Here is a 72,089-nt window from a genome sequence, read left to right as displayed (position 1 = left end):
ATCATTATCTTAATTAACTCTCTTCATTTAAACCCTATTTACTCGGTCAGTCTAAGTTTAGTTACTGTTAAAGCTGCCAATGTTTTATCCTGGTGTTTATCTCTGTGAATAATTTTCTTGTGTTTTGACCCATTGCCCATTGCCCATTGCCCATTGCCCATTGCCCATTGCCCATTGCCCATTGCCCATTGCCCATTGTCCATTGTATTATTTATGGTACTGGATTTCCCAATTAAGAAGGACTGCATTTTGATCCTCATCCCTGTGTAATCTGTGCAGTACATGACACTACCTTGTGTTAACGTTGGTCCGAGTTATCTGTTTGTTTCAGATCAATTGCATACAGACAGAACAAAGAAAGTATTTTTGTTGTTGATGTGAATTATGACTCTGCTGGTGCCTTTATTCAGTGAGTGTAGCTGTGAACAGATTTAAAAATCCAGTGATCTGTGCTAATTACCTTCTGATCATGACTGGTGTATTAAATGAAACACATTATATGCTATTACTTTTCTAATGGAGTTGCCAAAACATACAACGTTTTTAATACCTTCTCGAATATAGGAGTGACATGGTGTCATGATTCAAGTAAACCATCAAAATATGAAGTGTATGGTACAAAATATGGATACGTTAATTATATAAATTATTGTTATTTTTTGTGTAGCCATTCTTCGGAAAGCTCTATATGTATGTGTGAGTCCTTCTTGAATTCATCTCAAAGCTAAGCTTCAGTTTTCACTCCAAACAGCTATACAACACACATTCAACATTTTTAATCATATAATTTAATACAAGGCAAAGGTCCACTTGTCCAAAGCTCGACTTTGGTTATTGAAGTAAAACCATTGAAAGATGTAGGCATCTGCCAGATGTGTAAATGTAAATAAATCAGGTGTTTGTCTTTGATAGGACAATTCTGTTTCTAAATGGCTTAATTTATACTTGCTCTTCTACCTTTACCATAAAAATATGACACCTGAAAGACAAACCATTGAATACCATCATCTCTATCTCTCTATCTGTGTGTATGTGTGTGCGTGCATGCGTGTCTCAACCTTCTCATCTCTTTCATCTTCTCCTCTATGTTTAACTGATCGCTGCAGAAATGGCAAACCAATGGTAATGGGAACAGAGCCACATTGCCACCATCTGGTCATATGAATAATTGTTTCCTCACCTGTCAACGCTTTCATCATGGCCAGGGGGATTTCTGTTTAGAAATGCAATACATTTGTGGTTATGAGAGACCTAATTATGCGTGGCCACCCCCTATTTAAACAACGTCCCCTCCCGCACTGCTTGCTTTTGCACATATTGTTAGAAACAGCTGTGAGGGGCAAGAGACTTTAGAGAGTGAGAGCCGAGAGCAAGAAAGCCTAGAATATCATGTGATAGCATTACAGGCGAGAAATATAGAAAGTAAAAATAGAAAGTCTGAGTGAGAAAAAAATACACTGTTAAGAGAAGGAGAGAGTTCAGTAGCATTTGCCTTGATGTTAGAGGCAGACACAATTCCTTTTTTTCATGTAATATAGCGTTTATTATAAATAGCTTATCAGTTTTGGTCATTCTCATTCTCTTTTTTTTATTTTGGGCCCTTATAATTTTCAACCAAAATCTGAAATTGCACTTCTGCCCTGTAGTAGCTATCCATCTCAGATGAAAGCCAGTTAGTTCGCTTGCAAAAATATCCGTTTGGTCTTTTTTGAGCTTTCACTTTTCTAACCCAGGAAGCAAGTTAGCATTTTAGCACGTCCAGTTCCGTAGCCCCAGTCAATGGGTTTCTTTGAAGGTTTTAATGGTAAATCTCCAGAAATAAGGTCTGTGGAAATAATGTTTTCACGTTTAAATCTATGATATAAAACACACCAGTGATAACCCTCTAATCATTAGAGTCTAATGGTTGTTTTAAAGCTTTATTGTGTTTTTATAATGATTTGTTGCTAACAACTTGCATCCTTTGGCAGGGACATTATCATCATGGTAATCTCTTTACTAAAGTTTTAAATACTTGTTGGAGACTTGGTGGCTCTCCTTTTTTTGCCAAGTTGTTGATATCCTTAGGACAACATCACGTTGACCCTGGGACAACATTTCAGTCAACCAATCAGATTTCAGAAATAAGTTTACTGTACATTTTAAATTTAATCTTCCAACCAAGATTAGGTGCTTCTAGACCATTGTTTTTCACTTATCAACTCCCTCTGATTTTTGGGGTAAATTATGGTTAGGGTTGGGGTTTGGTGTGAGTTTAGGGATTATTTATAAAAATGTTGTCCTGTTGTCAACAAAATATGTTATGAGCAACCGAAGTGGAGTATCTTTATAGCCTCATGTTAGCTTTTTGTTCGTGTCAATTGTATTTATGCTACAAAAATAACAAATATTGTGTTAATCAGTAAGCATTCTCTTGATAGACAAAACGTATAAACACGTTGAGGGAACCAGTGGGGTGCTAACTTCCTGGTTTGCCTAAAAATTACGTCATCCCTGCACCACTCCATAGGAACGACTAATGATGTGTATGTTCATTGGCCGAACTAATGTCTTGTAAAAGTATTACAATAGTGTTACAAAACAAAGATGCAGAAAGCTGTTAATGGAATCTTCCTGTCACCTTTGTCCTTTCTCAGCCTTATGTAGCACTTCATGTTGACATATAGATTTAATCTCTTTGCCCTTGCCTTTTTTTGCTCTTTTATTTGCAGCTTATACCTCTAGATTTCATCACTGTTATCACGAAACCCACCACAGACAACAAACATTTCCAATCGCGGTGCCCTCCAGTTGTTTACGTTTTTAATGCCAAGTAAAATTTTGTTCTCAGGGGCAGCTCATCTTCCTCATTCATTTAAATGAGTGTTTAATTACCTGGTGCAAAAGCGGCTAATAGTAATTGGAGCTATCCTCTATAACTCTTTTACTGTTTTTGTTCCAAAGAGAAATAAAGTTAAAGCGGTTTAGAGAACCATGGGGGTAAATAAATAACAGAAATGTCTTTTTTAGCTGATTATGAGAAGTCCAACCACCAGCAATGATAGCACTTTAAGCAAAGTTATAAGTATACCTCTAACTGTAGAGTTGTTAGCTTATTGATGAGCCCAGGTAACAGAGAGGTTTAACAAACACAGCACAGAATCCAAACATGATTTCTCAAAGTGTCATCAGCTGATGGCTGAAGAAAACACTGCCCAATGTTCACCTTCATTCATCCTCTCTGCAAGAAGTTCAGGGGCTCCATCAACAGCAGTGTGAAAGCAGGTTCCTTACATCTTTCCTTCACCCTCCGGTAACGCTCATATGGTCAGTGAGACATTTATCAGGTTGTTTGTGTCTTTATTGTGAAAGAGCAAGGATTGGTGTCTTATATCTCCCTTTTACCTCTTCCTGCATTAAAGATCAGGAAACACACTCAGTTTCTGCCAATCTCATATTAATTTTGAGGACCTATACAGTGGTATTTCATACATCGTAACTTCGAAGAGTGTTTGATCAAATTTCTAAAAGAGAGAGATAGCTGTATGATTATTTCCAGAAAAACATGAGCTGCTAGAGATGGGGCTAGTGGGTAGAGTGGGATGGAACTACAGCACGAGCAAGCAACACATCATCCCTTCGTGTTTTGTACATTATGCACCTACAAAACACAGACGTATGACTCAGTTTCACTTACTACGTCATACATCCAACTCGATTTTTAAAAAGTTTACCATGTTAAGCATGAGAAGCCAGCACGTTTAACAGTGAAAAGAAGTCAGAATGCATGACATAGCATGATAGCTCCGCTTTAAGCTCTTTTTCAATTGATTACACTGTTCTATCAGAACAGTTGTATATATCAGCCTGCTGCCAATAGATGTATTAATGCCTCTGCTTAGATCTCTCCACAAGAAAAAACGAGCAAAATATTCACATCATTATGCCATAACGTCCTCTCTGAAGATCAATCGATGTTGTCATTTTGTGCTTTTGTGCTTTTAGAAAGCATAACCCAGCCGATGAGGAAAACGTATAGCTGAGAGATATAAGCACTGATGATGTTCTCTTCTAAGTGAAGAGCTCATTACTTTGATGGGAACTAAGGTCGTTCCCAACAACAACACAATTCCTGAGAAAGCTTTTTGTTCTGATATAAGCTTTAACCAGAATTCAATTAAAAATATTTAATAATAAACATAGGTAAAGAATAAACTATGCTCTTCCTGTTCCTGGAAACAGTCATTATCTGATTATGTAACTTCACAGAAATCCTAATTCTTAATACTGGTTTCAGATAGCTGTCACAATATTGTCTAATGCCCACATAACACAGTCTGGACCCAGACAATGACAGTCAGTGGTGCACTCATGCATCCTTCTAACTTTATAAATATCATATTGTCTCAATTACATTTTAAAGGGATCATTTGACCTGGCCGAAAATATTTTTTTTATATGTAATTCAATGTTTAGACAAGATTTAAGATTAAAAAATGCTGTATTTTCCACATACTGTGCCTGTTTGTATCTCCTCTTTTTACAAAGCTCATCAGCGAGGAAAAGCTAGGTGTGCTGATTGGCCATTTAATCTATGCTTAGTGATTGGTCGAATACTGCATGCGTGTGACGGAAATCTAACGCCTCCAACCACATTCGCAATTGTATTGACAGGTGATATAATGTAATTGATACTTTCCTTATCAATTCGAGCCCGAATATGATCTGGAAAAGGAAGATGATCAAGCCGATAAGTCAACTTTGCCAGCGCGACTTGAGCAGGATGTAAAGGCTTGGTAAGGTTTTAAAAATATATATTATGTTGAAAAATTAAAAACTATAGCTAACTGTTTAACCTTTTACATACGATGTTATAAAGATTTGCCTCTAGTGATCAACAAGTGTTACGTCACGTCTCGACTCAACAAAGACAATAAACCACATTATAAACACTACATTTGTTGCCTCTAGATAGAACATTATCACTGATTATTAGGACCCATGTTGTCTTTTTTCACATTGTGCACGTGTCTGCATTTGCAGATCAGAAACACACGACAAATTCAACTCGTGTTAGTCCGTAACAAAGTCTTTTACAATGAAAATATACTTACAGGATGTGAATCTGAAGTGCCAGACTGTCCATGCAAAGTTGTAATGGTTTGAATTGCCCCACTTTTTAACCAAAGCTTTCATGCACAGCCGGTCAGGTTCATGTAGCAATCATCTGTGAAATGCACTGCACACATTTAAACATGGATGTAAACAGTACACTGATGTACTGTTCTGGAACAGTAGGCTATTGTAAATATAATGTAACCATTCGTTTTTAGTTTTCTCATCTTTTGGAAGGGCAAACAAAGAGGCTTTTTTTACACAACGAAACACACAGCGCATGACATGGATGAGGCGGCAACGATACAATGAGATTTACAACTATGCCCACTTTACTTGCGTATACATTTGGTACATTCAAATGACGTACATTCGTGTGGGTGTGGTTACACGAGGCATTTCAGACAGGTCTTGGTGAGCACTCACATTTAGATAGAATGCATATTTTGTTCCGAAAATGTTATGTGTCTAATACATGCATGGGCAACTTATAACACACCAAAGATGCAGAGAACACGTATCCACACCATATGACTCCTTTAAACTGTTTTTTTTTACCCAGCATTCAGTACGTTCTGGCAATATTTCTTTGACCATGTGGCATGTCACCTGCTTAGTTGAATAATGCTGAATGATTTTTTTAATGAATTGAGGTAGAAGGATTCGATTAGCCATTCAGTCCGAATTACTTGGACAGTTCACTTATTCAATGAATTGTTTGGAGCAGTAATGCAATGCTTCATAACACAGTAAACAAAAATGTTAGATAGGTGAAGTCTTTACAACCCATTGAACTCCCTGCAATTCTGCTGTTCTTTTGTCAGCAAATACAAGATATTGGTAACACTTTACAATAAGGTGCTATTAGTTAACAATAGCCAACAAAGAATAATTTAGTTTTTCAGCATTTATTAATCTTTGTCAATGTTAGTTCACATCTATACAGTTATTTATGTTAGTTCATGGCACATTAACTAATGTAAACAATGACAACGTTTGTTTTTAATAATGTATTAGTAAATGCTGAAATTAACATGAATTCACATTAATAAATGCTGTAGAAGTATTGTTCATTGTTAGTTCATGTTAGCTAATGCCTTAACTAATTGTTAACAAATAGCACCTTATTGTACCTAGTATCCAGTGTTACCAAGATATTTATTAAATCTAATATAGACAGTTTAATAAGGGCTAGCAACAGCAATTTTACCTTGAAAACCTTTTATTGATTTATCATGTTTTATTGTGTTTTATTGTGTTAGTTAGCTGTTTTTTGTTATTATGGCTGAAATCAAAACAAACCAACTGCAGTTCAAATATAGGTTTATATTCAGGTGAGGCATCCAATCATTGCATTGAGATTAAATTAATTTAGAAAAACATATTCTTTATAGACACAGAATATATACTTTTTATTTAGACCACGTCTGTGATGTGAGGAGACTTTCAACCAGTTTAACATCAAATATATCTGAAAATCTCCATAAGCAGGTTTTAAATAGTTGCAAGGCAAGGCATTTTCTCATCAAAACGGCACCTAGTCGGACAAAAAACTATTGCCACTTTTTGGCACTACTTGTGGCATAATTTATAACAATTTATATATACGTTTGTTAAAGTCTTATGTAATCTTGCATATGACTTTTGTAATAATACCTTTCAAATGGAAAAAATCTACATTTCAATACATAATCAACCATTTTTTCCTATATGAAGAAGAGAAGACACATGCAATATAGTCTATCACTGTTTTCATATTTTTAAAGGGTTCACTTTCTTCTTTAAGTATTTTATTTTCAAATTATAAAGATATTTATATTGTTTTATTGCGTTAGTTAGCTGTATTTGTTTAAGTTATAGGTTCATAACAAACCAACTGCAGTTTGACTGACATTAATTGGATTGCACTATAAAAAACATCATTGTGAAAAAATAAACCATTATCTCAATTTTCATTAATTGGATTGCACTATAAAAAAACATCATTGTGAAAAAAATAAACCATTATCTCAATTTGGTAATTAACTCTTCTATATCTATATTATATATTTATTTGAAAAATTATGTTTACAAAACTGTTACCGTATGCTGTGTTGCAAACCAATTTTGAGTTTCTCTTTCTATTTTTTCATTTACTTTTTATTCAGTCTATTTCTATATAATTATTTATATAGAGTATAGTTATATAATTATCTACAAATTATAGAAAATAAGTTTTCTGAAGTAATAAATCATCACATCCCTTACTTACAATCACAGTTTTATAATTGAAAGATTATGATTGTCACTTCATATAAAAACAAATATTACAGAAGCTGTGAGAAGTTTAATGTATAAATAGTCCTAAAATGATATGTAAGAAAAATACGAAAAATTTGGTGTGCGTTACTATAACTTTGCTTTAGGACAGGCACCGGGCTCTCGACTATAAAAACTGTACTCCTCTGATACCACTAAAATGAACTAATGAAAGTAAATGAGAAAATTGTTTTAAGGGGATTTATTAAAACAATATATAGCAAGGTATAGAAATTAATAAAATTATAAAATATAATAAAATCATATATAAGGGGTATTGGTATGGCTAGAAACATCATAGCACCAAAGGAAATTAACACCCAATATTAGTATTCGAACAATTAAACAAATTCAATGCAAGTACTCAGAATAAGTATCCTCCAATCAAAATGAGTTAAAGAGTACATATTATGAGATCATGTTAATAACATGTCATGTGGCTGCGACCGAAATTGCCTACTTCCATACTATATAGTAGGCAAAAATTAGTAGTCATGTCCAAGACCGAGAAATACCCGGATGGTCTACTACTTCCGCCAAGATTTGCAAGTATGGATCAGATGGACACTTCTCTGTCCCATGATGCCACGGGAAATTTTGTTTTGGGGGGGAACTACGGTACCTTTAATCATGACCTGACTTAATTTGACATATTAGACACTTTACACATAGCTTCATGGAACATGCTGCATTAGTTATATGATTTTCTTTTCAGCGCGTTTTTCTATAATTTCTTTCCATTTTTTGTTTTTCCACGAGGTTAAGCTGGGTATGGATTTGAGATGACACTGGCATCTGACTTGCCCGCGCAAACCCAGAAGAGGAGGGGCTATGTATATAAGCTAAGACGTTTGCATTTTGAGTGACGTGTGACATCAACTTAACATCGATCGGTGCACGGCGTTACTTAAACGCGTGGCGGTGTATGCCGTTAGTTAAACCTGGCGGCGTTAAGAAATCAGCGTTTTAATATTTATACGGCTCTCAAAAGCACGCGAATTGGAACATCAAGGGAACAAACTGTTAACCCATATCTAGAGCTAACTTTATCTTCAAAGTCCAATAACAAATATACGCAGTTTTTAACAGAAATAAAATAACATTTTGCTTACATATCGAACGTTATTCACCCACAAAAAACTTCTCGTGGCTCTCATGACCTCAGTCTCTCTTGACAGACAGCTTCGTTACCCAATAGCTTTACATTCACCCACCTTGGAGGCGGATTTAAGCCATTATTTATCCAATCACCACGAATTCATCGGACAACATATGCTACTTTTGTTTTCGAATAATCAAATGAATGCCAGTGAAAAAATGAGCTGAATGAATGAATGAATGAATGAATGAATGAATGAATGAACGGCTGTGGCAGCAGTGCAGCCGGAAAAAAGTTTTCCCCCTACTCCGGTCTCTGACGCCATTTTGTGAAAAAGTCGTTTGTGTGTCTCGTTTCGTAAGGCTTCGTCCTTGTGTCCCCCATAGGTATCATCCTCTAAAGGATGAGGTATACGGAGGATTCTCAACTGAGAATTAAACGAGACATCCTTCGTAGGACATACTGGCAGAAAAGGAAACAGGAAGTACCGTGTTGCTACGACAACACGTTGCACTCACACACATGTCAAGTTAATTAAAATGATTTGTACATGATTTTAAGAGGTGAAACGTTGGTAACTTGCCAAAAGCGTTAAAGAAATGTACCAGTGTCACCAAATACTTCAGATCGGAGGTTTGCAGACGACGACATACACATAAATGGGTTATGGTTTTAATTAGGTATGGGTTGCTAGACACACGTCTCGAGTTTTTGACACTCTAGTGCTTCAAAACATTGTTCCGAGTTATTGCTTTGTGTGACCTCTGGAAACGAAGCGTCGTTAGCTCACTGACAGGTCCCAGAGGGATCAACTCAAAACGGGTTGATTTCACTGCCCCATAGGAATATGTTTAAATTATTTATTATTTACTTCATTTATATTATTTTTACGTAATGTATTGCTAACTAAAGTACTAGTATTTAAAACAATGACATGGTAATGTCTGTTTCCAAAAAGTAAATTGGAGGTTTAACACTGTTCCCAAAAAGTATAAAAGTTTTTCCTCAACCACAAACTTGTTTCCTGCTAGTAACGCCATCCTCGGTTATCTGCAGCTTTAAGGCTGGGTTAAAAAAAATGTGTGACTCGAGCGAACAGTTCGCGGGGCGCTGCAGTCAACATGAACAGCTTTGAATAGATTTTGGCTGAACAGGTACGCCTGTACAGACATCTTTTATGATTAATGTGTCTGTTTTATGTTGTATTCATAATAAAACAATATTTACAACAGTACTCTTTTTAACTGTTCTTATATCTTCTCATTTTACATAACATAAAGACATCCAATGGGTTAATCTATGGCAATGTACATTTGGCAGTACATTTGACATTTTGCATTATGCACAGAAATGAAAGAGTGAACAAAAAGTTTGAAAAAATTATTAAATCAACAAACAATAGTTCGAAATGCATTTCCCCGTCCATCTCACGCATCTGCTTAACAAGAGCGATGTATTCTACATCTCCACATTTTGTGGCATGCAGTGGGCGAACATTCCATCTCCTTTTTCGCCCTATTTTTTGAGAGTAGCAACAACACAAAATCTTCTACGTTTCTTTGTCGAGCAGCTGCTCGCAAGACGCCATTCTGAATGATCTGACGTAATTCCTGTAAAATTCCTACTTTTCTTCTACTTACGGCGGATTTACAGGACGATTTCGTTTGTGCGGCCATTGTCGTTTCTAAGAATATCTAAACGGCGAACACGTCAAGTATAAACGTCTCGTCCGTTTGAGTTGCGCGCACAGTTAGGGGGGGGGGCTCGCGGAGCCAGAAGCGTGTATAAACGGGCCTTTACACGTGTGGTTAAGCGTGATTGATCTTTAAATTGAGAATGCACGCAAGATACCCCGTTCTCAAGTGTCATGTCTGATTTGCGAGTGTAGTGGGTCCAATCACATGTCCTCCTGGAACGTATAAAAGGGGAACGTTCGGGCATTCTTGTGTGCCTGCGTATCGCTGTGCACCTTGTCCAAGGGCCGTCCCTTCCGGGGACATGTCCCGCTCAGTACACGTTGGTTGCTACAAGTATACGGAACTAATTTTAATGTGTGTTTGTGTCTAATGGTGTTTTTATTATCGTATGATCTTTTTACGACAGTAGCTGGTTTACAGCTGCGTAACTTATAGTGGTGATCTATGTGTTAGCTGGTCCGTTACAACGCATTTTGGTAGCTTCTGTACCGCTAACTAGAAGAAGGTACGTATCTAGGACTGACTAAAGAGACTTTCCTTTTTTTAACTGTAGAGTAACTCTTAGGTATTTTTGATATCCACATCTTGTGCCTCTCCTACTTATGAACCAGTGTGCTCACATTTGTGGGTAACTTCCTAGTTCCCTGGTAACAGGGTGGCGTAGTCTGCTACAATTTTCTCTTAAAATATTTTCCCCACACATCCTCGCTACATTCTGGCCTAGTCGGCAGGGTAGTGTTGTGGTCCAAGGCGTGGGTATTTGTTTGTTTGGTTGAATGTTTTGTCAACTATGTGTTGTATGACTGCATGGTTTAGGAGAGTGTTACTTCTCTCTTGGGTTTGTTATTTTTTTAGTGTTTGGGACAAAGCAGCACCGTTGAGATCTTGTTGGACGTGGGACAGTTGACAGTTCTCCGGTTAACTTTGAGTTGTACGGAGGTAATTTTGGTAAGCCCTATTACATTATGATGGAGGAAGAATTGGGAGAGTTGAGAGATCTCGTCGCTAAGTTAAAAGCAGATAATGAGCACATCAAGAACCAGGCCTTATTGATTCGTCTTCGATGGCTGGCCCTTCTTGGGGATCTGTTAGGCATTCTGCAGAATCCTTTGAGGATGCTGCTGTTGCTTTGACTGATAGATTTGATCAGGTCAGGGATAAGTATAAGTGAATGGGTAAACAAACCTAAGGTATGTATACGTATTTGCAACTTCTCTATGGACGAACAGGTATATTTCCTTTTGAACCATGTTGGTGGAATTGAATTCCGGTGGGGAACGTATAGGGTTAGAGTGTTACAACCAGTTTTTGCCATACTGTTTAAAATCGCTTGTTAATTGCCTGCTTAAAAAACGTGACACAAATTGTAAACATTAACATTTAAACACCACACATTTGATTGAATATAATAATAACAGATGTTTGCCGACGCAAAGAATTATGGGTTATCCCTAGCAATGAAGGATACACCCATGTGTTCTTCAAATTCTCTTGAAAGTAGGTCGCATTAGAAGGGTGCCTATAGAGTGTGCTACCTCCTTTTATGAAACGAAATAGCCTCGACGTAGCAGGCTTCCAATGGGACCTCCGGAGGGCTCAGCATTCCAAAACGAGACACAGCTAATAAGTTTTTCAAAATGCACATCCGTTCCGTGATTGGCCGGTTGTGAGGATTCCTCGTAAGGTAACATCAGTGGAGTCTGCATCAATGCAGTTTAAGTCCACGAGACGTCAAGTCCACATGAAGTGCGCCATTAGGGAAAGGGCCTCTCAATGCATCCTCGATAAAAGTGGCGGATCAAGGACACATCCGGGGATTTTATCTGTTCTTGTCTAGCCCTGTGTTCCAATCTGCATACTATCCACGCTAATAGTATTCGTAAGGAGAATAAGTATGTCCCACATTGTAGTATGTTTAAAATAGTATTCCAAAGATTCCCTGATGGACTACTACTTCTGGTAGAAATTCGAAGTGCAGAACGATGCACACTCTTAGGGCTGATATTACCCACAACTCACCACTACTAGGTGGAGTTAAGTGAATTACTTAATCAAATAACTGATGCATCACTAAATTAACAAATGTCAGTATACACTACACATTACATATGAAATTATGAATTAATAAATACCTTGATGGAAAGAAGAGCTGTATTTTGATGTGTGTGACAGCGAAGGAGAGTACCCCGGCTGGTTGAGGACCGAGCGGCAGCATGTCGGGGAACTGGACTATAATTTTTTTTTCCCTCTCTTTCCGGTTGCTCCGAGGGCTCCCGTCTCCGTTGTCTCGTCTCGTCGCTGCATGCCCCCAGGGGAAAGGTACTCCGAGACTGGGAGACCCCCGTGGGAAGGGAGGAGCAAGCACAGTCTCGGGGGTACCCCCCGGCCTGTGAGGGGCGATGGGGGTATGTGGTGGAGTAGGTGGGGCGAGGCTGTGGTTCGAGACTGGTGAGTAATTGTTAATGAGCGCCAGCTGTGCGCGCACCGGTCTCGTATCACGTAGGAGATCCGGAGCATATAAGAGAATGAGCAACCGTTCCGTCGATGAGGGAGGACCGGGCTCGAACATGTTTATGTTTGTATTTATGTTTTATTCGCTGGCAGTCATCCGTGAGGGGCTGCAGGCTGTCTTTTTACTTTGTTATTATTTTAAATATATTAAATGTTTAAATGTTTGCCGGTTCCCGCCTCCTTCCTTTCCTACTTTGAATCTTTCTACAATAAGTTATAATTCATAATTCTGGCGATAGTTCTGTTAGAATAGCTTAGCTTAGATCAGTGGTTTTCAAACTTTTTTTTGCATGATTTTTTCAAGCCAAGAACCCCTTACCAGACTGCAATATTTTGCATTAAAATACAGTCAAATAAGAGTCTGGCAGTTATTATATCTGATGCCCCCAAGCAGAGTTATTGCTTATAAATGTAAATCTCTTAAGTATTATGCATAACCGTTAAAGGTAAATCGGTGTTTTTCAGTTCAGGAAAATTCCCCCAAAAAAACATTTAACCGCAACCTCTCCTAACTTGCATTATTTTGCACCCAGACACTGCTCCTGATTCCGGATCGGGTCTCAAAAAATAACTTATAAATTGAAATGCGTTTTAAATGTATAAATTAATTTTTTTGCATATTTGTGTAGTCCTAATTTCATATATCAATACTATTATCATAATATATTGACTTATTGATTTTCATTATTTATTCCTAAATTTCAGTTTCTCTCACGTACCCCCTGAAGTTCCCCAAAGTACCCCTGGGGGTACGCGTACCCTCATTTGGGAACCACTGGCTTAGATCCTTGAATCCAATTAGAGTTAGCATCACGTTCAAAAATGAAAGAGTTTAGATATTTTCCTGTTTAAAACTTGACTCTTCTAAACTCATATCGTGTGCTAAAACCTGCGGAAAATGAAAAGTTGAGATATTCTATGCCGATATGAATAGGAACTATACTCTCATTCCGCAGTGATTTCACTGCGGCTGCTGCGGCCATGTTACGGCAGCAAAATTCCTTGATTATTACGCCCGAATGGATGTATAGTTCCTAATCATATCACCCAGTTTCAGTTTTGTCCCCCTTACCTCACCATAGGCTGGTTTCCCTTCCTATGCGTCATCTCAGCCAAGGTCACTATGTCCCGGTCTTGCCCCCTTACCTACCCTTTTATCCCCACCCTGGCCTCCCCCCCCCCACTCATTATGAACTCATTATTGAACCTTGTTACAGTGACCCTGCTCCCTTGTTACCCTGTTTCTCTCCTTGTTATTGGTTTATTCTTTCAACATTTTCTAAGCTTTGTCTTATTTCTTTACTCTCCTATTCCTCGTCTAGGTTCTGATTTCCGTCCCTTTATATTCTCTTCTGCTTTACTGTCCTGTGTCGGATTGTTGTGGATGTGTGTGTTAGTGTTGTTTCCCATGCATTCTAGTATCTGTATTGATAAGCTTAGCCTTGCCACAGTATTTTCTAGTTCTAGTCTTGTTTATTTCTGTTATTAGTAATTGTTCCCCTGCCTCTCCCTGTGGTTTTCTGCTCTGCCCTGCAGTTCCCTCTGGCGCCCCCGGATCTCTACAGTTCCATCATCGAGGCTTCTCACCTCTGGCGGCGCACGCACTCCCTGACGGGGTTGTTCGATTCTCTCTTTGTGAGTTTGACGGGTCAAGATTACTCCCTGCACCCATGTTTCCGTTTGTTGGTTAAGCTCTCTCCGAGTGGGTTCCACATCTCTCTTCGTGAGTTTTGCCGGGTCGAGTTTCTCCCTTTGGACTGTGTGCCGCAAATGCTGCCTGGATTATTGTTTAGTGGACTGTTCTTTGGTTATTGGATCTATTATTGTCCACGGACCGAGATCTTTTGTGGTTCTCGATCTCTCCCAGACAAGGTGTCTGCTCTGCAGCGGATCGAGTCTCTCCCTGCCAATCTCGGTGGTGCTGCTTTTGGACTGGTTTTGAACAGTTTATGTCTATTATCAATAAAGACCTTTGTTATTCCCTGCATCTGTGTCCTCCATCTTGCTATCTGATGACACTGGCGGCGACACACTTTCCACCGGCCGGTTACTAATAAGGTAGTCCTTACACAATAAAAGTATGTCTCATCGTTTACTTTCGCGTTCAGAAATAACATGGATAAACGGACTGCGTTCTCCCGAGTTCAAACTCCCGAGTCTGAACTTGCCAAGTCCGATCTAGTAAGGACACAAGTCCATTCTTTGCCTTCTTGGAATTGTGAAACTGCCTATATCTAACAAGCCTTGCGTAGGATGGTGTAATGAACAGTGGGCATAGAACCGTAACAGTATGAAATTAAATTAAACATTATCTCTGCATTAGAGACTCCTCATCATTATCAGTCCCATGACCTGGTATGGTCATTGGGTCGCTGTATTGTTTAAGATCTAACCAGGTCCCTCATTTTTGGCTTGGTCATGTGCTATTGCCTGTGTCTCTGCAAAGCTTTTCATAGTCCATTCTGTAATGTTGTCAGCCCACTTCTACCACTGTCTGCCTTGTGTTCTGCCTCCTGGGACGCTACCTAGGAGGATTGATTTGGATAAGTTGTTCGCTCTAACAACATGTCCATACCATTTCAGCTTCTTCTTTCTAACTGCAGTGAGTAGATCTCCACACTAGCCTGCTTCGCGCCTGATGATATTTCTCACCAATTCATTTGTGATATGATCCTTGTAAGAGATGCCATGGTTCTATAGCATCTCTTTTCTAATGCCTGTTTTCGTTCAGAGACTAATACACAATGCTTATACAGATGATGGACAAACTGCAAAAAATTGAAGAAAACAGGTTTTACCTGATTACTAGGACTATAGTTCTATGGGGTTACACATATCTATTTTAATTTGGATCACAGCCTCTCAAGGACACGTGCGACAGGCTCATCAGTGTGTGTTGTTGATTGCAACTGCTTAATTAGCGTAATTATAGCTAAGGTGAAAGGATAGCTAATGTTTTTCTTTCTGTTGGCTCTTGGAACACTCTATGACGGATTAAATCTAGCCACTGCAACAAGTATACCAATGTGTATATTGTCATGACTTTATAGCTTTTCCAGCTTCCTGAATCAGTAGAATAGTTGCATAGTTATATTTACTGAAGTAACATTTATGTGGAGTAGAAACTAATAAAAAATCAGTTTATCTCTAATGTTCCTGAGCTGTTCCAGCTGCTGTAACGGTCAAGGTATTTCTCATTCCCTCACCACAAAATGTATGTGGTAAAATTCATACACTCTTGTTCATTTAATCTCCAGACCATGCTTGGTACACTGATATCTCTATAACATCACCTATCCCGCATTGCTTGACCTCACTTGAGTGGCCTTGAGTTCCTCAATGCTCTTTCACGATGTTGCAGGAAAGCTGCCGCTTATCTCTAGGGCTGAAAAGTTATGGAGCATAAAGTCCTCTGTTTGAAATTGATAAAGTGTGGAGGACTGCGTTTCCCATCAGACCAACGAGCTTATCGGTACAACCAGCCTGGAGTGATAGCCTGCAATGCTGCGCTCTAAGGAACAAGGATGACCCTGGAGCTGGTCATGGGGGACACTCTCTCTGGAGACTGTTTTGATGTGGCTGCACTGGAGGGTTTTTCTTTTTAAAGTAAACTTACTGCTGTGGTTTAGTTTTCTAAACAGTCCAGTCACAAGGAGGCAAAGCACATTGAACTGTTCCTTTTGCACTAGCAGCGCTGTCATTAAAAATGGGTAAGAGTATGCAGTGTGTTCGTGGAGTTTACCCTGTTTTATTTGGGACAGAAGTGCCTTCACAAAACCTGAATTTGATACATTGCAAGGTCACCCCAAATGTCTACTGTCTATAATTCACATGACTTAATTTACATGCTAAAACATAGTTCAATAGTCCAATAGGTCCATTGTTGCTGAAAATAACCCAATATATATTTTCTTATCTAACAGTGTATCTTTGACCAAGCAAACACTTGAAATTGTATTTTACCATTAGAGTCAATCACAGATGACTCTAGTGTGTGCAGGTGAGAAGGAAAGGTTCATGTATTTGTGTATATATGTGAATGACTTTAAAAGAATCAGGCTTACAAGGCAAACTGCACATTCTGAAAAAACGAGTTTCTTTTAGGACAGTAAGACCAGCACTGAATCCTCCTGTTGTCCCATTTTTATCAGTGGTGTAATGTAAAGAGGGGTACCTTCCCACACACAGACAATATGCTTTGGAGTGAATGAATGAGGCAGAGAACATACAAACACACAGCAGGAAATTGTTGCTTTCATACATGAGTATCCAATTGGATTGCAGCTTTCATACAGACAATATATATATATATATTCTGTATATAGACTGGTTAGCTTGTATAAGGCCATTCATTGCTGTCACGGCTGCATTGCTGCCTTATATTTCATGTCGATCGCATCTATTAACAGTTTAGTTGCTATAGTTTATACATTCATCATTTCTTTTTGATTTCAGCGACAAAACAGAGTTATTTCTAATCATGCCTGCAAGAGATGTTTTTCCTCTCCTCTCTGGATGGTGCTCTGTTTCTCCCTGGTTGGTCTCTTGGTATTCCATGCACTGGCTGACAAAGTGAGTGCTTATAAAACATGCAGAATGCCATCTGTGACTTTTTTCCTTTGGGCATGACTTCTAATCAACAGCAGTCACAGAGCTTTGTTCATTTCTTTTGTTCTGTTGATGCACACGGCATCACAACATCCAAGCCTTCACTTCAGTTCACTGCTGATAATTGGATTGTGCGAACAGTTTGTGCTTGTGAACGTTGTCGCAGATTTATAAATATCTTATTTGTTCAGCTGCTTTCTGTGGTTTCCTTGTGTGTAGGAAGTCTTTACTGGTCTAACGGTGGCTGAAAAAAGTTTTTGAAAGCTATTTCAGTTTGCCTCTGGGTGTCATCAAAAATAAATATTTTCACATCAAATAGGGGATTACATTTTGCAGATCGAGGATAAGATTTTGCCAGTTTAATCTTCCCCTGGCTTTTTCTTCTTACTTTCATCTATTTCTCCCTTTATTTTTTATTTTTATCAGTTTTGCATTTTGTCCTTTTTCCGCTCACAAATTAAAGACCTATTAGAATACATCTTACAGCAATACCCAAAGTGCCTGCTAGGGGGCAACAGTAACCATAGAACAGATGGTCGGGACAAGAGACACGTCAACAAAGGGATATGTAGACACACTTCCAGGCTTCTCACAGCAGCCACTAAATGAGAAATTACACACTCTGTGAGTTAGATGATGACTAACCGGAGCAGATGGCTGAAGGATGTTCTAATGTTGTATGTACTGTAGCTCTACAATACACATGCTTTAGGGAAAGAACTGAACATTGGTTGCAACATCACTGAGTGTGCAGTAATCATGTTAAACATCTAATCCAGTATAATAAACTGAAATGGTCAATCACTTTTTATTCATAAATGACTCTGATGTGCTTCTTGCCACTTCCTTTCTTAATTTATCAAGAAAAAAAACACGTGCCATAAATAAACACTGGCTACTCCTTAAAAAGCAACAGAAGTAGCTGAATCACCTGTTCCCACAGATGGCATCCAGCTGTTACGGATGAGGAGAGTGATGGGAAGGAAGCTTCTCCGGTGGGATGTTAACTGTGGGATCTTTTCCATACAGATGGTGCCTAAATACATCTCAAGTAAATAGTTGTGTCTAAATATTTAAATGATTTAAGTGAAAACTGGGTTTTATGTCTGAGACTAGAGCATTGTTATGGCTATATTTGAAAACTGTGCTGATTTAAAAAAGGGATAGGCTAAGTACTTTAACAGGAAATGTTCAGAATAGTCTGTCTAAATCCCTCTGGAGTAGAGTCAGCTGCTCATCTTCCACGCAAATGTTTTCCGCACTATAAATGGCAACCCAGACCAATGAGATAGTGGCCAAGCACTTCTTTATGCAGTCTTTTAATACTGGAGATCATAACGCTGTCCTTTATTTTTTACTGTGGTCCACAAACAGGAAGAACCAGATAACGGAAATGGTTTTGACTTTCTCTTTCTGGTCATTAGAGTTTTTTTCCTTATGAACTAACAGTGTATTTTGTAATGCATTGAAAGCCGAGTTGAGTTCATTCCAACTGTTGTTTCCATAATCATTTATTTTCATATCTCAACCGAATTGTGATAACATGAATAATTTGTTTGTGGTGCGGAAATGGTCAGTGACATGTTTTGAGGAAAGTCAAGTATGGAGGCTGTTCTGCATTCAATTCTCTTGTTTGTAAGAATATATTGCATTACAGAGCCGTCAAATCAAATAAATAAATAAATAGATGGTTTAAATTGAATGATAAGTACACTTACAGTATCTAAGCCTCATAATTTAAGAGGTATGAGCAATTCAGATGAAAGATACCCACGCTGTCACGATTTGTGCATTTTCTCACAGTGTTTATCTCAGGTTTAACTAGAATGCCTTAAGTGCTCTCTTCTTGAGAACCTTGTGATGTCAGACACATAAGTGGAATAATCCTGGCCCAAAGCCACCTAAAAAATCAGGAAAATAAAATATTGCATGTGTGGGGTTGCATATGTGTGTGTGCATACAACAAGGGCAGTTTTACTGAGACTGACTTATCCAAGGGTGAGATACCAAAGCCATTGTCATTATCAAACTGTTTAATTCACAAAAACAGCCAAGTGACTTTGCGTGATGCACTGTGCGACCAGAGGGTCCCAACACACAACTTGAAAAACCCTCTATTATAAAATGGTACTCTAAAATGGTTGCTGACAGACAACTGACTTGTATGTTGTTCTTGCAAGAAAGGCCTGTTATGCCACTTATTATCAGCAGAAACATGTTCAAACAGCTACCTGCCAGTTATGTTGCAACAGACCGTCTGTTAAGATCTAAATGCTACCCTGACATTGTATGCACCAGCTGACTGTAACTCTCAGAAATGCAGTGTTCCAAGGGCATTGGTGACTGCAGAGGCTGTTACCCTGTCAGTGAATATGATATGTACTCAGACTGACAGCCTCTGAAAGGCCTAATGGAGGTCTGCAAGCTAACCATGCAAGCCAACAGTCTATTTACTCTCCCAATGATAGCTGAATAATATGACATTGCAGTACTTGCTACAAGGAAAAGACTCAATCATCGTTAGGTAACAAAATACATGCATCGGAAAAACTAAAACATATGTGGTTGATAGCTTATAAAATATTATTGTAAGCTGAAGCTCAACTTTCTTTCAACAGGAATGAAAGAATAACCGGTTTCAAAAAAACATCTGTAATAATAACACTATTTTTATGGCTCTGCAAGACTCTTAAAGACTATATCCAAGTGTTTTACTCGCTGAACGAGTATGAAGTAAAGACTAGATGAAACAGAATAAAGCCTTTTAAAGTCTTTGGATTGTAAATATAACATTTTAAATGTCCAGCTTTGATCTGTTCACAGGGAGGTCACAGACAGTTAGGTGCATAAATGAGCACCTTACACATGGACAAGTGTACAAGCAAGCTGTACATTTTGTCTGAAATCATTAGCTGGTGACATGTTAAGAATTTTAAAAGAAGATGGGTATGTGCTTTAGATTTGCCTTAAAAATATCCTGGTCTAAATATCGTTTTTCCACATGTTGCATTACTAGAATAACATATAGTATAGTATGGCTGGGCTCGAAAGCATCTTGGTTTTTAATATTTTTTGTATGTGTCAATGGTGCTTTACACAAACAGCTCAAATGAAGCACTGATATCTATATTAGTTCTCTTATGCCGTCTTGTAAAATATTGTTTTATGTTAATGTGACAAAGTGATTCATTTGAAATGTATAATTATAATTTACAAACTATTGTAAATGTACAGTTAATTATTTTATTGACCATATGGAATATTTGATATAGGCAATTCGTAGTGAAATCAGAGTAACCACAGCGAAAAAGGGATGCATTTTAATCTGCCATAGCAAAAAAATTCCAGATTTGTTCAATCTTGTTTTAAGGAAACGTATCCTGTTAATAAAGTGTATTCATAATAACATGCTCATTTAGGTCTATATAATGTTGTAAACAGGTGGTGAGTAATGATTTTAGAAAATAGTAATGTATGATGAATTGTACAAATACGTCCATGTACATACTATGCATACATATAAATATATTTGAAAGATCCATTTTACTGTCTTCCTAGAGGTGTCCGCCTTCCTATCCTAAAATAGGCTATCCTATCCGGTTTCTGTTCTCGGGGCGTGGTTATGTATGCGTTGTCTGCATGTGCTTGGAACCGCAGAGAAAATACGCACAGTCAAGATGTCAATCATAAAACGCACCGCCTTAACTATCGCTCGATTGGTCATTACAGAAGATGAGCAGCATTTGATTGGTGAACGCCGCTGTCTGTCAATTTTCAAGCGTTTCTCTGCTTCCTTGCCGCCGAGCGATGTTTTGAGGGGAAATGGGTTCATGTTTCTTGGTGGGGACGGAAGGGGAAGTAAATAATTTAAATGTCTCTAATACCTGGGAATCTACATTTGATAGAACAGCAATCAACCTGTCCAAACAGTATCCAGAACACTTCGACCGGAAAAAACTCCTGGATTCGTAAGACTGAAGTTTAAGAGTCCCGTCTTTGTTTGTTGAAGGCAGGGGACGTCCGCGATAAAGTAAAGAATACATTACGGTTCAGTTGACATTATTAGCTTAATATTTTAACTAACGTTACTTGTTGTTTGCTAGTCTTAACCGAACAGAAATATATATTGTTATGGTAAGCGGAGCTTCACAGTCCGGTACAGGCAAACAAAGGAGATGTTAACTTGACCGAACCATATCAATGTGTTTATTATTAATATCGCGTTTTCCAGAAAGGGAGATATTGGACTTTATATCTAAAAAAACGCCGTTATTGTGGCTAGAAATAGGAAAGCACACAGAAGATGGCATCGACAAAGGGCAAAACCGGAATAAATAATGAAAGCAGTTGTGGTCGGGATAGTGGCAGGACAGACGCAGGCAGTCCCACGTCATCCGCAGGGGCCGCATCCCTGCCCTCCAACAGGATTTATTCTCTAGATGACCTGGACACTATTGCCACAGTCGGTAAGTTGGTCCTTTTAACAAATAAGAATAATGTTCAGTGAACAAAAGAGATATCAAATTTCCCATAGGTTCATGTAGTCGCATATTCTCCCAGAGGGGTAACCCCTGATTGTCCCATCCAGACACTTCAATATAATGCCATTTCAAGGTTCAGTTTTTGATCCAAGGTTTATCCTTTTGACTACATAATTGTACAGAGACAAGCCAAAGCTTGTAACCGGATATAAAGTTGCCTTGGGAATTACCTTGGGGTTGACAGAGGTAATAGGCTGTCAGGTACACCTGCATTCTTACCTTACATATTGCCTCTATGGTTCAGAATTTCACATTTTACCATTTGTTACTCGTTGCAAGCTGCTTTCCATCAAATTTAACCTGATTCAATATTTGAAGGTGCCATTCTATACAAAAATGATACAAAGCCCAGTTCACAAACCACATAACACTATTACACAAAATAGGCATGTCATCTGTTGATTAGATCATTGTGCAGAAAATGTCACTGCTATATGCACAATGCTAATGGTGAAATGAATTTGTAATTTCCTTCTACTAATTTGTTTCAGTTCTTTTGTTGTCTTCAATGATATATCCGATGAGAATACTAAGTGTGGTGCTTTATTTATTCTGGATCTTCCTCGCGCCTCTGAAGACCTCACTATCTCAGTTCACTCACAGCTCTAACACATTTTAATTACTTTCATTACACACCTTCTCTTATACTCCTGCATTTGTCATATTTTAAGTACCTGCTACATGCTGTGCTTGCTAACAGCGTAAGACACATCTGTAGGGAGTTAATATCAAGTAAATAAAATCTTACATGTTAACCGAATGTTTAGCTTCTGAGACGATGTCCGCTTGTTTACATTTTAAACGCATGACAGCTGCATGTTTATTATTTTCTCAGCATATTTGTATACTGGTTCTTGCCACCATGCAATGTCAGGTAGTAACTGGCTGAGCTATTACTCATGTCATGCCACACTATTACCAACAAACTTGACCTTGGAACAACCTACATTTAACAACAGTGTTTATGCTGCTTTTTATTGTGTGTGTTAGCATGAACACACATATGGATTAAAGTGTCTGCAAAATAAATGTAATTAGAATTAGGGATGCACAATAAATTATTTGGTATTCGGTATTGGCCGATAATACAATTTAGGTCGATATATATTAAAGCCAATAAATATGTATAATTTCCTCTGGTTGAACCATTTCAGCTGCATGCTGCTCACAGTTAAAATCCAGTACAGTACTGTCTTATGAAGTTTGTAGATATTTATGAATGTGTAAATTATAGGAATAAAAACATATTGTTTGAAGCTGACTGCTGTCTAAATGCTTTCCATCTTGAGACTTGTTACAGTTTTCTGTAACTCTTTTCTGGTTTGCTCCGGAAGAACAACTTTAATTTGTTATTAAATAAACGTTATACTAGAAAAGTTAAAGAATCTATAATAAGCATTAAGTAGGCTTGGTACATGTTTTTCAGGGGAAACATAGAATGTTCAGTCTCAGAAAATGTTAGATTAATATTTAGGTACTGTATATCAGCCAATATATCGATTATCTGCTTCTAATGTTCAAGAATTATTGTTTTCCGTTATCGGCCAAAAGTTACATATCGGTGCATCCCTAATTAGAATACTTTACTTTGTTGTAATTTTGGGTCACTGTACCATTTACTTGCATTGCATGAAAAATGTCTCATGTTGTGTTTTATAGAAAAAAGAACATCATACAGGTGTGGAATGACGTGTGAGTAAATGATAACCTAATTTTAAAGAATGGTGATGCCCTTAGGTGAGTGCTTTAGGGTTAGGAGGAGAGTTAGTTTAATAACCAGGTCAGGTATGAAGTAGTGTACAAGTTCCAGCATGTTTTAGTTAAGATTTAATAGTGTTGCTTATTGTTGCTCTGTGTTTTGGACAATTAATAAAAAGGATTCCCCAAGTGTTTTTTTTAACTGAAAGTACCTGTAGAGTCAAAATAAGACCATATTATCACTTTTTTAGATTGTGAGGTTTCACAAGAATTAGCCGACCATGGATTCCTGTTTGGAAGATGCTAAAGGTCTTTTGTAGGCTTAAACTGGTAAAAAAAAAAACCCACCTAGGCTGCTTTTATACAATGGTGGAGTGGGAAACAGAAACACGAGGACACACGACAGCGTAACTTAGCATTCACACCAGACGCGACTTGTGCGAATAAATCGCGCTATTCACGCATAGTTGGACGCTTGATCATCTAGAGTTTACTCGCTTCATTCACACCTGAAATTCATTTCACAACAGAGACGCGAATTCGGATTATGGGAGGGGCTCATGCCAGGCGGCTCCAGTCTCGTGTGTAAATATATATATATTTATATATAGCTCAAATTGGGTAAAGAGCGTTTTTACAATTGACCAGATTATCCGACCCCCTCACTCACTTTCTTCCAAGCGAGATCCTTTTTATTCCTGTTTCGGTAAAAGTAAGAAGATGTATCGTACAGCTCCGGGTATCCACATACTGCTAAATAAATTAAAACGCTTTGTCATGCATGCCAGGCCAGTTGATGGCATTGTTGTGTTGTAAAGAAACACCACGTGCCAGCCCACATACGCATACCCTGTTTTAAAGGACTCATCGGATGAGCACTGTCAACAAGTTGTTATGATTTATTAGGGTCTTCATGAAATGTCTGGAACATATTTTGCTTAAAAACACTCAATGGCTGTGTAAACAAAACCCTTTTTGCCTCGTCAAAAACAGCTATGCTCACAGCAACCCATTTCGGTCCATGCCTCTTTAACAGTGTTATGCAATTTACTTCCTAACTGTAATACATTACAGATTACTTGTTACTGTTATTTAAAAGTAATCCCTTACCTTACAATATTACTGTCTCAGAATTGTCTCTCCTGTATTACTTTTTGAGTTACTTTCACCAAAATAACTACAGAAGTAGAACTTAACATTATAAAAAAAGTCTTTGTATTTTTGTATTTTCAAAATACATTTTGCCAATACAAAATATTGTTACAAATTAATAATATTTGTATTTCAAATGGATGTATTTGAGAAACTGCAATCTAATAAGGAGGTTGATTGGCAAAAACAATTTTAGTTTGAAAATACAAAAATACTAAGATTAAATATATTTAAATATTTTTTAAATGTATTTAGATACAAAATAGTCCCATCCAATCACACCCACTCACCACACGGGTCTATTCACGAACAGGAAATAGAATTTACTTGCGGGATTTTTGAGTTGTTAATGTCTCGCAGGCGAAAAGTTTGTTATAACGCAAGCATAACTGAACATGTACCGAATAAAAAATCACTGAAATTTAATTAGTAATGCCTCACACTACTGCGTTACAGCAAAACATAAAATGTTACTGTTACTGTAAAACATAACTTTTGTAACGCATTACTCCCAACACTGCTCTTTAATGATAATGAGTTACAGCAAATAGACGTAAGCCAGATGGATTTTGCTATCTGGGTAACTGGGTTCTTGTTTTTCAAGTTTTTTGAGTTGGTAGATGCATCGGGGACCCAATTATAGCACTTACACGGTGATAAACTTAGATTTTTATCTGATGAGCCCTTTAAGATAAAAGCGCTTGTAATACACTTTGTCTGCGTGTATTTGTGTTTATAGTATGTTAATAAATATAATGTCTCCGCTGGTCATTGTGACGCAGTAAATGTACTTTTTGCTGGAGAAATTATAATAAGTACAGGGCTTGACATTAAGCATTGTCATGTGGTTGTCCTTCAAATAAATGTCTCATTCATTTGTCCGAATACAAAAATTACATGAATGAATTCTCAATATAACTGTTTCTGATTTAGATTACAAGTTTGCTTATAAGCATTTTAACTAGTGTCCACTTAGGCTGCCTGATTTGGTTATAGGCCTACTCTCCATTACTGCTGTAAAACAAAGACATGCAGTTATTATTATTAGTGTTAAAGTCACCATGAAACGGAAGTTGAGATTGACTTCTTTTCCATATTGTGCTGTGTGTCCGAGTGTAACGGCTTCTGAAATTAGAAAAAAATGTAGGGTTAGGCTTTATTTTTCCCTTCTCTTTTTGATTAGTTTGTTGTAATGGTGTGTTCAGACCAAACGCGAATGGCGCGTCAAGCGCGAGTGATTTACATGTTAAGTCAATGCAAAGACGCGATAGACCTACTTGTTCAAGCGTCCAAGTACACGCGAATAGCGCGATTTATTCGCGCAATTCGCGTTCGGTCTGAACACAACATAAGTTGGGCCTGTAGGGCAGGGCTAAAAATGCCTGGCCATTGGACAGTCAGTATAGTCCTACCTTTTTTTTGTTGCTGACGTCATGTGGTGAAGAGTTGTTGTTGAGAGGGGGAGAGGAGTTTAACGTTTTTGATTAAAGATTACAAGTGCAAATTAATAAAAAAAAGGCAATAATTCAATATAATATGCAAGGGCGTCGATTTGGGCCCCGCTACCAATATTCAGGGAACACTAAATTGTCCTTACCAATAATTTCAACCAAACAATTAATCTGCACCTATATATAACCACTGGTGTCCGTCTGTGTCTTGTGTTTTTATTCATTACTTATTCTATTCAACATTTATTTATCCAGAAATAAAGTGGTTCTGGACATAATTCACTCAGACACGCAGAACAGCCAGATGACATTTAAAGGGGTCATGTGTCATGAATATGTGTTTTTCTGTGTCTTTGGTGCGTTATAAGTTCCCCATGTATGTATTAGACACATAAAATTGCAAAAATTTAAGTGTCAGAACAAAATATATATTCTGTCTAAAAGCAAATGCTGACCAAGACCTGCCTCAAATACCTGGTGTAACCACACCCCCACAAATCCACGTCTGTTCATGGTATGAATTGACTAAGTCCGCCAAAATGTATACGTAAGTAAGACTCCATCAAATAACAGGATTCTTCATCTAGTTAACACACTTGGACTTAGTGCTGTGCACTATTGATTATTGTCACATACACACAAACAAGCCCAACCACGACAAATGCACTTGACAAAAACACGCTGCTTTGTCTAATGCATCCATTCTTATTATTTTAAATGTATGTTGCCCTGGGCAGTCGTGGCTTAATTGTTAGGGAGACGGTCTCGTGACTAGAAGGTTGCCGGTTCGATCCTCAGGGCCGGCGGGTAATGATTGAGGTGCCCTTGAGCAAGGCACCTAACCCCTACTTGCTCCCCAGGCGCTGCAGTGATAGCTGCCCACTGTTCCGGATGTATTTGTGTTCACCACTTGCTGTGCGTGTGTTCACTACTCTCTGGATGGGTTAAAAGCAGAGGTATATCTCGGATAGGTCAAAATAGGTCACTTTCACTTTCTTTCACTGTTGTTGTCCGACAGGCAAGTAAAATTCTCTCTCACTTGACCATACAAAACATTTACTTGTCCTGGAGAAGCGTCAATATCGAGCCCTGAAGGATGTCATGCGGCACAAACATGCAACATGTAGGCCGGAGGGATGTGCAGGAATATCCACAATAACTACGAATATTAAAAATGCTATTCGAATAATAATATTTTTATATGAATAAAACTGCACAAAACAAGGTAAAATTACCTCTACAGAAGAACTTAGAGTTGTCACGTCTTATTTAACGCTTCTTCACTTCATCTGTAATTTATAATATACAGAAAATATAAAAAAAATATTTGTATGTGTTCCTAAATCTTTGTTCACTCATATCGCAAGCTAGTTTAAATATTTTGAATTTACACACCTGATGCCCGGATCGCTTTTTATGCCTCGGCTAACATTAGCTTATAAAAAGGTTTCAAAACTGGTGAGCCACAGAATTCATTAACAGTACTTACATTAGGTATAAAAATACCAATTAAATATTAAATGATTAACAATAATAACTTGTTTGGAGCAGTTGTTCTTAATATATTTTTAGCGAAAGCATATGATTTTACTAAGTAATACTAATTTCCACAACTTGAAACATGAAAATAAAAGTACATTCCACTGCAACTAATGTTAATGTATTTGGCCTTAACTCTGCACCTTTTTCCATACCTTGAAGACTGAATTTTCCATCTAGACGTTTAAATACGGTCAAGACAGACAAAACAGCTAAACAACACAGACACTGACCATGAGCGACAAGTAAAACAATATTTATATGCAGTGCTGATAAGCAGGAAATATCTTAAAAAAAATTGTTGAACTGGTGCAAGTGGATCATTTTCTAACAGTTTTTGATATCTTGATAGCGGTAAATGCAGCTTATTGGAGGTTATCCAGTCCCACTAGTCTGAGGAAGTTGGATACAATGAAAGGCTATTACTTAAACACAGGCTTTGTCGTGAAGGGCTGCAGGTGCTTTACTGAGACATGGTGCTCAGCTTTGCTAAATAACTTACAGCCTCTCTACACTCTTAAAAATAATGGTGCTTCAAAAGCTCTGTGATGCCACAAAAGAACCTTATTTTGTCTGATTGGTTCCATAAAGAACCCTTAACATCGAAAAAAGTGAAAAAAGTTTCTTGGGGATAGTTCTTTAAAGAACCTTTGACCAAAAATGGTTCTTCTATGGCATCGCACTGAAGAACCTTTCAAGCACTTTTTTTTAAAGATATAAAGAGTTTTAATAAGTAAATCAAAGAAAATACTGTTTGTCAATAATCACACTTAAAATGCAGCCACACATGTTTAGACAGCATGAAATAATCTGTGACGGTCTTTGAAGTACATGTCTGACATAAAAATTCATATACAACAAGCAAAAAAATGTTGCTTGTTGAAAAAAAAATTCAGTAAGGAATTCCTCTAAAACATATCCTTCTACCATACCATTTAGTTACCATTTAGTTATTTATAAAAAGGTGAGTGTAAATAGGGCTGTCATGATTAAAAAGTTTAAATAATGATGTGATTTGAAACAATTGATGTCATCAGTTGATTGTAAATATGATTTGGTACAAAAGCAGTATCCAAGAAAGGTCTAGTCCTTTAGGAGCAAAGATGGGCCGAGGATCGCCAGTTTGCCAACAAATACGTGAGAAAATTATTAAAATGTTTAAAGACAATGTTCCTCGAAGAAAGATAGGAAAAGATTTGGATATTTCACCTTCAACAGTGCATAATATAATTAAAAGATTCAAGGAATCTGGAGATATTCAGTGCGTAAAGGACAAAAAGCGCAAGCTGAACAACTGTGATCTCCAATCCCTCAGGCGGCACTGCATCAAGAATAGTCATTTATCTATAAGCGATATTGGCAAACCCTTTGTCAAGTACCACAATACGTAGTTACATCCACAAATGCCATTTAAAACTGTACTGTGCCATAAGGAAGCCCTAGGTTAACAGTGTCCAGAACCGCCGTCGACTTCGCTGGGCTAGGAGGCATCTGGGATGGACCATCACAAAGTGGAAACGTGTAGTGTGGTCAGATGAATCAGTATTTCATATATTTTTTGGGAGGAATGGATGCCGTGTGCTCCGGACCAAAGAAGACAAGGATCATCCAAACTGTTACCAGCAACAAGTCCAAAAGCCAGGGTCTGTCATGGTATGGGGTTGTGTCAGTGCTCTTGGCCAACGGAACTTTTACTTCTGTGATGGCACCTTTAATGCTACAAAATCTATAGAGATTTTGGAGCACAATATGCTGTGCCCCTTTTCCAGGGACGTCCATGCATATTTCAACAAGACAATGCAAAACAGACACTGTCTCTCTCAATCTTGATAGTGCTCCGGACACACGGTCTATATCCAGGCCCTTGTTAATGGCAAGATGCAAGTTGTGCCCAAAGCAGGGGACCAATGCGAAGTCCTGCTGAAATGCTTTCTTGTTTTGTCTGTGGTGATACCAGCCATGAATGACATATCCAGCTTCCACGTTTGATTTCTTCATAGGCCTCCCTCAAGTATTCTGAAGTGTGCTTACAGTTCAGACTAACACACCAAACACCAGCTCTGCATGTTCCAAGATTGTTATAAATTGCACAGTTACTGCCAATTTACATGAGCACATGAGACTAGTCAGTCAGAGGAGGCGGGGCTCTGTTGGTACTGCGTGGCTCTCACTTGCAGTGTGTCGGAGAGGAGAAATAGAATGGGAAAGTGCAGCTTGCATCGATATATCGATACTGTTAGACATGAGTATTGGAATCATTTCCATATATTTTTGACAACACCACTCCATAATCTTCAAATTGCTCACTGTCACAATAACTAAATCAATAAAGTTGCAAAACATCCACCGTTAAGCATAAAATGAAACATCCCATTCCTCTATAAAGTAGGGGACAGAATGTTGATGTAGTTTATAAGTGCTGTCAGTGTGTAATAGGGGTGTAACGATACTTCGTACAACAATATTTCGCAATGCGAAAATGTCACAAACTGATACAATCAGAGGAGGTGACATTGAAGCAGGTGTTGTCCAGCCAGTGTTCAAAGAAGAACTAGGGATGTTAAAAGGCACCATTGCGACTCTCCATTTACCACAGGATGATTCACCAAGATTTTTCAGACCGAGATCACTACCTTATGCCCTGAAGCCAAAGGTGGAAGAAGAGATTAATCGGTTGCTGAGAGACAAAATCATATCACCATTTAAGTATGCAGAATTGGCTGCCCCACTTGTGCCTATCTTAAAACCAAATGGAAGTATAAGATTGTGTGGTGACTATAAACTCCCAGTGAAGAAAGTGACTACACTGGAGCAATATGCAATCTTTTTTGCAAGACTCAAAAGCAGTTCACAAAGCTTGATATGAGTTACGCATACCAACAAATCATCATGGATGAACCTTCTAATAAATATCTGACAGTGAATACACACAAAGGATTATTCACATACGTTCATTTACCATTTGGAGTGCCTTAAGCATCTGCCATCTTCCAGAGAACAATAGAGGGATTGTTACAAGGCATTCCAGGAGTTGTTTTTTATCTGGATGATATATTAGTAACTTGAGAAAACCAAGAGAGTCATTTGAAAACCTTGGAGGAAGTGTTGATGAAACATAAAGAAGCAGGTATACGTCTGAAACATGGAAAATGTTTGTTTCTTGCAGATGAAGTGGCATACTTAGGTCATGGAGAGGATGCTCAGGGACTCCATCCAACTGGAACTAAAGTGAAAGCTCCAGAACCTAAGAATGTAACGGAGCTTAAAGCCTACTTGGAATTGTAGAACTACTACAATATATTCTTACCAAATCTGGCAATGTTACTTGCACCTCTACATTTGTTGCTGAGAAAGGATATGCAGTGGACTTGGGAAAAATCACAACAAGAAGCTTTTAAAGAAAGTAAAGCTCTACTGAAATCATCAGAAGTGATTGTGCATTATTCATCAGACTCAGAACTAATTCTAGCTTGTGACGCCACACCTTACGGGGTTGGAGCTGTGCTGTCACAATGGAAAAAGGGAGAAAGTATAGAGAAACCATTGGGGTTCATGTCGAGAACATTGACACAAGCGGGGAAACGTTATTCGCAATTGGACAAGGAAGGATTGGCAGTGATTTTTGGAATACAAAGATTTCACAAGTACTTGAATGGTCATAAATTTACAATCTGCACTGATCATAAACCTTTAATCCACTTGTTCAATGAAGCAAAAGCAGTTCCACAAATGGGATCACCAGCGGATGCATTGAGTAGACTGCCAGTGCCTGGTAAGGGAGAATGTGATGACACAAAGGACCAAGTGCTGATGATGGAGCTGATGGATGACTCGCCAGACAATGCAGAACAAATCCAGAAGTGGACATTGCAAGACGGTACACTCTCCAAAGTGGCCTGTTGAAGTGGAGTCACTACTGTTACCGTACTGTCACAGGAGAGATGCACTAAGTGTGAAGAATGGATATGTGATTTGGTGAGCAAAAATCATCATACCATCGCAAGGGCGAGCTACTGTGTTGAAACAGTTACATCAAACTCATTCATTCATTTCAAGAATGAAAGGATTAGCTCAATCTTACATGTGGTGGCCAGGTATGGACCAGGACATAGAGAGAGTTGTACAGAAATGTGACGCGAGTCAAAGTCTGAAGAAGGCACCTGAACAAAATCCATTACATTCGTGGGAATGGACAAGCTCAACATTGGAAAGACTTCATGTGGACTACGCGGGAAACTGAGAAACAGTTGAGAAACTGAGGAGTTGTTTCAGAACACATGGATTACCAAAAATTCTAGTTGCAGACAATGCAACATGTTTTGAGAGTGAATAGTTTGAAACATTCATGAGGAGGAATTGTAATTCAGTATGTTAAATCAGCACCGTACAATCCTTCTTCAAATCGTCTGGCGAAACGTGCTGTTCCAACTTTCAAGGAAGGGATGAAGAAGATGAAGGAAGAGACTCTGGAAACCAGATCAGTAAGATTTATGTTTACTTACAGGATTACTCCTCATGCAACAACTGGACTATCACCAGCTCAGATGTTAATGTCAAGGAAGTTGAGATCTGCGTTTGACTTATTTCTTCCTGATCTGAAGACCAGAATCCTAAACAAACAACAGAAACAAAAAGAAAGTCATGATAAAAGTTGTAAATTCAAAAGTTTCGAAACTGGGTATTCTGTTTGTGTGAGGAATTACAGTGGTGGACCGAAATCGATTTCAGCAGTTGTTGAAAGTTGTACAAGACCTCTGTCGTACAAAACAGCTCTTGGACAAGGACAAACTGTAAAATGGTATGTGGATCAAATAATAACTCACAGTTCCGATGAGATGCTGGACACTGTACCAATCACAGTAAATGTACAGGAAGAGAAAATTTCAGCAGTGCCAAAATCTGACCGGGTAATTGTACCTGAAGAGCAGGAAATGTCTATCTCTGAAAAGGAGTCAGTGAAAGAAGTGCCTGTGGTTCTGAAGGAAACTACTCAACTGTCAACGGGAGAGAGAGACGTTTCCCTGGTCACTTGAAAGACTTTGTTAATTAATGCAAATCACTAAAGGACTCTTATAGCAATAGTTAATAAGTGTGAATATGTATAATATGTATTCATGTTATTGCTTACGTCATTTAATTGATCGTTTTGATCTGTGATTTGTTCATAAGTTAGTGACATCTTTAACATTGTAAAATAACCAATGTTTAGCTTGAGGAGGAGGGGATTTGGTATAGTGGAGTATCCTCTAGGTGTCACTAGTAATTGTTAACTGCTGTGAGTATCACATATAAGAGAGATTGAAGAAGATGTACCATGCCGTATGCATGCAGTGTTTTGTCTATTGCTTTAACTGTAGCAAACAAAAGTAAAATGTTCTTTAAACTTATCATGTAGTAGTCTGTTCACTCAAAACAAGATACTTCAAAGAGAGTTGGGAATACTTTACGATATGTTTAATTGTATTCGTTGAGAGGTCAAGACGCTACCTAATCTGTGCCAGCACGTGCTTATCTCACATATGCCGTAGAGAGAGAAGTCTCTGGGAGAGGGGGAAGGACAAGACACAATCTGTGTCTCTAGGTGATTTACAAAGTGTATTATTTTCCCTCACAATCGCCGGTAAAACACAGCATACTTGAAGCGTGAAGTCACCCCGAAACTCATGTTACAAAGGCAAGCACAAATGTTTTTATATGCCAATGCTAATTTACCTGCTAACTTGAGCTGCTGCATAATGTGATATGGATATAAAGACAAAAGAAAACAGCGCTTAACCAATTAGAGAAGTGATGATGTGAGTCGTACTGTAGATTAAAAGATTGAATGACATGCTAAAAATCGAACAAGTATGTGATTTGCTTGATTAAAGGAATGTATGCAGTATATGTAATATGTATATTTCTCATTCATTACGGTCTCAAGCAAAGATAGTGCAGCTTCAAAGAGACATGAGCCAATAGCGTTTGAGTGTGAGCTCTGTCAGAGCGTTTCCTTGGTTGAATGTGCTGAATGAATATGCCCTTCTCTGAACGAACGAGTCAATTGAGTCAAAATGAGACTGACTAAACTGGTACATGTCGTTCATGGTATAATATTCTCTGTGTTGCACAGTACATATCCAGTAGTATAAAAATAAAGGTAATGACCTTGTCTAATTTAATTCCAAGGTAAAGTAAATTATGTAAAAACAGTTCAATCTTTGTATGGAACATTTAATAACACCATTTAAATAAATTAAATCAGATAGATTTTAGTATACTAAATATAATGGCGATGACTAAAATATGACTAAAACTAAATTGGATTTTGGTCTTTAAGACTATTACTAAACCTAAATCAAAATTTGCTATCAATATTGAGACTCAGTGACAAACCTACAGTACAGAAGGTTCAGTTAAGCCTTAAAATGTGCAACAAAGAACTTACCTAAATTGTTAATATTTACAAATAAATGTTATTTGAAATTCGGTGAGGTGAGTGTATCGTTACACCCCTAGTGTGTAAATTCACATTCTGCTATAAACTATTTAGAGTTTCTAGTGACTTTTCACAGTTTTTGCGATTTCTAGATCGGCAACAAGAAATCTGCAACTCATTTAGGTGTTAAATTTAAAGCCAGCTAAATTTAATTTCCCTGTTAGATGACGTGAACTGATAATGTGTCATCAGACATTACCAATCCCTTCTCCTCCCCACTGACAGTTAAGACTTTATTGTTTCACGGTTGTGTAACCATGTCAACACAGACATCTCTGAACAAAGATGCGTTGTGTCAGGTGAACGTGTAAAATGCCAACATTCCATTTCAGTTATTCAATCAGTCATATACCATATGTGTCTCTATGATTTCAACTGAGTAATGTATCATTACACAATGCAAAAACAAGGAAGTAGTAAATCAGAAACACTGATTGTGTTGTTCCTGTAGCTCAACTGGTAAAGGGTGTGTGGAAGCCTGGACATGGTTTGGGCATGTGTTGTGCTAGTTTCTAAATGCAATTACACACTCCCCTAAGCCGGGCACACTGTGCGGATTTAATAGTCTTTTACAGTTGTTCCTTGCCAGACTGTACAAATATGATCCTACATATGAGCCATGTAATGCAGTAATCGCAGTAATGCCAGGCTATCCGACAGTCAAGAATTGTTTAAAACGGTAACAAACAAGACAACAGGAAAAATCTCGCTACAGGACTATGCTTTAAAATTTCTCATACTGGCAGAATTTTATCGGAGCATTGGCTGTCAACAAACATGTTAAACGAGCGATCAAAGATGTTAAAAATAACATTTGTCTCAGCAAACAAAATCATACAGTGTGCACTTGACTTAAACATAACTTTATAGAATAACTGTTAGAATGAAACCTACTCGGAGCAAAGTTCAGTTGAGCTTGTTGTGTTTCTGAGTCTGACACAATCAGTTTTTGGGGGGTGTTTTGACAATTCAGGACACCATACAAGCGAGCGCCAAAATCCAGGATGGCGTCTGAGTCAACTTTGATTCTTATACAATACTTTGTGCTGGGAGACAAAGTGCGGATTAACGATATAGAATGTATAAAGAGAGTGTGGTAGATGAGCAGATGACTGCAGAACAGCTTGACAACAGGATAGTATGTACTGATTTTCCATCCACGGTGCCAAAAGCAAGAAGACCATACCTCAACATTTAAAATCCGAGAGACCCGGGGGGTTTCGGGGTTACCGGGGATGTTCGCGGTCTCCGTCGGTTCATTTGTGATTGACGGGAGAGACTTAAATACTGGGCTTTCACCAGAGAAATAACAAAACGGATTGATGGCTGCAGATGGGTGTTAAAAACGGGAATGTTGAAAGGTATGCAAGAAACTGCAGGCAGAGGGTGAGGACACCTTACCTAGCGATGTACTGCCACTGGAGAGAAGCAAGGGATAAAAGGAAAGTAAGGTTAAGGCTGTACCCAAATTGATTTATTCGCCGCGGCCTGCCACACTATCAACACTGACCCCCATAAATAGATTTTTCATGATTCCCATTCGCTTAATTAATTGTAGAGATGCTAGTGCTCAGGGTCTCTTTCTCATGGTGCGTACTGCGCCTCTCTCACATGACAGTGAACAAATTAAAATGTTGCTGTGTTTTCAATATGCGTTCCTCCGTGTACTTGCCTTTCCACTTAAACCTTAACAGTCACAGATGTTCTTGACAGAGCTGATTGAGTTTATCATGATTTAACAGAAGGTTAGCAGAGTTTCCCCACAAACCCTTTATGTGCTTTGTGTGAGTCTGTGTGCGAGCTCTTGGTGTGCATGTTTTCTGTAGTTGTAACTAGGATTGCAAAGGGGCGGAAAATGCCCGGTAAATTTCTGGAAAATTTCCATGGGATCATCATCTGGGGAATTTTGGATATATTCCAAGTTTGAAATTTAACAGGAATTTAAGGGAATTGTTTAGAATTTTTCGAAATTGATATAAACTGTATCATATAAAATCATAAATATAAACATTTGGTTTGGTCATAATTTGACATAAATAATTTTTTACATTTTGACTGATTTAATTATAAGCAAGCTTTGATATGTTCAATGTTAGCAGAGGTACAGTAACTGTAACACTGTGCACATAATACCCTGTATAATCAAAGGCATGATCAGGGGTAAATTGGTATGGCTCAGTTCATCAGTGATTGGTTGAAAACAGTTAATTTTTACTGGCTGTGGAAACCAGCGGGAGGGGCTCATTATACGACAGGCAAAAGCCCGTAAAGAACGCGCACTCTGTGCAACCAAAACTGTTTTTTTTTTCGCCGTCATATGAGAAGCTAGCGGCATAAAAGGCGGCACTTTTCGGGCGCCTGAAAACCCCATTAAATATGCCGTTATAGACGGCTTTTCGCACGTTTCTAACATGGTTTGGAATTGCGACGCCGTATTTTGCGACAGTTTTAAACGCCGTAAAATACGGTGTTGGGATATAAACGTGTGTATTCTATAGCGTAATTCTGACACCATCGGCTTGCCAAACATACCGCACGTATGCTCGCTGAGCAGAAGCGGCACGTAAAAACACAATGGCTGCAGTGTGTTTCGGCCGTTACACACAACTTCCCAGCAAAAAAAAAGGTCCCCAGAACGTCCCCTGGACGTCACCGTGTAGGGTTCTTTAAACGTTAAGGGGGCGTCCCCGGGGACGTCCTACAATGGACATTCAGTGACCTTTATGGAACATACGCTAAAAAGCCATTTTATGTCTTTTTTTATTTACTGATGAAAAGTGTATAATTAAACTATAAGAATCAAACACATGTACAAGGAATTTTCAAGTCCAAACTACTTATATTTCATACAACAGTTGGCAAGGTGACGTCTTTCTCTGCTTGTGTATCTCTAACCTGCGTGTCCTGCACATCTTGAATCCCCTTCATGGGACACTTGCTACCTGCAACAAATGTAACAACATTTTCATATCATTATGAAATACTGATGTGGGGAGATCATTTATAAATCACAGGAGGTCTCCAGATAATACGAATGCCGTTCGAAAACTGTGCATGGTGCTATTGTAGCACCAGTTTTTCCACTGTAACCTAACGTTACGTCTCTAACCAAATTCACAGAAGGCTCCAACTACACAACCTGCTATCCAATCAAAGCAGTGGGCGTTAGGCTTCAAGTGTCTTCAATGCAGCACGCCCATTAAACCGAGCGTTTGCAGAACTGGCCTCAAAACCTGGGTAGAAAATAGCCTATTACTTATTGATTTTGATGTCTTTGGATGTAAAAACCATGCGAATGTCATAACTAGACCTTATAAAACGATAAACAAGCTCAGTTCATCACACCTTTAAAATTAAAATGCGCTCATAACACAACAACACATTGATGAAAAGACCAAAGCCAGTAAAGCCTGCGAGCTGCATGAGACAAACAAGTAGTCTAAAACAGGCAAAATCCCCTCAAAGATTCGCCCTTCAATGTAACTGTATGGTGAAATTGTCCGACGATATCATGTTTAAAAATCAGGATTTAGTCTTGTGTAGTCACTATTTTATACTCGTTTTATGTCTGACATCAGAACAGATAATATGTGAAAAAATCATTCAGTTGTGTTTAAACAATATAATATGATCAGAGAAGCAAAACAGATTTCAAGTGCCAAAACTAGACAAAATGCAAAACGATGCAATGACGTCACAAATATGCTAATTAGTGCATGATGTCATCCGCGCCACAGTCTCTCATAATCCTGTGGGAAATACTGGGCTTGTAACGGTTCCCCGGTGAATCTGAGTTGCTTATACCTTGTTGGTGGTACAAGGTGCCCTGCTCTCTCATCTACGGCATTCTCCATTGCCATTGATCTTATGTGTTTATAGTTAAATTGAATATATTGACAACTGAAGCCTTTGTTGCTGTGCAGAAGAAATCTAAGATGGTTCTGCTCTCTATGCTCTGTAGCATGGAGACATCATTTTTTATAAATGTGAAAACAAACAAACATGATTCTGTAGTCTCAGTTTTTGAATAATTGGAATAATGAGATTAAAGTATAACACAAAATGTAAAGATTTGATTGGAACTAAAGCGAAGAGAGATGGTCTGAAATGATTGCAGATATGCATGTACTGTATTCATGGGTTTCACGTGACGTCACACAGCGGCCGCAATTTGGCACCAAACAGTTAAATGTAATTTTAAAAAGAGCTGACAGATAAAATGTTTTTTGGTTCTAAAAAGGCATCATTTGTTTACGGGTGCCACTTGGTTTGAATCAGTATTTTGTTATCTAATTCATGCATTTTAAGTGTGGATTAAGTGCACATATTTTGGGGCCATTGTGGTTATCTTGGTATAGCCTGGGATTAAAGAAAGCATTTGAATGTCAAAATATGACAACAGATTTAAATATAGTCCTGATTGCCTAAAGTTTTTTTTTTTAATTTTCAGGCCTTGCACGGTAGTCACTTTGCAACATTCTTACTTTGACCTTTTTCTGTTTCAGGTACAGGAACCTTTGGAAGGGTTTTTTTGGTGAGAGATAAAAAGACTAGAGGTTTCTTTGCTCTGAAGGCAATGAAGATCCCAGATGTAATCCGTCTAAAGCAGGAACAACACGTCCATAATGAAAAAGAGGTTCTGACAGAAGTGAGCCATCCTTACCTCGTTAGACTGTGAGTGGAGACTACACAACATTACCAAACAGCATGTTGAACACAGAAGACTTCAGAACACAATATTCAGTTCATAGACGTTGAACTACGCTATGATCTGCATTAACTATTTCCTAAAATATCAATGCCATAGTGTTATAAAATGCTTGTGGAAAAATCTTTAGACTTCAATTGTGTATAATAAATTATGTGGTATGTTACATCATGGTAATTTTTTTGACCTACTCTACCTATACTTTACAAAAATATTGTGTATTACTATTTACATTGCAGTTTAATTTTATATGCCTTCATAATGTAATAAAAAGTAAAACCCATATCTTAGCATAAAATGAAATAGCAGCGTTGAGCATAACAAGGCAAATTTTTGATTGGTCAAGCAGGCCATCCAGAGATATTATATCTCAATAACAACCATTAGATGATATCAGACTACTCATTTGGATGACTTTCAAGTAGTATTTAAATGTTTAAGTAATAAAATAATATCCTATAAAATATTTCATTTCCTATATTGCATATCCAGTTATGAGGCAGTTAATCATTACGTTACAATCATTGGGTGTTATTGTGGCTTTACTTTAAACCCTTATGTGAAAGCATTGCATGATCAAATCAGCTTTGTCCTTTTATGTGGCTTTCTTAGGTTCTGGACGCATCATGATGAGTGTTTCCTGTACATGTTGATGGAATACGTGAACGGCGGCGAAATCTTTAGCTATTTACGCAGCCGAGGACGCTTCAGTAACAACACCGGGCTCTTTTATTCAGCAGAAATTGTGTGTGCCATTGAGTACCTTCACTCCAAAGAAATCGTCTACAGAGACCTGAAACCAGAGAATATTCTGCTGGACAGCGAGGGCCACATTCGTCTGACAGATTTCGGCTTCGCTAAAAAGCTCTCAGAAAGGTATGTCGGCATTTGGTTTAGTGACATATTACAATATGACAGTAAAGATGGTTTTTGGGGGCTGGGAAGCTATATCGCGATTCACACTAATTATACCTGTCTAGGGCGATTCTGAAATTGCACAGGTCTCGATTCTGTGTTTTATGCACAGGTCTTCCCTTAACTACAGCTCTTTGATCAGTAGGAAGTACTGCTCAATCTAAAATCACTACGCGATTGAGTCGTTTATAACGTGCATTTAAAAAACAAATACTCATTATACATCATCATTATAAATATATTTTATTAGCATGAAAATTCCTGAAAGGGTTTGAAGCACAGCGATAGTATATGCCCTTTGGCATTTCCTGGAACTATAGGTGCGTCCCAAATCGCGCACTTATGCACTATTCTACGCCATTTTGTAGTATAAATTGTGTGAGTAGTTCACATTGAAAATTCTTAAAAAATAAGTGCACTTTAAGAACCGCACTTGCTCTACCGAAAATATGACGTGTGAAACTGTGGACACTTCACACACTCAGCGGTCACAGTGTCACTTACATGGCGAAAGGAAGGCGTGCTTTCAGACCTGCTCGAGCAAAACTCTCCTGCAGAGTGATAACGCTTCAATCTGATGATGACTAAAGTGTTGCTGGGCAAAACAGATGACAACTACATTAAATGTACAACGCACAAATAGATTTTTATTCACAGGTCATTTGTGCTCGTCTGGCAAACCAATATACGGTTGAAAGAAAAAGTATGTGAACCCTTTGGGCTTACTTGGATTTCTTCATAAATTGGTCATAAAATGTGTTCTGATCTTCATCTAAGTCACAACAATAGAGAAACACAGTCTGCTTAAACTAATACCGCACAAACATTATACGTTTTCATGTTTTTATTGAACACAACATGTAAACATTCATAGTGCAGGGTGGAAAAAGTATGTGAAACCCTAGGCTAATGACTTCTCCAAGAGCTAATTGGAGCCAGGAGTCAGCCAACCTGGGTTCCAATCAATGTGATGAGATTGGATGTGTTGATTTAAGCTGGCCTGTCCAATAAAAAACACACACAAGTTTTGAGTTTGCTGTTCTGAAGAAGCGTTGTCTGATGTGAACCATGCCTCGCACAAAAGAGCTCTCAGAAGACCTACGATCAAGAATTGTTGACTTACATAAAGCTGGAAAGGGCTACAAAAGTATATCTAAAAGCCTTGATGTCCATGTGTCCACGGTAAGACAGATTGTCTACAAATGGAGAAAGTTCAGCACTGTTGCTACACTCCCTAGGCGTGGTCGTCCTGTAAAGATGACTGCAAGAGCACAGCACAGAATGCTCAATGAGGTGAAGAAGAATCCTAGAGTGTCAGCTAAACACTTACAGAAATCTCTGGCACATGCTAACATTTTTGTTGACAAATCTACAATAAGGAAAACATTAAACAAGAATGGACTTCATGGGAGGACACCACGGAGGAAGCCACTGCTGTCCAAAAAAAACATTGCAGCGCGTTTGAAGTTTGCAAAAGAGCACCTGGATGTTCCACAGCACTACTGGCAAAACATTCTGTGGACAGATGAAACCAAAATTGAGTTGTTTGGAAAGAACACACAACGCTATGTGTGGAGAACAAAAGGCACAGCACACCAACATCAAAACCTCATCCCAACTGTGAAATATGGTGGAGGGGGCATCATGGTTTGGGGCTGCTTTGCTGCCTCAGGCCCTGGACGGATTACTGTCATCGATGGAAAAATGAATTACAAAGTTTATCAAGACAGGAAAACTTAAGACCATCTGTCCGCCAACTGAAGCTTAACAGAGGATGGACGATGCAACAGGACAACGACCCAAAGCATAGAAGTAAATCAACAACAGAATGGCTTCAACAGAAGAAAATACGACTTCTGGAGTGGCCCAGTCAGAGTCCTGACCTCAACCCGATTGAGATGCTGTGGCATGACCTCAAGAGAGCGATTCACACCAGACATCCCAAGAATATCGCTGAACTGAAACACTTTTGTAAAGAGGAATGGTCCAAAATTTCTCCTGACCGTTGTGCAGGTTTGATCTGCAACTATAGGAAATGTTTGGTTGAGGTTATTGCTGCCAAAGGAGGGTCAACCAATAATTAATCCCAAAGGTTCACATACTTTTTCCACCCTGCACTATGAATGTTTACATGTTGTGTTCAATAAAAACATAAAAACGTATAATGTTTGTGCGGTATTAGTTTAAGCAGACTGTGTTTCTCTATTGTTGTGACTTAGATGAAGATCAGAACACATTTTATGACCAATTTATGAAGAAATCCAAGTAAGCCCAAAGGGTTCACATACTTTTTCTTTCAACTGTACTTCCGGTTAGTATAAAAGGGTTTAGGATTCCATTCTGGACAATACTACTCTTCTCAAATTCATACACTAGATGGTTGAGTGCATAGTTTAAGAGCATAGTGTATAGTATGTCATTTGGGACATAGGGCCCTATTTTAACGATCTGAAACGCAAGTGTCAAAGCGCGAAGCGCAAGTAATTTTGTGGGCGGGTCTCGGCGCTGTTGCTATTTTCCCGGCGGGATAAATGGCTCTTGCGCCCGGCGCAAATCTAAAATGGGTTGGTCTGAAGTAGCTTCATTATTCATAGGTGTGGTTTGGGCGTAACGTGAAATAAACCAATCAGAGCGTCATCCAACATTCCCTTTAAAAGCAGGTGCGCAAGTTCCATTATGGATTGCTATTATTATGGCGTATTTACCAGGCGCAAAAATATGAGCAAGCTCAACTTAACTGGTAAATTGAAGACTAAGGTTTTTAATGTACTTACATTATGGTAAAGGTGATTTCACAGTCTTTTTTTTCAGTCTTTCAGTTTTTTCAGTTTTTCAGTCGATTTTTTTTCCTGGTTCTTGACAGACAAACCAATTTGTCAGATGTCCTTATATACGTATATGTCTTATTGCCACTATTGGGCAAACAGGTCTGATCCTTAATTACTACAATTAGCCTGAATAATTTGTAAGCTAGATTTATGCCTATTTTTTCACATCTTCGTGGCACACCACAATGAATTCCGTCATCTCATGTGTTAATATTTTTTTAGTTTAACAATTTATGATTTGCAAAAATAACTGTTGCATCTGTGTAGATTACATGAGCAAAGTGTATGCGCGTTGTGCACGCTATACATTATGGTCAAGCATGCGCCCTTAAAATAGCATAATGAACAACGCGCAACGCGCCACTGACTTTAGACTAGGTTTTTTTCTGATCAGTGGCGCAATTGTTTAATGGAACAGCAAAATAGCACCAGGGATTGTTTGCGCCGGAACACGCCTCCTTTTTTGCGCTGAACCGCCCAGGGAGCGCAAGTTCATTCACTAGTTTAGCGACGTGCTTCTGTGGAGGGAAAAGCGCGCTTTGCGCGGGTGCAAAATAGGAATGACACATGCGTCGGTGTACAAAGTCAATTGCGCTGGGTGCAAGATAGGGCCCATAGCGTACATGTGTAAATGGTACTTGTTCAGCGGCCCATATTTGTAGTTTCTGCGCAAGAGCACCTTCTGGCTTTCGGCTGTGGCGGTATATAAACGTAATTCACGATATGTGGTCCAAGCCCTAGTTGATACAAAACACTTTGTCTTTATTATCATTTTTTTATATGCATGCAGCTTGTATGATTTATTTAGAAAGACTTGTTATAGGACCTAGTTAAGATAAACTAAGGGTTATAATTAGTCTGGTATCAGGTTATCTTGACCCCAGTCATCCAGTATTAGAAGGGCTGTCGACATCAGAAACATTCTCACAAAATCAGCCCAGGGCACAGCAGATTATAACGGAATGCGATACTCTAAACAAAATCAAGGTAGGAGGCACAGACAAACATAAAGCGGCATTACTTTACAGTTTTTTTTCATCAGTTTCTTAATATTTTCTCAAGCAGGTGGTACATGTTTAGAACTCTTAGTACTAATATTTCAACAATCAGAAATATCATAGAATATTTGACTTTTCCATTTGAAGTATCAGTCTTTTACAATGTAGTTTACATTTTACCCACCATTTTATTAGATTTTGTCATTCATTTAAATTAGTGGTGGGCCGTTAACGGCGTTAACGCAGTGAGACTCTTATCGCGCGATAAAAAAAAATGTCGCCGTTAATCTATTCTCAAAGTTGTGTTGGGACTTGGGTCTATACTACGCAAGCTATGATGACTTTCACCTTGATATTTTAGCGCGGATGTATACCAGCTTAACTGCACTGTACGGGGCGAGAACGAGATTTTAACTCACGTGATTCGCGTCATTCGCGGAAGCAGAAGCCGCCTCATCATCTCATAACCAGGACTTCATTCGCGTCATTCGCGCCGCCTCATCATCTCATAACCAGGGCTTCATTCGCGTCCTTAGCGCCGCCTAACACATAAATCACTCGCGCTTGACGCGCCATTCGCGTTTGGTCTGAACACAACATAACGTTACTGTGAAATTACCGCATCAAACGTGATGTGCTAAAATGGATGCAGCTTTGAAGCCGCCGGGTTTGCTTCAGGGAATATTCATTTTTAAGAAGCTTCCCAATGGAAACATCGACAAGACTAAGGTTGTTTGCACCTTGTGCAATGCGGAATTGGTTTAAAAAAAACACTTTCTCTTAACAGGTAGTGGTCTAGCTTTAGTTGAAACCAGAACTTTGTATTGAGATCTAATGTATTATGGCTCCTGTATGACATATCGCTTGTTGCTCCCTTACTCTTTGTAAGTCGCTTTAGATAAAAGCGTCTGCTAAATGACTAAATGTAAATGTACTGTAGGAGCTCTTCCAGTCTCAAGTACCACCTAAACACAAAGTTCATCTTATTGAACATAATTTAATTTTCATCACCAATTATCATAGTAGAACAGTTTTCTCAAGCAGTTTGTGATGCATTTGGAAACAGGAGATGAGCCCCTGGTCTAATGCGCCACCTGGCTTCAGAAACCCGTTCTCAAAGACTAAATTTTTGTCATTATTTGGGTAGCACACATATTCTGAATGCCTTCGGCAGAATTCAAATGAGCCATTTTAATCTAGATTAATCTAGATTAATCTATGCCCACCACTAATTTAAATACTCTCAAAACATCTGTAATCTGTATTGAAATAGTAACCAAGGAAATGTCATTTGAAAGCATCATGGTAATTTTTTATTTGTGAACAATTAGATTATTTTTCTGTTGAATCAACTACTGAAATGCAGCTGAAAATACGTTGCTTATTTGTTTAAATAGACAACATGATACAGTTTGACTTGCTGATTACACATTTTTTTATGTCAGTTGATGTCCTTTTACATTGAAATACACTCATTTCCCTTCAGTTACCGAAACACGCTTAGACAGGTTTGTTGATGTTTTGAAATCTTTTGAAGTTATTCAAAAGAGATCAGAGCGCAGCAGTCATCTGAGGTATAGGTCCTTGATAAATATTGGGTTGGGCATGCTGGGTATGTCCTAATTCATTCCATGACGTTAAACATTACTATTTATTTCATTGTCAAATAGTTTTTGGAAGTTTTCAGACCTTCACTGCTGAATTCTTTTAATTCTTGAGGGGGTTTTGTGGTTTTTATGTTTAATGTTCATAAAAATAAGCATCAAAATCACATCTATTTATTGTGTAACATGTAAAAGTATGTAAATTTATGTACAAAGGATATATGGACCACTTATCTGAGGGTATTTAAGCTGTCTTGATATGAGCTTTTTGTTTTGTTCGGCCCCAGAACATCTGTTTGCCTGCAGTTATCTGCAGTTATGCCAGTTTAAGAGTAACATTGCTGAAATTGAGTTCCCTTTGGTAGTGATCCCTGATGGTTTCATTGAAATATAAAAGAAACCAGAAAGTTGTGTGGTTATGTGTGTATCTTCTCAGACCAAGGCTTGACCCCTGTGACCTGTAAACATAATGGGTTGCGATTCTGAGCACAGAAAAGGGTTAGGTCTGACTCATATAGTGTATAGTGACCCACATATAGAAAGTCAAAGAAGCAAAAATGCCCCCAGTGCTGCAGAGAAATCAACTGTTCCTGTTAGCAACAGCTTTTATTTTTACAGTTTTAATAGAGAATGTCAAGACAAGTTGCAGTGTGGCAACACTGCCATCTGGTGGCCCTATTTATATTGACCAATGTGCACAAAGGTATCAGCATTTACACTGATCAATAGCCATCTAGGGAGGCTGTGTTGTCATTCAAGAATTTAACGGTTTGGGAACCTGTTCCTGGATCAGCCTGATTATTTTGAAATGATTCTTTCAGGCGGCATTAGAGCATTTTTCATCTTTTATCAGATTGTCTTGTATGCTGTTGTCAGAGTGTCAGTTAAAGATTAGGCCTTATTATTCTGTCACAGTTGCTGATGAATTGCAGGGCTCTTACTGGGGTTTTGTTTGGGGATGATCGAGCAAACGTGTCATATGGTTGGGGCAGAGATTTGTGTGGCCAATCGACCCCAAAAATGCATAAAGAGGAAAGCACCTTCATCACAACAATTTTGACATCGTAAAAGCATCGGCAATGTCAGAATTATCAGCTGTCAGAAATAGAGATCTTTGTGTTTGTGAATAGTGATCTCAACTCAGGCGGATACATTTTTTTAATGCAGGCACACAAACACAGCGATACACACAGGTGTGTATATTGATAATTGAGACATCAGATGTGCAGAGTGATCTTAATAACAGGATCAGTTTTACGTTGCTCCCAATAATAGGTTTGTCAGATATAATTAGTGTAAACACAGATCATCAGAGCCAGTCGAAAAGTACGTCAAACTCAACCTCCCTCTCACCTCATTAGAATGCTGTTGTGGGCTGATACACCCACATTGATGGACTCTGAGTAACATGGGGATGGCTAATCCTCTCCATTCTAGATAAAAGAGCTAAGAGCTATAGCAGGACTGTGCAAGAAAGTAAGGGAGAGGGTGAATAAAAATTAAGGTATTAGAAAGGGCAGTAACCTCTAAGCAACAAGCCCCCCTGCATGTAAGTTCACTTATTGTGATCATATTAGCAGTGGACAGGTATGGCTATTAGTAGGTCGTATTAAAACATTGAGTAGGTTGTATTAAAACATTGACTCTTCTACACCAATCTCATTTCCTATTGACATCCTGATATATCAACCAGAGGTCGCGTTAACCGTAAATTCTCCGTTATTGCTAGATTTTTTTTACCAGTGACAGAAAAATCTGAAGGCCGTCCGACATTTTACGAATTACAATAAGGGCAATATGTTACTCCACATTTTGTCATTTACCTACATTATAGCATGTTCGTAGGCTACTCCCCCTGCCCTGAACAGAGACTCAGCTTGCAGTGTTTACAGAGTTTTTTCCTTCAGAAAACCGACTAGTGTCTTTTTGGATAAACCTTAACTTTCACTGAGTGGAAAAATGTCTCTCTTGGCGTCTTCTCTGTTCAGTGGGCGTCAAAAGCAGCATATTCATGAATCCACAGCTTACTTGTGAGTGAGTAAGTGAATGAGTGAATGAGTGAGTACACCATTTAAAAGCACCCTTTCATTGTAACAGACTGGATATGTAAACATCTGTCTGTAATTATTATTTTATGTTTGATAACATAAACATTAAATATGTAAATGAATATGACCAACAATTAACAATTAAAATAAAGCTAGTTCCTAAAGTAAGCGCAAGTACAGCTTAATGACGTCACAAACATGCTAATTACCAAGTAATGCCACCTTGCACCATGGTGACGTTTTAAAATAGATTATAAAGGATTTTTTACAAGCCTGTCCGTCAAAATGAGAGGCAATAAAAAAGTCAAGCGCAACCTCTGATATCAACTAATGCAATCTCAAAATTATGTTATAAATCTGCAAATCATGTCTAGACAGAGAAGCAAAAGGTAGCCGTTTGCTGAAGGACAGGTCAGCAGACTCATTTATCGACTGGCCCCATGGCCCCAAACAAACACAGATCTGTCATTTCACCCCACAGAGCCACAGCTACTCCATGTAATCAGAAACCCTCTACTACAAATAAAACGGTGTCGTGGGCTCACATCCATACCTCGAGCTCCATATACTGTTACGCTTATTGTAGCCTTGACTTGAAGTGGTACAATACAGTCCTGTCACGAAAGCCATCTGTCACAATGTGTTCTGTAATTACACTCTTTTCTGTGCGCTGTCCATGGCAATTCTTTTATATCTAAGCAGTCAAAGTGGTTGCTGGGCTGCATGTTTATATCATATGATTTACAGAGTTAAATATAGATATGAAACAAAGCTAGGTTACATGTAAATATGTGACCCTGGACCACAAAACCAGTCTTAAGTAGCACGGGAACATTTTTAGTAATAGACAAAAATACATTGTATGGGTCAAAATTATTGATTTTTCTTTTATGCTAAAAATCATTAGGATATTAAGTAAAGATCATTCCAAGAAGATATTTTGTAAATTTCCTACCTTTATAAATATATAAAAACTTGAATTTTGTGAGTAGATGGCCTGCCACAGTGCCCCTGATTAACAACGTCAAAGGCAATCTCTCAATATTTAGATTTTTTTGCACACTCAGATTCTTGAGATTCGGTTGAATATCAGTCAGATAATGTACTATTCTGAAAACTCATACACCAATAGAAATCTTATTTATTCAGCTTTCAGATTATATAAAAATTTGAAAAATTGACCCATAAAACTGGTTTTTGTTGTCCATGTCCACATATGTTTCTTTATATGAGCTGTATTAGGTCTCTCACCGTTTTTATCAACTGTAGAATGTTAATATTTTTGTGTTTCTTCACATGTTCTTTCTCTAGGACGTGGACTCTTTGTGGTACCCCTGAGTATTTGGCTCCAGAAGTGATTCAGAGCAAAGGTCACGGTCGAGCGGTAGACTGGTGGGCTCTGGGGGTGCTCATTTTTGAAATGCTAGCTGGGTAAGACAAATCTATAATCAATTTCTGGTAAACGTTTAATGAACTCATATCATTCTGTCATGTCAGATGTAGTTTATAACTGGGACATTCCACCAAATTGGTGACATTTCTGTCCTCAGGCCATTATATGTAGAAAAATGCATAAATATTGGTAAATGTTAAACAAACATAATTGTATTATTAAGTGCCTTGCACATTAAGCTAACTGTAAATTTTAAACTGCCTTGAAAATAGCATTTGTTTATGTGTACCCAATATATATAATTATACCACAGGCTGATAAAGGCTTTAATCTGATTGGTTGACAAATGTTCAATGGGTATGCATTAACTTTCAGTTAAATGCACATTTATGAAGGTGTTCCAGGCCTGCTGACCGCATAACAGTTCCAAATCACTTCGCCAAGTTTAAACAACAGAAAGGTTATAGTGTAGCCTACCGGCCATCACCGCATACAGCATCCTGCTCTCAATCTGACGTTTATAATGTCAAACTTTACTGTTAATGGAAACGTGTGCAGTTACATTTCAATAAACAAAGCATTTCAAAAACAAGAAATACATATACTAAAATCGAATAAATAACATATGTAAATAGAAAAACATTAGTATTATTATGCACACTCAAGGTTTCCATACTTTTTGGGGTAATTCCATATTCCTTCTATGCTTTTTTTAAATGTATATTTTTTTTACATAATGTCCTTGACTAAAAAACTACTCGATAATAATAAATTATTTTTTTACAAACGGGAATACCAATTCCATTGGTTCTTTACCAATGAACTACAAAAAAAGTTACTTTAAAGAGCATGTTCCCCGCGATCCCATTTTTAAACCTTTAGTTAATGTGTAATGTTGTTGTTAGAGCATAAATAATACCTGTAAAATGATAAAGTTCAGTGCCAAGGGAGATATTGTCTTTAACTGAATTCGCTTTTCAAGGACTACAGAGAACGGCTGGATCGGACTACAGCCCTCTACTTCCCGGGTACATAATGTCACCATTCCGAGTGCTTTTAATAACCTCTTCCCAAGGGAAAACGCCAAAAAAACGATAAGATTCGACTGCAGGTCTGGTGGTTGAATCAGGCTCCACCTATCGAAGCATCAAATCTATATATAGATATATAACACATTGTTGTCATGTCCCCTAGGTTTTTATTCAGTCCGGTTACCGGTCCTCACCTAAACATTACACAAGACAAAATTAGAAGATTATAATAGAGAACGAGACATTTTTAAGCTTGTCTTGTTGTGCGGGAAGTTTTCAAAATTGGATTTTTTTTTAAATAAGATGTATATTTTTAGCCCAGAAGTAAATATGGTTCTATATAATACAATGTCTTTATAAGGATTCACAGATATCAAATGAACATTTTCCACATTAAAGGAACTCATCTTCAGCTAATGATGACAAAAACAAGTAATCCTCTGTAAAAAAGAAGGAAAATAAAGGTGCAGTTTCCTTTCCACCCTGTGCTGCTCAGACTGTGTTTATACTGGCGTGCGCTCATGAGAGATCGCCTTTCAGAAATAAACCAGTAGATGGCAGCAGTGCAGCATTGCATTGCATTGCCAGAGCTTTAACCTCACATTTACATTTATGCATTTGGCAGAAGCTTTTATCCAAAGCGACTTTCATAGCATTATACTATACATTTGTTTCTGATTATGTGCAATCCCCTGGGATCGAACCCATGACCTTGGTGTTGCTAACACCATGCTCTAAAGACTGGGCCACAGGGCAGCTTTAAGCGTACTGTTGATATTTATTTTGAGTATGAAGCAAATTTTAGATCTCTATCTCTGTGTGCTTAGATGTTTTCTCCTGCAGCCTGTATACAGTGTGGTGCGAACTTTCACAATAGAAACACACACATCCGTGGGGGCGGATATGTTTCTTGTTAAATAGCATGTTTATAAAAAAAATTAACTTCTGATTTGCTGTCATTACCGATGAATGTAAGGACTGATGTACATGCAAATTAAATTAGGATCAATTATAGAATAGTTTGTTATTTTATACCCTTGACTCACAGTGAAACCTCTGTCTTGCAAAGGAAATTTGGTTCATTTTGTCACATGGACTCCAAAGCCGGTGGGAAAATAAACCCTTCTTCTGTCCTCAATCATGTTCAATGCTGCGGTGTATATTCCATTCAGTCTGCTTCATTTTCCCACCTGCATGTTGCTGACTCTAAATCCACCCAAGAGGTTTCACAAGCTCTCGTGTGGAGGAAAAAGTGGCCCACCCTTATTATTCATCCAAGACCTTGTTTGAAGTGTTGGCTCCTGTGAGAGAGGGATAGAGACCTGGGTTTTTCATTTTCCAAGAAACACACACACACATGCACAAAAGCTTCCTTCAGTTGACTGTATGTCTAGGTGCTTGTCCATCACGTGTCAAAGGTCCTGTGACTCCCCTTCTTGGAAATGTAGCAAGTTATGTAATAAAAAGACTCCTTTTTTGGAAGGTTTGACAAACTTCTGTTGTATGGACTCGGACAATCCTCAAAGGGGTCATGACCCCAATGCAGATGGTGGCCGAGTGTGTGGCTCTGAGTGGATGTTGTGCAGTGTTTGTGTGTTTTTGCACCGCTGTACTGTGGTTGACAGAATTTATGAAAATGTAAGCTGAATCTGAGAAAACACATTTAAAGATGCCTTAGAAACTGGTTGATAGAAGTGTAAATATGGGGAAGGTCATGTTTATTCGTGAAATGTAGTTACTTTTTCACGAAACACATCCATTCAAAATAGCTTTACAGAAATATGTCTCGATTGCACTGAATTTAAAATCATCTGCATTTAGATGTAGCATGAAAAGGACAGTTTAAAAATTTGATTTCTTTCTAACTGTGTGTAATGTTTGTTGTTGTGTGTGTCATCTTTCACTTTTCTCATAGTAAAATAGTTACATACTTGCAAAACAGAATTGTAACAACCAATGTCTTAAACAATAAACAAAATTTTAACTTAAATTTTAGTAAGGAAAAGCAGTAAATCTTTTTTCGGTAAAATCAAAATATATATTTTATTTTTATAGAGCAACAACATTTTTGTTATGTGTTAATGAATTTACTATTCGATAGCCAAAATAACCTCTGAAGGTCATAATTGTTTTATTTGTAATTTTGGATTTGGCTTTCGCCCTGCGATGGGTTGGCACTCCTGCCTTGATGCCCGATGACTCCTGAGATAGGCGCAGGCTCCCCGTGACCCGAGGTAGTTCGGATAAGCGGTAGAAAATGGATGGATGGATGGATTTGGCTTTCTTGTGTCATTGGCTTGTTAAATTGATCCTGTCCATAATGAAAATTGTGAATATCAAGCAATACATTAGTGAGAATAGTTTAAGCATGTGTGAACTTTGCTAGTTTAAAACATGATCAAAATAGCAATGAATTTTAAATGTCAAATTGAGCAAATGACCAATATCAGTCGCTACACTCTAAAACAAAAAAAACTGTCTTTTTTACAGTTTGGGATTGGGTTTTGTGTGGAATCAAAATTTGTTTGTATTCATCCACACATGAGAGATAATACATGTGATGTCTAAATAAACTTACACTTAAATCACATGAGGGGTCTACAGGAAATGACAGGAGCAGTTTCCTGAGAGAGTTTATGAGGAAACTCAAACCTTACACTGGGGTCCCAATGGACCACGGTCTTGGTTAGCTCCAAAGTTCATATACCTTCTTTCTACCTGAAGTTAATTTTTTTGAAGAAAAGTGGATTTTGTTTTATTTGGAACATCACAGAAGTCAGAATACATTATACATTTTTCAAATTCTACACTTTCAGAGAATAGCAAAACATCCCCAATCCCCATAGTTTTCTTTCTATTTTTCCCTCTTCTTGTGGAATGTTGGCGATACCTGTGCTGTTATGTTAAAGTTTCAGTTTCATAATTTTCCTTTTCCCCCAGTCACCAGCCACTGCTAACAGACACAAGAGAGTAATATGCCTCTCCTGTTCTATCTCTATTTTCTATCACCCAGGAGAAAGATTTTCTAACCATCAGTTGAGTCCTCTCAAGGTTTTTCTCTGTCCTTATGGTTTCCACACTCAATACTGTCAATCCTACTCAAGTCATAAAGGAGAACCACCTGAATACACTGCTTTCTAAAGGCCACAACTGGAGGTCTTTAACTTAGAAGGACCAAAGTGTTTTCTAGCTGAAGTTCTCCAGCTCCGCTTTAAATGGCAACAGCCTAGGTCCAGGTTTAAACTACTAGAATTGATTCATAAGCCAATATGAGGTGTGGCTATGATTTTATGTTTAGAAACCCTCTTATGAGGTCTCTTAGGAGACCTTTAGTGGCAGACTCTTTACCATCTCTTTCAGACCCAAGGTATGATCAAGTATGTTAATGTAGGCATATCGGGACTCCTTTACAGTATGTGTTTTATAGATGCTTTCATTCAAAGCCACTTATTTATCCACTTAGAATCACTGAAGAATCACTTTACCAGACACTACAGGAGACACATTACATCACACACACAGACATAAAGAAGCCAAAGTACATAGATATAGTCAGATATATAGAAAAAATTCTCACTGCCCAGTACAGATTTAACATAACTTAAATTTAACTTAAATTCACTGACCAATAATATTTCATAATGGCTTAGAAATTGTATTTCTCTCATTGTAACTCTCTTTGAGTTGACATGGTAATGTATATGACAGTTTTAATGTGTGTGATCTTGGCAGAATAGATCTGCTACCCTTCTGCTGAGCACAAGTACCACGACTTGCTACTGCCAATACATCCATAACATGCTGCTGTGAGCATGTAAGAATACTCCACATGAACATATGAAATACCCCGTAATGTGTCAAACTGCATCTGTCTAAAAACATGAAGGCACATCCTGATTCTCATCTGGGTGGCTTAATTTAGACTAAAGTTCCACATCACTTTCAAAATTCTAGATGACATGCAAGTTGACAAGACATGTTTTATTTGTATTGATGGTTTATATCTTTGTTTTCCAAAGCTTCTGTTTGTTTCCTGGCCCTTGGCGAGTGCTAATTTGGGATCCTACAATAAACAAATGCACATTCATGCAGAACCTTTTTGCATCAGAGTGAGGTGCATGATTAAAGCACATTTTCTATTTTACAAGCATCCAACTTTGGTGGCTATTATCACATTTAAATGTATAGCACATGGATGAGCTTGTTCAGTCGTGTCTGTGTGTATGGTGTCCAGGTCGGGTCGGTTCAACTTTATTGAAGTCTGAACTGTCAATAAGATGAATGAGTGTCTTACTGCGTCTTTAAAGATTTTTCCTGCTATGTGTCATTCTAACAGATTTACTTATCATTTTAAAGGGATCAAATGACATGGCTAAAACAAATATTATCGTTTGTTCTAGATGTAATGTAATCTGTATACATGATTTAGGTTAAAAAACGCTGTATTTTCCACATGTCGTTCAGGTTTGTATCTCCTCTTTGCCCCGCCTCCCTGAAACGCCAGGATTTTTTACAAAGCTCATTGCTTTGAAAAGTGAGGTGTGCTATGATTGGCCGGTTAACCAGTGCATAGTGATTGGTCAAATACTGCAAGAGTGTTAGGGAAATGTAATGCCTCTTACCATATTTGGAACATCAGGTTCCAAAGCAATTGTACTGACAGACAGGTGAGTCCGATTCGAGTCCAAATCTGATACGGAACATGAAGATGATCTAGCCGATACATTAAATTTTCCATCGCGATTTGACAGGATGTAAGGGATTGGTTAGGTTTTATTAAAAAAATAATATGCTAAATAGTTCAAAACTATAGCTAACTGTTTTAGCTTTTATATACAATGTTATGAAGACTATAAACAAACAACCATATACATCATACAGAGTTTGTGTGAGATAGAAACAAGCTCACATTACAGCAGGGAATGGCAACATAATAAATGACGCTATCTCTTTGGCTCTGCTGGATCAACTAGTGTTACGCCACGTCTCGTCGCAACTCAATAAAGACAATAAACCCCAAATAAATACTAAATAAAAAGACATTATAAACACGACATTTGTTGCCTCTAGTTGGAACATTATTACTGATCATTAAGACTTATGTTGTCTTTTTTCACATTGCGAGCGTGTCTCCTATTGCAGATTACAAACATACAACAAACTCGAATCGCGTTATTCCGTAACAAACTATTTTACAATGAAATTATACTTATTTTCCCGCCGTATGACCCATTTAAGATGTTTTCTCTCTCAGGTTGCTCCATGTTTAGGGCATTGGATTGCTGATCACAATTTACCTAAATCTCTAAAAACCAATGGAACATGTTAAAGAACAGTAAAATTATATTTATATTGTAATCTTTCTTTGTCAAAGGTATCCTCCATTTTTTGACGATAATCCCTTTGGCATTTACCAGAAGATTCTAGCAGGAAAGCTGGATTTTCCGCGGCATCTGGATTTCTATGTAAAGTAAGTTTGATGGAGCAAACACAGTAAAATGACATTTGACATATTTGTGTTTTGCAAAATCCAATAAAATCAATGTCCTCTGCATGAAGTAGTGCTTTCAGCAGTGTTCTGAGTCATCATTTAACATCTATGGTTTAGTCCAGTGGGCTTTTACTAGGATTTTCTGTTAATAATTCTGATATAAGATTAAAGCAATAGTCCTCCCAAAAACAAAAATTATGTCATCCATTACTAAACCTGAGGTTGTTCCAAAGCTGTATATATTTTTTTTTTCTGCTGGATACAAAAGAAGATATTTGGAAGACAGTCAGTACCATAATAGGGAAAATAAATTCTATGGGAGTCAATGGGGAATGAGAACTGTTTGGTTATTGACTTTCTTCCAAATATCTTCCTTTGTATTCAGCAGAACAAAAATATGTATACAGATTTGGAACAACCTGATGGGTAACACTTTAGTATAGGGATCAATCCTCACTATTAATTAGTTTCTTGTTAGATAACTATTTTTAGCATTTTGGCTGTTTATTAGTACTTAAAAGGCACATATTCGACGTGACCATATTCTACTTCCCTAATCCTACCTAAACCTAACAACTACTGTACTAACTATTAATAAGCAACAAATTCGTAGTTTACTGAGTCAAAAGTCATAGTTAATGGTTTATTATGACCGTGAATGGGACCTTAAAATAAAGTGTGACCCCTGAGAGTGAGTAAATGATGACAAAATTTAAACTATCCCTTTAATATGTTGATTTTAAATTTGTATAAAAGTCTGTTCATCCATAATGATTATTATAATTGCATCGCAACATCGGCATAATACAGTATGTTAATACATGCATATAGCATTACGTTGTTGTCCTAAACTATCCTTAAAATTTACATTTACTTTAAAATTCAACACTGGATCCATCTCTGTCCACCAATCGGCCTAAAACGGTTGACAACCCTTTTTTTGCGACAGTTCAAAGATACACGTGCACTTAAACAATTTACACATGCCCTCTAATGAACTTCTGTTAAGCACACTTACGGCTGCCTGTAGACAATGACAAAGCCTCTAGATTATAGACAGACGTGTGTCTCCTAACTCAACACTACTGTTAGTCCTTTTGAACTAAAAGCCTCCAGGATTCAGCAAATAACTCGCTGTCTTGATGTTCAAACAAGCCAGACTAACACTCTTAATTATACAGGACAGTATCCTCCCTTAGTTGTAACATCTTAGAAGTCATCACAGCTGGACAAACACACACAAAATTACAATCAAAGCAACATTTCAAGCATACAGATTTTGTCCAAACTGCTCTCCAGATGCCAAAGACAGCTTTAGGACGCTCTCGGGAACAGAATCAGTTACCTCAGGCAAAGTAAGTCCATTGTGTAATTTTGATTGGCAAGGAGGCTTGAGTCACTAGGGGTTTAACCAGCTTGATAAGATAATGCTATCCTGAAGTCAAACACACATGATCATTGAGAAATTAATAACATCTGCAGGTTGGCAGAGCACGTCATCTGATGGGTATTGTGAATATTAAAGCGATATTTTACTCCAAAACAAAAGAACTTTAATCGCATAGTCACCCAAAACTTATATGAATTTCTACTGCAGAGCACCAAAAGAAAAACCAAAACCACATCGGCCCCCACTGAGTTTCATTGTATTGAATTTCTTAAAATATCTTCTGGGTTCACAGAAGAAGTCATATAGAAGTTTTGAATGAGTGTGAATTAATGAGGACAGAATTTTTATTTTGGGGTAATCAATCTCTTAACAAGATCACTACCACACCAGTGGACATGCTTATAACAATCATGTTTTCAGCTTAACTTTCACAGATCCGTGAAAACAAATAAAAACTGTATGTACTAATTCCTCATCTGTCGTCTGTCCGACCAATAATATAACATTTCAATTACATTTTTGTTGAGAATACGTAATGTCATACAAAGTGTGCAATATTCTCTAGACTAGGCCATTAGTCGTCAATGTCACACTGTAAAGAAACACACTGTGGACATAAGCATACCCAGTTTTAGGCCAAATGCACTATTTAATATCCTTTGTCTGCTTATATGTGTGTTTAGAGTCTGGCAACTGTAAATGTATTCTCGGCTGATCGTAGTGATGCAGTAAATATTTCTTTTATCGTAGCAAAAACACATCATCCTGGAGGCCGCTATTTTTGTTATGGGAATACTTGCTCATGGCCACAGACAGTTTACATGTGATGGGGTGTTTGGAAGAAATGATCATAAGATGTTTTACCTACTTACACAAGCAATCATCAATTGCAGTTTCATCGGACAAACGCACCTGGCCTGAAGTTAACTTCCAGTCTGTGTTTGACGATCGGCCTGGCTAGTGGCTAATAATATATACATTTATATTTTATTTAATTTATGTTCATCTTTTATTGTATTATAATAAAGAATTTGTTACATTTTATTGAATGTTAATTAATTAAAGAAACAATCTGTTAAATGGGTCGTATAACCTTGTCACATTTAAGTTAAGCCAAGTAACCGTTTTTCTCCTGATAACCCTATATAATAATGGCTATACGTTTAACTTGCTAGCTGATGGAATTTACTATTGCTTGTTATCAGAAAAAATCTGAATGGACTCTTCTCTTTGCAGATGTATTCGGGAAGTTAAGTTTGTGCCACAAAAGCGCACATGCGCAGTAACGTTTGTTTATGTTGTCGCTTGGAAACCATCTATAAACATTCGAGTTCACTGCTGTAAGATGTCACATTTATAAGTCATGCAAATGTGATGATATTTGGGTCAACCAATGAATCAAATCTTACATACAGAATGCCCAGAATAATAAAGTAGAGCCCCGATCAATGTCCTTCACATTTTTTTTGCATAATGATTCTAATGTTCTCTTTCTCTGTCTGGCTTTGTTAGAGATCTAATCAAGAAGTTTCTGGTGATTGACCGGGCAAAAAGGCTTGGAAATATGAAGGTAAGCATAGTGTCAATGGAATCTGTTTTATGTAGATCTAAAGAGTCCGTTTTGCTTTTTCTCGTATATGTTTTAGCAAAGTACCTCAACAATAATCACCATCTGTGATCTTACCTCAGGGAACTGACAATACTTTCATCTTTTGCTCCATATGGGCTCTTGACTCTAGAGCAGTTTTGCATCCTAATTAAACCTAATGGTAGTCGAGTCCTGTGAGCTGTTCACAGTTGACCACATATGTTTCCAGTTATGAAAAGGGGGCTGCCTATCTTTAGAGAGAGGAAGAGACAGCGGCATCGCTAGCAGTATTTATTCGGGGCTCTAGCGATTGTTTGTAATCAAGCCAGAGGTGGGTAGAGTTACTCAAGTAAAAGTACAAGTAACTAGAGAAATTGTTACTCAAGTAATAGTAAAATTCACTCTTTTAAAAATAACTTGAGTAAAAGTAAAAAAGTATGCAATGAAAAACTACTCAAGTAGCTAGTTACTTAGTTACTTTGTTTCTGGTTATATAGGCCTATTTTTCATAAAAATAATCTTAACGCCAATATTTTAATGTTACATTTTAATCAGGGCAGTGTTGGCCTGCTCACCGGGAGACTGCATTCATTCATTTATTCATTTATTTATTTATTTAGAAATTAGATGTTATTTATTAGAATGAACTTACTCGTTGTATAAATACCATGCACTGTGCTGTGTTTTAACTTTTCTGTTTTTCCTGTTTGCCCCTGTAAAGCTGCTTTGAAACAATACACATTGTGAAAAGCGCTATATAAATAAACTTGAATTGAATTGAATTGAATTGAATTGAATTGAATCAATATTTTAATTATCATAAGCAAATATCTTTGCAATATACACACAGAGACTAAAGAAAAGACAAACACAGAAGAGACAAGCATTTAAAATTCATCTAGTCCTGATGTCAATGTAGTTAGAATAACTCGTAGTTAGTAATTAGAATATTAGACCATGTCAATCCAAAGTTAATAGTAAAATGCAATTAACTAAACTCAGAGCATTTCCTAAGGGTATCTAGAACATTTGCTGTGCCCTCATAAATGAAATAAAAAAATTGACAAAGCTCTTGTTTTGTCGTGGTGTGTCACGTGTGTGTTGTGAAACGCTCTTACTTGTATGCAAACAGTAAACAGTCTAACACACGCCCATTGAAATGTTTTCTTCCTTCTGTTCTTCAAATCTATATATCTGCAAGCCCCCGTCTCTGTGCCTGACATGTAACACGTATGTTGCTGTGTCTATCAAACAGGTCGCGCGGATGTGGCGGGCATTTATCATTGATGGCATACAATATGACACATTTGCAGTTTTGATTGTATAGATATAGATTCATATTCTCTTCATCCAACACTCTTTGTTTTCTGTGTGTTCTTAAGTTTCGCGCTACGAGGAGTGAGTAATCCGCCGCTTCAGATGATTCAGATCGTCCTGCGAACTGAACAAATCATTTAAACTGATTCATTAGCCTGTTCAGATGGTTTTGCCCATTGTTCAATTAATGCTTTCAAAAGAATCGACTCAAAAGAATCGATCACTAGGTAATGCCTGTAAAAAGAGATGTCAACCTCGAAATAAACAACACGTTTTATAATGCATATTTTAAAATGAAGGAACGAAGGAACGTCAGGCAATGTTACGAAGTAAAAGATTTTCTATAAAATATATACTCAAGTAACTTAAGAGAAAAAGTACCCACTTTTAATTACTACCGTTTCTAGCCACCTCTGAATCTAGCCTCGAATGTTTTGGCCTGGAAATATAATATTAGGAATTCAGTAACTGGATGTTTAAAATCCGCTGCTGACGCTGTGTACATGATGCTGACTGCAGCCAGTGTTGCCAACTTGGCGGCTTTGTCGATATATTAAGCGTGTTTTCAGACCCCTTTAGCGACTTATTTTTCAAAAAGCGACCAGCGACAAATCTAGCTACTTTCTGAATAAGCCTTGGCGAATAAGCGAAACATTCTGCTTCACTTCTACTGCCCCAGGAGAGCGAGTTTTTGCATTCCCAGCGCAGAACCGCCTCACTGTCTCCTCTACGGTGTGAGCACTCGTCAGGGAGAATCAGCTGAAGACCATTCTGACGCGTGAATGAGATTCACAGTTCCCATATACAAACAAGTGTTTCCAAGAACGAATCACTTATTGACCTAGTTTTAAGATGTCGAGTTCACTCACTATTACATTGTTTTTGTTGTCTGCCAACAGAAACACAAAAATAAGGAAAGAAGGACCTATCGATTGTGTTTTTGGGTGAAATGTTTTAAAACAATACATTAAACGACAGCTCAGAGATTAGAGATATGAAGCAGACCTTAAGCTCTTTTCTTGTCAGATACTACGTGATGACGTCGTGGACGACTTTTCGTGCAGGGTTTAACTACTTTCCATTGAAAAGAGTTGGCAACACTGACTGCAGCCGCTCTCAAATGCGCAGAGTCTGACAAACACACAAGCACGCACATACACACACCATGTGACTGATTTAAACCTATGCCTAGAACATCACCATGCAGTTGAACTGCTTGAAATAATCAAATATAACAGTGTGAGGGCAGAGAAGACTACAGAACGGCAATGGCGTGTGCCAAGAAACATAACAAATCTTCTTTCATTTTGTCGGAAGCAAAGAAAAATATTAACTTTAGTGTGTGAGTACAAGCAGCGTAGTGGAGCAAAACGTTTTTGTATTCCTTAAAAAAACATCATCCTTGAGCAAAAGCTTCCCCTCAACGCGCAAATCTAGTCTTTCAGGCTTGTTACTCGAATGGTAAAATACACATATAATTATGTCAAAATATCCATCAAGTTTTTTAAGCCCAATCGGGTATGAAGTAAACAAACGTGACGTGTATCACTGGTTCCACACCTTACCTTGAGTCTTAAAATGCCAGCAGCTCAGTCACACCAGCAGATATTAGGCCCCTGGCTGTTTGGGTTTACTTAAAAATATACTTGAAACCTTTCATTTTTTATTCATATTAGGTTAAGCATTATCAATTTTAGTTAAGTATTTCTATTCATGTAAATTCTTTTACTATTTAAGTAATTCAAGTTGTAAAAAAACATTACAAATATTTACACAATTTACAAACAGGATAAAATTCTTAAGGAACTGACTGTTAATTTCGGCCAGCTCATAAATGTGAGAACACTTACGCATTACAAACATTACCATTTGCTCACCTCAAGTCTCGAAGATACTCTCTGATGATTCCACCATGAATAATACATAGCTATAAAAAGAATAATAAAGAACATTGAAAAGTCCACAAGAGAATGAAGTACAGTATACATAAGTAGCTATAAATAGATAACAATGGGTCAAATTAATAAAGTTACGTTTGATTATTTTGTGTTTGATAATATATTGCAGAAATGTGTTCATGCAAAGCACATTTTCCTTGAGAAGAATACATTTAATTTTATGTAATTATTTTGTGTTTGCTAATAAACTATATTACATAAAAAAGTTCATGCAAAGCATATTTTACTTTAAAATAAATTCCCCCTACAACCTAATCCAAATTCCCTACATTGGCCCCTAATGTTTTAGGCTCAGCCCCTGTTTCATATCCTACATACGCCCCTGGGAAGAGATGAGGCTCTGGAGAGATTCCCTGAGCACTCAAGAGAGTTTTTCTGACACCAGGCAGCTCTCCCACCATACTCCAACCCAATCAGACAAGGTGTATGAGTAGAGAGGAACTGCAGACGGAGCCTATCTGCAAAATATTTCCGTTTAACTTATTCATGCAGTTTCAAGCCTATTTAATGCCAGTTGCTTTTCTAAATTGTCCTTTCAAAGGAATAACTCCGGAATAATCGGCGCCAGATGAGGTGGCAGCGGTGCGCCAGGACCCTGTCATGCATAATGTGACGCATAACGTGATGGTGATCTCATGGGAAGTTTATGAGTGGTTGTGTCTGGGCTTCATTTTCCCATTAGCTACAGTTAATACTCACATTTTTATTTCCAGCACGTAAGGAATGAGCGCTGCTTAAACACATATATTTAAGTTAATTATTTTATAAAGCACATTCAATCTTCAAATCCGTTTTACTTTGTTGTGTGAACAGTTTGATTCGCACTACATCAATATGTGATTCAAAATAAGATTTTCTTTTTTTCGGATAAGCATCTGTCTGAACAATTCAGGTACATTTTTGTGACACATACGTAATATCAAACAAAGTGTGCAATATTCTCTTGTCCAGCAGCCTCTTGTTTCGCCCACTCTTTTCTCATTATAGCATAGTAAAGCATGCTCATAAACAGATGAATTCATGTTTTCCCCACTACTTCAGTGCCTCAACAAGATGTCATGACCAAAAGGCAAAGTTTCCAGTATTCTGTCCTCACTCTTAACGGCTGTTCTTACTTGTTGTGTGAGAAAGTGTCATTGCGTCATGCTGACACTTACATTATTACTATAGCAACAGATGCGAATGCGCCACATATCACCCTCACTGTCTGAAGAATTAATCACATTTGGTCCCTTTCAGTCAATTTTAAAAACCAGAAAAACACATATCAGACTAGATGTGCTGTAAATTTCTCACTTTTCTCTCGTCTTCTTTCTTTCAATTCATCTATTCTCTCCCTCTACATAAAGGGGGGGTTAAGAGCAGCTGTGTTTGCACTGTTTCCACAGCAAGGCCAGGTCCTTTTGGCAGCACTCATTCACAAGTGCAGATATCTGTTATTCCACTTGAGTGAATCTCTTATACTCCCATAGTGAAGTGCATGGCCCAGACTGAGAGGTTTCAAAATTACTTCTGCAGGTTAGCAGGGGTGTCCTACTTTTCTTTTACGCTGTAAGAAACAGAAAGACAGATACTTAAGTGACCCCAATTTTTACCACACCCTTCTTTTAAGACAAAGCTTTATTACTTTGCTGAGGTGTGAAGTGAAGTAATGTTCCTTAAGGTCATTTTTAAGTGTTGAAGGACATTTGGTAGCTTTTTCATGGAGCATAATTATAGGTCATAATAACCCCCTAAAAGCCCAACCCCCATTTTTAAGCACAGGCCTGAGAATCTTAGAGTAAAATGCTTGCAGTTTCTCTTTAATCTACAGATAAATGTATATAGGTAAAATAATATATTCACTAGTTATGCTCTGATCAGGAGTTTTGCAGCCGATATCGACTATCGTAAAGCAATGCCAAAGAAGTTGCCTTGGTTATATTATTCATGTGTTACTGTTTTAGTGTAGAATCAAATAAGCGCAACAAATATCAATTCTATAATATGCAACTGAGCATGTCTTTAAAGGAATAGTTTACCTTCAAAATTAAAATTCTTTCATCATTTCCTCACCCTCTTGTCATTTCAAACCTGTATGACTTGATTTTTAGAAAAAAAATCAAGACATACATTGAAAATGTTTGTAACAGAAAACCAACGGTTTTGATTACCAACATTTTTCTAAATATTTTCTTGTATGTTTTGCAGAAGAAAGAAAACACACAGGTTTAAAATGACAACAAGTTGAGCAAATGATTAAGGGGTCCACCAAGTCATTTTTTCAATTGTTTCCAATGGAAACGCCATGTTTTTTGAAAACGCAAGCAGCTGGCCTTTTTTCGTGCTTAGCGCTGGTGCAATGCATTTTTTCCCACGATCAGCGCCGCTGTTCGACCGGGTGCCCTGAGTTGAAAAATGCTCAACCGTGGGCAGAACGCTGCGCCTGCAACGGGGATTTTCAGCCACGTAAAAGCGCCTCGGTGGATACAGCCCCTATAGAATTTTCATTTTGAAGTTGAAATATTCCTTTAAAAACAGGGCTTATGCAAAACACTATCCATATTGTGATACTTATTGAAAAAATATCAGCCTGAACATAATTGCAATGGAAGACAAAAAATAAATAGAAACATTTCAACATGAATCAGTTTGTGAGACTGAACTGGATTTTCAGCCAATATGTAGCTGATTTATCAGATCTTCCCTAATATCCAGTACTTCAAAATCTTTACTGTGCTTGCAAATTTCTGTCTGCTGTTGCAGTTGTGTTCTCAATTTATTGTATGGTGACACAGAAAATTACCCAAAAACTATAATAAATAAACTAAATGACGATTTGGAGACTCCAAAAAGGTCATTATGATTTTGCTCGTTTTTATATTTATTCTGACCCAAATTTTGAATACATCATAGCTGTGGCTTTGCTGTTGTACAGTATCGCCCCTTGAACTCCTGTCGAGTCCTTGAGCTTTTAAGTAAGGGAAAAAACAAGGAAAAGACATAAAATGTGAAATTTTATTAGCATTTATTTCATTTGAACTGTATGCAGACATTCCACGAGGAAAAGCCGTTTACTTTGGGTCTTAAAGTAAGAAACAATGTTCCTATAGCTCAGTGGTGAAGATCACGGTGCTAACAATGTCAAGGTTGTAGGTTTGATCCCAGGGGATGGCACATACTTAGAAACAAATGTATAGGATAATGCAATGTAAGTTGCTTTGGATAAAAGCGTCTGCCAAATTCATAAATGTAAATGTCAAACGTCACAAGCAGGCACATTGGTTTAACCATTTTTAAATATAATTTCATATATGTTTTTGAAATACATATTTATAATTAATATTTGTGTAATATTAAACTGCCCCTCTCAAAATGATTTGCAGCATCCGGGTTACAGGGTCTTATTAGTTTTGAGGGGTTGTCATTTGAAATGAACAACCCTTGGAATGTTGCGACTGGCCAATCAGAATCAAGCTTTTAAATGAGCCGTGTAATTAAATAAAATTTTGGTTGTGTGTGTTTCCAGAATGGAGCAGATGATGTCAAAAAGCACCGATGGTTTAAGTCAATAGACTGGGATTTTGTGCCCAGTAGAAAACTCAAGGTAAGATCATAAATCCTGTCATGTAGTATTTTAGAGTCTTCCCTGTTTAATGTTGAGAGTTATAGATTTTGTTTTTTGGCTCTGGGAGTCTCTTTAATGAGTCACTCTTTCCCACAACAGCCGCCCATAGTCCCAAAGGTATCTCATGAAGGCGACACGTCTAATTTTGACACCTATCCTGAGGACGATTGGAAGAAAGACACGCCAGTACCAGCTAAAGATCTGGAAATTTTTAAAAACTTCTGAAGGGATTTTCCTTGGGGTTTTTAGAAAGACAGAAGGGCTTGTTGAAGGGTCACAAAATGATCATTTTAATCTAACCATTCAGGGGAAATTAAAGGTCAGTTTCATCATTATAGGGAAATCTTTTTCTGCTTTTCCATATCCATATTTCCACATTTCTATATCTGCAGACTTGAAATAGAGATACAAACTGTATTAGAACATCACAACCATTATTATTATTATAATGGACAACTTCATTTTGTTGGGTCTCTTTATATTATGCAAAAATGTATTTTAAATGTCATATTAAATCAGCAATAACAAGGATCTTTTCAAGGTTCCTTTTGCTGGATCGAGACAATGTCTTTGCTTACCTAAAAGTGTGTAGTCATGATTCTGTGATGACTCGTAGCTTAAAAGCTGAATCAGTGATTTCAGCCTGACTAAAAACTGATCTAGCCGTGTTGATCTCCAGTCTCGTAACCATATAAAACCTATATGTGGTATAAATGTACGTATATCGGAACGTTAGTATCCAAAGACAATAGAATGTTAGAGGTCAAATGGATAATGCCTGGCAAAGTAGAGGGAGCACTTGCCTACTCAAACTTGATCTCACACACCTACTGGTGACTTTAATGCTTGATCGTATCATAATACTGTACCTGTTCAAAACACAGTGTCTATTGTGCTGTGTGATCTTGTTATGTATGTGTTTACTAATTGGTTAAAAGAATAGTTCACTTTAAAATGGAAATTCCGTCATTATTTACATGCCCTCTTGTCATTTCAAACGTCCATGATTTTCTTTTAAAGAACACAAACGAAGACATTTTGAAAAATATTAGAAACAGTAAACTGTTGGTCCCCATTGACATGCATTGGTTTTGTGTCCATACAATATAGTAAATGGGGACCAGCGGTTTTTGGTTACTAAAATTTTTTCAAAATATCTTATCGTTTTATCTTCTTTTGTGTTTTGCAGAAGACAAAAACAACACGTGTTTAAAATGACAATAGGGTAAGTAAATGATGACAGAATTTAAATTTTGAGGGTGAACTATTCCTTTAAGTGCATAAACATTTCAGGATTATTACCTAGTCCTTGTCAAAACCTGCCTTGCAGCGGTGTAAAGGTGAATTTAGCACAATTTACATTACATTGTTTTGTAGGTTGTAACAGTACCTAAAATGTCTAAAAAGAGGTTTTCTGAATTCAAGTCTTAATAAAAACTGACTTTTTGTTTGAAATGCATTAGAATTGTAGTTACTGTGTGTGTTTAAAACAGTTCTTCCTAAATGCCTTTGACAGATTTTTTCTGAAGCATAAATTTGTCATTGTAAATTGTCTGAACAAATAATACTTGTGACCATTTATTTGCTTTTTCAGCTTTGTTATTACACTTCCATTTGAAATTGCACTAGCAAATTTCATATAAACTTCTTTACAGTGCAATGCACTGTCAGTGGTACATACAGTATGAAGAGGTGTTGGATTTTTTCATAATTGTTTTTCTATGTACAATTGTATTCTTTTTGCTGTGTTTTCATTTGTTATGTTTTTTTGAGAGAATATTGTATTTTATGTTTTTGCCAAAGCAAAGGCTGAAATGAAGTTCTATGAACTAAATGGTTGATAAAACCACAGCATAGACATTTTATACTTATTTTTAATTATAGATTTTTTAGTTTGTTGATATTTTATTTGAATTGCCTTTTGAACTTGGACGATGTATTCAAGATGATACAAGTGAAATGTATCCTGAAACCAAGTTGTTATGAAGACAAATGCACAATCAATAACCATGAAAATAAACTAAACGTTTCATGTGGGTGTGAGTATTTGACCAATAGACACACTTTTTGCTCAGCACACTCTGACCAAAGTAGTTAATGGAACCAGTATGCCTTTCTTCTGCAGAACACAAAAGAAGAACTTTGGACATATGTTTGTAACTGAAAACCATTGGTCCACATTGAATTGCATTGGTTTTGTGTCCAAGTAGAAGTCAATGAGTTCCAATGATTTTTGTAAATCATACCGTAAACTCGATTCACACTAGCCACAGCAGCCTTTTTAACTACAGGACAGTTTTCCTGGAAACAATTAAGATTTTAAGAGTCTTAATATGTTACACTTTGTATGTATATCTACAATGATTAAATAATCTGTCTTGTAGTGTACTATTTAGCCATTTTTTATCTGCTGTTGGACAATTTACATTCAAGTATGAGCGTAACATGTGTATATTGTAATAGTTAACAAAACACATTAGCATCAGTCTTTGCGCCATCACAAAAGTGCACGAATGATCTCAGCTAAGGTGCCATGAGACCATTCTGCTGTAAGGAAGTTATTTCACTAACCCCTGTGGTTAGACTTCACCTCTACAAGTGTTCAAACATAACTTTCTTTCTTCTCTCTGCTCTTTGTAAAATGTGACTGTGGTTTAAATATTTCAATGACGTTTAGCTCTGTCAGAGACTAATTTTACTTAATAGTTCCCTTACGGTGTTCTGGATGCCTGCAAGATAGATCTGTCCCCTGCCTGCCTGGAAATGTTGTTATGTATGTGTGACACCTCACTTTCGCTTTGTAATATGTTCCCGATTTACATAAGCAGTGAGACACCTTAAAATGATCTCTACACTGTGTATACTATAAAGCAACTTTTAGCTGCGTTAAGTTTTAACTACAATGCAATTGAATGAAAATAAAAATTTAATTAAATTAACAACTATTTTAAATTGTGTCAATGTCTTTACTGGCCAGTTCTACAAGACAAGACAATATGAATGTTGAAGCTGTATTGACTGTAAATAACTTGCCTTGACATATATCTTAAATATACGTTAACATCGAAATGAAGAGAATAATTATCAGTTTTTCAGATTTTCCTATTTATATGTAGCCATGTTTAATAAAAATATCGCTTTTGTTTGATTCTCTGAACTGTGACAACATTTCTCAAAAATTCTCTCAAATTCCAAAAATGAAACTATTTTTTATTTGCAAAAGACTGAAACGAGACAAACTGGTCACAATGACAAATAAGGGATGCGATGCTTACTGATCTTGAAATCTCAGAAGTAAACAGTTTTATTTAAACAACACAGTCTCGAGGGATTTTGTGTCATTATCACAAGCTGTCATTTATTAATTTGTATTCACTGACCGAGTTTTTTCGTGTCAGTATGCACCATTTTTGTTCATGTCACCAGCACAAATTTCAATCCAACCCATTTTATTCAATATATATATCAATATCTTTCATTTGCATAAATACATATCAACGCAATCTGATTGGAATTCATACTTATTTTACAAAGTGGGTAATTTGTGTGATTTCCTATTTCCTACGATTTCTTTCGGAAGTTTGTTAGGATTTGACTTTCCCTTGTTACGTCAGGTTTGGGGTGGGGTTAGAGTAGACATTTATCGTTGCTTTGCCACCTCGTGAAACTCATGTTTTTAGCAAACTATTTGTTTACGGCTGTGATTTCAAGGTTTGGGATGAGTTATGGTGTTGGTTAGTCACATCCTAAAATATGTACAACTTCCTTTGATATCAGGTTATAATTATATAAATGTACATGCACACGTGGTCTGTGTAGCTATTCAAAATCGTGCTGAGTGACACGAAAAGAAGTTGTGCTGACTGATACGAAAAAAGGGGAAATTTGTATCCGTGAACACATATCAATATATTTTATATATGCAACAAACTGCCTTGATACTGGATTATATACATTTTTAAACACCACGATACTAATGTTCTTACCTGATTGATTCAAAATGAATACATGATGTAATAAGCCTGAGTTTTGCGTCATGCGTCTTTGCATTTTCTTGAGTCTTTCACATTGCTGTTGGGTGACTTTATCTCATTACTGACGTTTGTTTCTGCTGAAATTTAACAGACCCTGAACTAGCACAGAAATGCTTATTAAAGGCAAAACTTTTTCTTGCTGCTGTATTTACCCCCAAAATGCCAGTAAGGTTAAGATAGTTAATCAATATATGATCAATGTTACTGAAAAGGACATTAATACATCTGCTGATCTTCATTTCCCTTACAGAATATGTTTTCCACATGTGTGTTTTTGTATCAATTTTATGTGAGTCCCATGTGAAACCCATGGGATCACATGTGCAACGTGGTGACATGTAAAAAACATGTGATAACATGTGGAGAAATATCGCCACATGTTGCACATGTGATCCCATGGGTTTCACATGGGAATTTACATGTGATTCACACAAAAGTGTTACAAAAACACACCCTAATTTATTTTATACATGTGAATTTCGTTTGTCTTTTCTGTCTTTCTGAAAGGGTTGTTGAAAAACAGATCACCAAGTGGCATACAAATAATGGCTTCCTCTCCGACTGACGAATTAAGAATGCGATACAATAATAAACTGATGAAACATACATGTTTAACTTCAACTAAATTAGTTATTATGCACTGAAAAACTATTAGAAGCCCATGGAGAACAAGTTTCTATCTGATGGCCTTATTTGATGCTTTGAGCTGAGAAGAGGTTTAAATAGTAGCTGGGCTGGGTGTAATGAAGTTACCTCATAAAAAGGAAAGAAGCCTAGAAACCATAGTTATTCTCTCGTGAACTCAAATGGCTTTGAATTAACCCCCTTACCTTCTAGGTTAAACAATCCTAAACATTCCAAGTGCCTACATTCTAAATGCTTATTATTAGGTAACACCTTGTAACATGCTAACTAGTGACCTTTAATTGCTTTATGTTCTGGTGATATCACAGAGGCCTGCCATCAGACCACCACCACACCTATAATGAGATATTTTTATCTTATCATTGAAGGATTTTGTAATCACCTATGTACTGTAAATGTCAGAGACTTTCAGGACCGTTACGCCAAACCTATTCTCAGTTGTTTGTGTTGCTTGACTTATGCGTTCCAGAATGTCTACACATACATTATGATGGCAATTTGCCATGTTACAGGGTGCACCAACAGAAACACTTCCACTGTATGAGACAACACAGGACACTACTACAGAAAGCCATTAGTGGGCTACACAAAGCAACAGCATTCATTTGTGAGATGGAGCTTAACTCTGTCTTTGGCTCTGATATCATCAACTTTTCTGTGCAGCTGTTTGCAGGTTTTTTACTGACTAACACCTTTTATTACTTAAGGGAAACACACCATCTGAGAGGTTATGTCTCGGTCCATAAGAAAACCGCAATGGTTTATCCCAGATTTGGATGAAAGGAGTCCTTCAGGAGGATTGCTTAGTTCAGATCCAGGGATAAAGATTCTTGGAATAAACATTTCAAAACAACACAAAAAATCCATCGACTATGGGGCGATGAACCCGGAAATGCTAACTCACTTCTGGGTTTTCTATACAAAAATGTGTCCTCCCGGCGGCACTCTATTTGCTGATCAGTATTGTCCTACGCTACTAAAATAAATATTAAAGGTCCTACACTTTTAAAATAAATAAGATTGCTCACGGGTTACTTTTTCCATCCATGACAGACTGTCAGAGAGACAGATGATTCAATGACACTTATTTATGTGTTTTTAAGTAGCAGATACATTTTATGCATGGTATGCATTTCTAACTGCCTATTCGGATATTTTCCAGTAATGTGAATCGGGCAGTAATATTGGATTTGGGCTTTGGTAAGATATTACATCAATAAAATGCAATGAAGCAAGCAACAAAATCTGCAAACCATCAATCATGTTTTAGAAGATATGTAAACAATTTTTATTTATTTCAAGCATTATGTGGAACACACTTCTTAGAGATTTCCTCAAAGTAAACAAAGAAAGCAGGACAGCTGGATAGTGTTTCAGGATCAACTCAAAATGCATCTGTTTCTAAGTCATACCGTGATTGCCTTTCTCTACTCGTAATGCTCATATCCCTGTGTCTTTCATAAGGATAAACACATAATGTAATTGAACCGCTTGGGTGTGTGGATACATGGATGGGTGTGGTGCGGTGACTAATTAAAAGATCTGTGAGGATGCACGCTTTGCAACTTTTAGCTCTGCCACATTTCCTGTACATTCAGATTAGGCTTGTCACAATGTGAGATTTTCAAAACACCATCATCGTGGCCAAAATAATTCAGGATAACAATATTATCTTGATATCTATTGACATTTATTCTAAACGAATGCTTGAAAAGTTATTCATCTTTGATTTAATTTCTTTTGTCTTTTGTGAGTGTGAATCAAAAGCAGAATTGGAGGTTTGTATCCATTGTGGTTCTTGAGGCAATTTACAAAATTTTCCAATTTAGTATTTTTTAAACGTGTCTACAATGTCAAAGTACAGAAATATACTCCAATAGTTACAAGTTGGGTGGACTTTACAAAAAAAAAAATGAGAGCCCCAGCTGCTGGAATATTACCGCTTTTTTATGGCATTTGCAAAAACCCCACCCACTATGTTGGAGTGTCCACCAGATAATGGTTCTGAATTTTTTGCAATATTATCATATGTTATTAACACAATATTTTATATCACGATTATGCTCAGCCAGTATATCCCGACACACTTAATTCAAACACTGTAGGAAAAATGAATCTTTAATCCACAATTTCACTGTCATTCCATTCCAGATATCAGGCACGCATACCAAAGTTTCCTCCCACACTAAGAGGACAGTTAAGGTCAGCAAAGACAAAAAAGACCATAACTAGGTCAATTTTGATCCCTTATTTTCACACCGGCAATGTTGTAATAATTCTTGATTAACCAGCTGTTGAGTGTAACGGCCGCTGAATTTGGAGCAGGCCTCTCCGGTAATGGTCATTGCACAAATATTCTTACTCAGAT

General features: G+C 37.5%; 1 protein-coding gene across 2 annotated transcripts; it reads left to right on the top strand.

Annotated features, from left to right (window-relative positions):
- Positions 1 to 21,111: 21,111 nt before the first annotated feature.
- Positions 21,112 to 67,074, top strand: prkx (protein kinase X-linked). 2 transcript variants are annotated; one of them, XM_056729463.1, is made up of 9 exons: positions 21,112 to 21,337; positions 21,590 to 21,773; positions 38,672 to 38,840; positions 39,487 to 39,750; positions 48,579 to 48,698; positions 55,066 to 55,161; positions 58,085 to 58,142; positions 64,944 to 65,021; positions 65,142 to 67,074. In XM_056729463.1, the coding sequence occupies exons 2-9, from the start codon at positions 21,611 to 21,613 to the stop codon at positions 65,265 to 65,267; spliced, it is 1,074 nt and encodes a 357-aa protein (XP_056585441.1). In that variant the 5' UTR covers positions 21,112 to 21,337; positions 21,590 to 21,610; the 3' UTR covers positions 65,268 to 67,074. The 2 variants fall into 2 exon arrangements, with proteins under 2 accessions (XP_056585441.1, XP_056585434.1); XM_056729456.1 differs by having other exon boundaries at positions 21,112 to 21,773.
- Positions 67,075 to 72,089: the final 5,015 nt, after the last annotated feature.

This window comes from Triplophysa dalaica, chromosome 2 (assembly GCF_015846415.1).
Source record: "Triplophysa dalaica isolate WHDGS20190420 chromosome 2, ASM1584641v1, whole genome shotgun sequence".
NCBI lineage: Eukaryota > Metazoa > Chordata > Actinopteri > Cypriniformes > Nemacheilidae > Triplophysa > Triplophysa dalaica.
The sequence above is the reverse complement of the archived record's forward strand: the minus strand, read 5'-3'. Positions and strand labels throughout refer to the sequence as shown.

Excerpts from the sequence above, each read along its gene's own strand:
- prkx (XM_056729463.1), top strand. The coding sequence starts at position 21,611 with ATGGCATCGACAAAGGGCAAAACCGGAATAAATAATGAAAGCAGTTGT. Across the intron at positions 48,699-55,065 it reads ATTTTTGAAATGCTAGCTGG|GTATCCTCCATTTTTTGACG; the intron begins GTAAGACAAATC and ends TCTTTGTCAAAG. Across the intron at positions 55,162-58,084 it reads CATCTGGATTTCTATGTAAA|AGATCTAATCAAGAAGTTTC; the intron begins GTAAGTTTGATG and ends TGGCTTTGTTAG.